The sequence below is a fragment of the Rhinoderma darwinii genome, chromosome 3 (assembly GCF_050947455.1).
Source record: "Rhinoderma darwinii isolate aRhiDar2 chromosome 3, aRhiDar2.hap1, whole genome shotgun sequence".
Lineage (NCBI taxonomy): Eukaryota > Metazoa > Chordata > Amphibia > Anura > Rhinodermatidae > Rhinoderma > Rhinoderma darwinii.
In genome coordinates, this window is record NC_134689.1 from 247067260 (window position 1) to 247136112 (window position 68853).

Here is a 68853-nt window from a genome sequence, read left to right on the forward strand (position 1 = left end):
TAATCCACTTCTTGATGACCGACTTCACTGTTGTTCCATGGTGTATCGAATGCCTTGGAAATTCTTTGGTACCCTTCTCCTGACTGATGCCTTTCAACAATCAGATCCCTTTGATGTGTTGTAAGCTCTTTACGGACCATGGCTTTGATGTCACATGCAACAAAGGTCAGGAAAATCCTAATAGAATAGCTGAACTTTATATGGGGTTACTCAGAATCACTTTAAATGATGGCAGCTGTGTACTGACTACTATTTAACATGAGTTTAAATGTGATTGGCTAATTCTGAACACAACCACATCCCCAATTATAAGAGGATGTTCACACTTATGCAACCACATTATTGTAGTTTTATTTTTCTCCTCTAAATGATTTTAGTGTGTTTTTCAATGGAATTGTAGATTACGGGTCACATTAAAGGTGGAAAAAGTTCTGAAATGCTCATTTTGTACTGATTTTTTAACATGACAAAAACCTGGCATTTTAATAGGGGTGTGTGGACTTTTTATATCCACTATAGTGACACCAACAGAAGATTTCATGACATCCCATTCTAAATCCATAGGCATTAACACAGAGCTTGTCCCCTTTTCAGCTTCAACTCTTCTGGGAAGACTTTTTACAAGATTTTGGAGTGTGTCTGTGGGAATGTTTGCCTATTCATCCAGAAGAGCATTTGTGAGGTCAGACACTGCTCTTGGACGAGACAACCTTGCTTGTAATCTTCGTTCTAGTTCACCAGAAAGGTGTTTGATGGGGTTGAGGTCAAGGCTCTGTGCGGGCCAGTCACGTTCTTCCAAACCAACCACGCCTTTATGGACCTTGCATTGTGCACTTCTTACTGGAAAAGAAGAGCGTTCCCACAAAGTTGTATGCAAACAATTGTTCAATCCCAGACTCGTACATAAGACTGCCAGATAGAGAAGGGTGATTAGTCACTCCACAGAACATGTTTTTACTGCGATTCCAGTGGAGACATGCCTTACAGTACTCCATCCGACACTTGGCATTGTACTTGGTGATGTAAGGGTTGCATGCAGATGCTCGGGCATGGAAACCGGATGTTCATGCCAGACATTTGTAAATCTGCAGTTAAGTCAGCATTTTTTTATGCAGTCTAAAACACTAGAAAAATTCTGTGTGTGAAGGAGGCCTAACATGGGAGTAGCTATAGGATGTGCAGGTAGCAGCCGCACCTGGGCCCTGGTGCCCAAAGAAACCTCCGCCACATAAGACACCAGTATTATAAATGGCTGATGGTAGATCCCGTTATAGATTTTGTATTGGGGCCCAGGAGCTTAGTTACACATCTGTGTATTGAATATCACAGAGAACAATTACATGTGATACGAAGTAGGAAGTTAGCATATTATAATTATTGATCCAGAAGTAGTAGAGATCCACTAGTGAGCAGAATATGCCATCACAATTTCCTGACAACAGATGTCTTTATGAATTGCAAATTCAAAAGAAAAAAATAAATAAACAAAATGTAAAGTAAATGCAGAACAAAAAATCATATTCTATTTACGCAATCATGAAGACGCACAACTAACTTTTTGTATGAATGTGTAAAAATAATTAAGCTGCTGATAAGTCTGACATTAAGATGTACTTTTCCTAACGGGTTTGGATATAATTTTTGTGCATAATTAACATGAATAATTGATTGCATTTAAATATTCCTGCTTTGAAGAGTAGTGATGAACTTTAAAAATTAAAAAACAACAAAAAACAACGAATCCCACAAAACAACTAACACACAAACAAAACAGTAAACATGGCCAGAATTAGAGGCTGTATTCATTTGTCCTGACCACTCAGGAAGATGCTTCAGTGAATGAGGGGGGACATCTTTCAGCTATTTTCGGCCAGCTGACAACCTGCTTTTTACATTTCAAATACTCTAAAGCCAGTGGTCTCCAACTTGGAGCACAGCAGACCGCGATGGGAATTGTAATTGCGCAAAAGCTGGCGATTCAGTTAGAGACCACCGTTCTGAGCAATTATGAATCGTGCGTGACCAAAGCATTTTACACTGATACAACAGACGCTACCATTCCCCTGGATGTGTGTGATGGTAGATACAGTGGCAGTCATACAAAAAAGTTGTGGTGGAGGAATATGGAGCATCAGATCCTAATAACACACAATTTCCCAGTTACAAAGGAATGCTCTTTAATAAAGTCATACATTTACATTTCTCAGCATGTTGGAAAGTTGTCACTGAAAAGAAGGAAAATTAAAGTTATTTCCGAGACAGAACAAGTGGATCCATAGCTGTAGATCATAAAGAGGGAGAAACAATATACCAGACAGGTTTGGCAAGCAGCAAGGGGATCTTTAAGGGCTTCTCCCAGCAAATCCAATATGCAGACAAAATCGCTATTGTGGACACGAGGGATACACAGGCGGCAGATCAGCATGTAGAGGAGCATACAACTCCTCAGGATCTTCCTACTCAGGAGACGAAGGACACGACTATCAACAACGGAGACCATATGGGGGTCGTTTTTTAGGCCAACGACGGGGCAGACGCCCAAGAAGAGGACGAGGAGAGGCAGAAAACAGCCAAGAGGACATCAACCAGGCAATGGAGACGAGATCGCAGGTATGACTCCTATAACACAGTCATTGGTAGTTAATATTTCATCCAAGACCCTAAGCCCAGCACAGTTACTTCTACTCCAAAAAGGCCTATCCTTCTGCCCATCGTTCAAATACGATTTGTTCCAGCTCGATATGGACCTTAGTCGTTTCTTCAGATCCCTACGCCTCCGGGTCTACTTCTCCAGTATGGAGGAGTCCCGAAGGAACAAAGGGACAACAATCAACCCCATTGAGAGTCCTTCAGTGACCTCCCGAGACTTTGGACTAAGAAACAAGAGTTTCTTCAACCCTCCAAAGAACTCACCAGCATTGGAGACATTCATCAATCTGATCCAGGTGGACAGGTTTAACCATGACTTTAGATTGGCCTGGCATTTAATTTGGCCCAATCTAAGTAATCTGGACAGACAAGCCTTGTCTTCCCTTACTGGGGATAAGGATCTGATTATTAAACCGGCAGATAAGGAGGGAGCAATAGTGGTCATGGATAGGTCTACCTACTTCAGGGAAATACACAGGCAATTGCGGGACACCTCGGTCTACTTACCTATAAACCAGGACCCCACCAATAGGATCGCAAGAAAGATCCAAGATGTCCTTAAAAAACATATGACCCTAGGTACAATAGACCAGGACACAGTGTCTTACTTGACCAATAGACATCCAGTCACACCCGTGTTCTACACATTACCCAAGATACATAAGGGCCTCGATAACCCTCCAGGCCGTCCCATAGTAGCCTCTACAGATTCACTGTTTACTCCACTCTCCAAATTCATGGAGAAATTGCTCACTCCCCTAGTGAAAGATACGAGATCTTTTCTACTAGACACATCCAATTTTCTAGAAACCATCCGCACTCTAGATGAGCTACCTCAAGATGTCATTCTTGTGACCCTGGATGTAGGTAGCCTCTACACTTCCATCAAACCCTCGAAAGGGCTTGTAGCAGTAGAGGAAATACTCACCAAAGCAGGGAAAGATAAAAAAAAATTGTAGACCTTAGTCTGGATCTACTAACCATTATTTTAAACGATAACTACTTCCTCTTTGAAGATACATATTACATCCAACAGAGGGGCACGGCTATGGGGTCCAACGTGGCACCACCATATGCCAACTGCTTCATGGCCCATTTTGAGGAGAATTTTGTTTATCCTATAACTACATTCAAGGAGCATGTATTGCTTTGTAAAAGATATATCGATGATATATTTTGTGTGTGGAAGGGCTCGAATGAGTCACTTAAAGAATTTTTGGAGTACCTTAACGACATCTGGCCAGAACTTAAATTTAAACTAAATCATGTATCTAGGATCAGTTTCTTGGACACCATGGTCATCAAGGATAATAGGGGCCACCTCAGCACAGATCTTTTCACAAAGGAAACAGATAGGAATGGGCTCCTACACTATGACAGCTGCCACCCCATAGCGACCAAAAAATCTTTACCGAGGTCCCAGTACAAACGAGTAACTAGGATAGTGGATGACACCGAAAACAGAACCATGAGAACGACCAACATGACACAAAAATTCAGGGAGAGAGGCTATCCGATTCGTACACTATTGGAGGCACAACAAAATACAGGCAGTAATAGGAGCGGTACTAAACCTAAATGCATACCATTCGTACACACGTACCACCCCTGTGCATATAGGGTCCACCATATAATTAGAAAGCACTGGCCCCTCCTTAAAGAAGCATACCCTAAAATCACAGAATTCCAATCTTCTTTTCTCCCTTGCTTAAAAAGACCGCGTAACCTTTGGGACAGGTTGGTTAAAGCGGATGTTGGTTCAGCCAAAAGACCCAAGACAAACCTTCCTGAACACCCCCAAACAAGGGACTTTAACATGCCGATCTTGCATGCAGTGCTCCCATGTGATCAAGGGTAATACGTTACAGCATCCTCAGACTGGCGAACATATACCGGAGAATGAGTATTTCACTTGCAATACTAATTTTGTCATCTATATGATAAAATGCCCCTGTGGACTAGCATATGTTGGTGAAACGACACAGCGCATACGGGATAGAATCGGACAACATAAGAGTAACATACGCTGCAATAAAACCTTACTACCAATCCCAGCGCACTTCTTAAAAAGATCACACAACATTTCGCAACTACAGGGTGGGCCATTTATATGGATACACCTAAATAAAATGGGAATGGTTGGTGATATTAACTTCCTGTTTGTGGCACATTAGTATATGGGAGGGGGGAAACTTTTCAAGCTGGGTGTTGACCATGGCGGCCATTTTGAAGTCGGACATTTTGTATCCAACATTAGTTTTTTCAATGGGAAGAGGGTCATGTGACACATCAAACTTATCGAGAATTTCACAAGAAAAACAATGGTGTGCTTGGTTTTAACGTTAATTTATTCTTTCATGAGTTATTTACAAGTTTCTGACCACTTATAAAATGTGTTCAAAGTGCTGCCCATTGTGTTGGATTGTCAATGCAACCCTCTTCTCCCACTCTTCACACACTGATAGCAACACCGCAGAAGAAATGATAGCACAGGCTTCCAGTATCCGTAGTTTCAGTTGCTGCACATCTCGTATCTTCACAGCATAGACAATTGCCTTCAGATGACCCCAAAGATAAAAGTCTAAGGGGGTCAGATCGGAAGACCTAGGGGGCCATTCAACTGGCCCACGACGACCAATCCACTTTCCAGGAAACTGTTAATCTAGGAATGCTCGGACCTGACACCCATAATGTGGTGGTGCACCATTTTGCTGGAAAAACTCAGGGAACGTGCCAGCTTCAGTGCATAAAGAGGGAAACACATCATCATGTAGCAATTTCAGATATCCCGTGGCCTTGAGGTTTCCATTGATGAAGAATGGCCCCACTATCTTTGTACCCCATATACCACACCATACCATCAATTTTTGTGTTCTAACAGTCTTGGAGGGATCTATCCAATGTGGGTTAGAGTCAGACCAATAGCGGTGGTTTTGTTGGTTAACTTCACCATTCACATAAAAGTTTGCCTCATCACTGAACAAAATGTTCTGTGTAAACTGAGGGTCCTGTTCCAATTTTTGTTTTGCCCATTCTGCAAATTCAGTGCGCCGATCTGGGTCATCCTCGCTGAGATGCTGCAGCAGCTGGAGTTTGTAAGGCTGCCATTTGTGAGTAGCTAATATCCGCCGAAGGGATGTTTGACTGATGCCACTCTCCAGTGACATGCGGCGAGTGCTACGCTGTGGGCTCTTGCTGAATGAAGCTAGGACAGCCACTGATGTTTCTTCATTAGTGACAGTTTTCATGCGTCCACATTTGGGTAAATCCAACACTGAACCAGTTTCACGAAACTTGGCAAGCAGTTTGCAAACTGTAGCATGGGAGATGGGTGGTCTCGTAGGGTGTCTTGCATTGAAATCTGCTGCAATGACCCGGGTACTGCGTTCACCAGACATCAACACAATTTCTATCTGCTCCTCACGTGTTAACCTCTGCGACATGTCAATGGCTGTAAACAAAGAGAAGCTTGTAAATAACTCATGAAAGAATAAAGTAACGTTAAAACCAAGCACACCATTGTTTTTCTTGTGAAATTCTCGATAAGTTTGATGTTTCACATGACCCTCTTCCCATTGAAAAAACTAAAGTTGGATACAAAATGTCCGACTTCAAAATGGCCGCCATGGTCAACACCCAGCTTGAAAAGTTTCCCCCCCCCCCCTCCCATATACTAATGTGCCACAAACAGGAAGTTAATATCACCAACCATTCCCATTTTATTTAGGTGTATCCATATAAATGGCCCATACTGTACAATTCCAGGTGATAGAACATCTACCAGCACCCAGGAGAGCCGGGGATAGAATTAGGACACTAAAACGTAGGGAAGCTTATTGGATCCATAGATTACAGATACTGGAGCCCCGAGGTTTGAACAGGGAAAATGAAGTCGGCAGCTTTCTATAACTGTAGAACAACATTTTAGAACTGTAGAACAATATTTAATGCATTATATTGATCTGAATGTTATTCATGGAAACTAATGCTTCTTTTACTCCATCACAGACACGCTGATCTATCACATGGTATATAGCACACCTCCATCCAGACTACGGTATCCTTGCTAATACTGAGTATTGAGTTTAATATTAAGTATTTAGTCAATTGGATTATGTGTAGTAGTGGTAATATACATAGGACACTCAATTTATAAATAACATATTTACTATACAGGTCTGTAGCATCACACACCAAACTAAGGCTACACTATGTGGGAGTGACACCACTGACCGGTCTGTCAATATATGGTTAATTATGTACCCCTGATTGATCAAATACAACCATCGTTACGACTACCAACACAGCATGATATACCTCTTAATAATATATGGTCTCGATGTGCCTACCTTATTAGATCACAATATTCTAACACCTCCTGCTGAACTACCCCCTGATTTCATGCTCTCTGGGTATGGTGATGTGTGGCACGGCAGGATTAGCGTAAGAGCCAGTTGTACGAGAGTGCAATACCTTCCGATAAACATGCCCCCGATAGCGGTGTCATACGACACACCCCCACCTCCCATAGGGGCACCCTCCGAGTGACGTGCAGCCAATCACGCACTGAGAGAACCGCCCACTGCCCGTCCCATGTTCAGAGCATTTAAACTGCAATAGTAAACACTGCAGTTAGCGCCAAAAACAAGCAGTAAACCGCCATACGAACGACAGCGCTCAACGACAGGATATATCCACGCCAACGGGGTTCTAGGTAAGAATATATATAAAACACGTTTCACTCACTGTAGCCTCTTCCCTGCCACTATTATGTATCTCATACTGCCTTAAAAAGGACATACACGCTGCCTACTCCAGGACAGTCATATTGAAACAGGGGTAATGAGTGAATTTACTGACGACACACGTGCAGCACCTCATTCAGAGGTACAAATGATGCTGTATTTTTTGAGAGTAATACAGGGCACTCCTTAGAGGCTTCCATTTTCTACCATATAGATTCCATGCTCTCCATGATATGGGGATACTGTCATTGCATCAACGACGCAACTGTTTTGCATTATCCTTGGCTTACTTTACATTATTTCCTATGTTACAATATTCATTTTCCTTAAGTATGGGAACCAGATATAGAGAGCGTCTACAGGATCATTGTATAGTTTTCATGGTATGCTCTACATAGTTTTCCCAGCAACAGAATCTTGTTATATTTGATCGCTGATACAAGATTATTAGCTAATGTAGGTTTTCCTCGATGCATCTCTGAGTATACACATGGGGTATTTATAGAGAATTACTCTTGTTCATCAAGTCATTATGCCATTTAAACATGATCTCTAAGAGATACTCTACCTTATATCACACCTTTTGGCCTTGGATATTGTGTCCCAGATGGGATGTCTTCCTTTGGCATACACATGCTCATGCTTATGATTTTTTTATGTTCTTTCTATCAAATGAAATGTCATATGAATATTGACAAAGTATGAACTCTGTATGTGTTTTGCATAAAAACTCTGTTTTTAGTTTTCATTTTAATTTCTTGTCTCGATAAATTGCTGTATCATTTGTGTTATGAGATATGTTACTCTTATTGTGCAGAAATGATGCCAAGATACTTACGTGTAATATTTTGTACACCTATAGTGCCTGACGAAGGTCTCTGGACCGAAACGTTGCACGCACTCTGCCCATGGCATTGAATACAATACAATAAAACGAAAGAATTTATGAACCACATTTGTTTGTGCGCCGAATACTTCTTCACATGGCCAGGATTAGAGGCTGTATTCATTTGTCCTGACCCCTCAGGAAGATGCTTCAGTGAATGAGGGGGGGCATCTTTCAGCTATTTTCGGCCAACTGACAACCTGCTTTTTACATTTCAAATGCTCTAAAGCCAGTGGTCCCCAACTTGGAGCACAGCAGGGCATGATGGGAATTGTAATTGCGCAACATATGGCGATTCAGTTAGAGACCACCGTTCTGAGCAATTATGAATCGTGCGTGGGGGCGTGGTCTCGGCATGTGAGGAAGAAAGACGTGTTCTAGGGAGCTCCCGCCGACCGTGACTAAAATCGTGCTATTAACTACACCAGTGATTCACAAAACTCCGATATACTGAGGTATGCCCCGAGGGAAGAACCTCAAGCCACCGGAGAAGGTTACACCGACATCCTCGCTGTCCCGCTTCTTGAGGCCACGCACTTCACAGAGGCAGGAGGAATCCATCATGGCGACCGCTGCTCACAGCGTGACTCCACAACGGCCGGCAGTGATTCCACAGCCTCGTCCCGGTACTACTACAGGTGCGTCTACCCCAGTGCGGCCCCCCCTGGACACACCAGCCAGTAGACAAGAAGCAGAGAGCTCCCCTGTTGAAGCTGCATGGTCATCTAGCCCTGTCTCCCCGTTTTTATCTGAGACGCCATTGACGAGACTTGATCTGTCTGAGGCCCTTAAGCATCTACCATCCCAGAGCTTCTTTGACAATATGTTAGGTAGGATGGAAAAAATGCAACGCACTTGTTTAGAAGAGGTGAATCGCACTGTGGAACAAATGTGCTCCCGTGTATCGGCCATAGAACAGCAGACAACTTCACATGGAGATAGATTAGACAGGCTGGAGAACCAAATCCGCTCCCAACAGTCACTAATGCAATCTATGGGCTTGGAACATAGTATGGGAACCAGATATAGAGAGCATCTACAGGATCATTGTATAGTTTTCATGGTATGCTCTACATAGTTTTCCCAGCAACAGAATCTTGTTATATTTGATCGCTGATACAAGATTATTAGCTAATGTAGGTTTTCCTCGATGCATCTCTGAGTATACACATGGGGTATTTATAGAGAATTACTCTTGTTCATCAAGTCATTATGCCATTTAACCCCTTAAGGACGCAGCCTAGTTTTGGCCTTAAGGCTCAGAGCCCATTTTTCAAATCTGACATATTTCACTTTATGTGGTAATAACGTCGGAATGCTTAAACCTACCCAAGCGATTCTGAGATTGTTTTCTCGTGACACATTGGGCTTCATGTTCGTGGTAAAATTTGGTCGATATATTCAGTGTTTATTGGTGAAAAATTGCAAAATGTAGAGAAAATTTTGAAAAAATTGCATTTTTCAGAATTTAAATGCATCTGCTTGTAAAAAAGGGGGTTATACCACCCAAAATAGTTACTAGTTCACATTTCCCATATGTCTACTTTAGATTGGCATCGTTTTTTGAACATTCTTTTATTTTTCTTGGACGTTACAAGGCTTAGAACATAAACAGCAATTTCTCATATTTTTAAGAAAATTTCAAAAGCCTTTTTTTTAAGGTACCTCTTGAGTTCTGAAGTGGCTTTGTGGGGCCCATGTATTAGAAACCCTGATAAAACACCCCATTTTAAAAACTAGACCCCTCAAAGTATTCAAAACAGCAGTTAGAAAGTTTTTTTAACCCTTCAGGCATTTCACAGGAATTAAAGCAAAGTGGAGGTGAAATTTGCAAATTTCATTTTTCTTGCTGAATTTGAATTTTATTCATTTTTTTTTCTGTAACACAGAAGGTTTTACCAGAGAAACACTACTAAATATGTATTGTCCAGATTCTGCAGTTTTTAGAAATGTCCCACATGTGGCCCTACTGCGCTCGTGGACTAAAACACAAGCCCTAGAAGCAAAGAAGCACCTAGTGCATTTTGAGTCCTCTTTTTTTATTAGAATATATTTTAGGCAGCATGCCAGGTGTGAAGAGGTATTGAGGTGTCAAAACAGTAGGAATCCCCCAATAGTGACCCCATTTTGGAAACTACACCCCTCAAGGAATTCATTTAGGGTTGTTGTTACCATTTTGACCGCACAGTTTTTTCACAGCACGTATTTGAATTGGGCTCTGAAATGAAAAAAATGTCATTTTTTCCAATAAAATGTCATTTGTGATCAAAATTTCTTATTTTCACAAGGAACAAAATACCCCATTTTGTTGCCCAATTTGTCCTTAGTGTGGCAATACCCCATTTGTGGTGATAAACTGCCGTTTGGGCCCATGGGAGGGCTCAGAAGGAAAGGAGCGCTATATGTTTGTTGGAGTCCAGATTTTGTTGGATTGGTTTTCGGGTGCCATGTCGCATTTGCAGAGCCTCAGAGGTATCAAAGCAATGGAAACCCACCAAAAGTGACCCCATTTTGGAAACTACACCACTCAATGAATTCATTTATGGTTGTTGTTAGCATTTTGACCACACAGTTTTTTCACAGCACCTATTTAAATTGGGCTGTGACATTAAAAAAATGACATTTTTTCCAATAAGATGTAATTTTTTACCAAAATTTCTTATTTTCACAGGGAACAAAATACTCAATTTTGTTGCCCAATTTCTCCTGAGTGCATCAATACCCCATTTGTGGCAATAAACTGCCGTTTGGGCCCATGGGAGGCCTCAGAAGGGAAGGAGCGCTGTGTGTTCTTTGGAGTACAGATTTTGCTGGTTTGGTTTTCGGGTGCCATGTTGCATTTGCAGAGCCCCAGAGGTATCAAAGCAATGGAAACCCACCAGAAGTGACCCCATTTTGGAAACTACACCCCTCAAGGAATTCATTTATGGGTAATGTGACCATTTAGACTCCATAGTTTCTTCACAGAACTAATTTGAATTGGGCTGGGATTTAAAAAAATATATATTTTTTCCAATAATATGTCATTTTAGCTCAAAAATTCTTATTTTCACAAGAAATAAAATACTCCATTTTGTTGCCCAATTTGTCCTGAGTGCGGCAATACCCCATTTGTGGTGATAAACTGCCGTTTGGGCCCATGGGAGGGCTCAGAAGTAAAGGAGCGCTATATGTTTGTTGGAGTCCAGATTTTGTTGGATTGGTTTTCGGGTGCCATGTCGCATTTGCAGAGCCTCAGAGGTATCAAAGCAATGGAAACCCACCAAAAGTGACCCCATTTTGGAAACTACACCACTCAATGAATTCATTTATGGTTGTTGTTAGCATTTTGACCACACAGTTTTTTCACAGCACCTATTTAAATTGGGCTGTGACATTAAAAAAATGACATTTTTTCCAATAAGATGTAATTTTTTACCAAAATTTCTTATTTTCACAGGGAACAAAATACTCAATTTTGTTGCCCAATTTCTCCTGAGTGCATCAATACCCCATTTGTGGCAATAAACTGCCGTTTGGGCCCATGGGAGGCCTCAGAAGGGAAGGAGCGCTGTGTGTTCTTTGGAGTACAGATTTTGCTGGTTTGGTTTTCGGGTGCCATGTTGCATTTGCAGAGCCCCAGAGGTATCAAAGCAATGGAAACCCACCAGAAGTGACCCCATTTTGGAACCCCTCAAGGAATTCATTTATGGGTAATGTGACCATTTAGACTCCATAGTTTCTTCACAGAACTAATTTGAATTGGGCTGGGATTTAAAAAAATATATATTTTTTCCAATAATATGTCATTTTAGCTCAAAAATTCTTATTTTCACAAGAAATAAAATACTCCATTTTGTTGCCCAATTTGTCCTGAGTGCGGCAATACCCCATTTGTGGTGATAAACTGCCGTTTGGGCCCATGGGAGGGCTCAGAAGGAAAGGAGCGCTGTGTGTTCTTTGGAGTCCAGATTTTGCTGGATTGGTTTTCAGGTGCCATGTCGCATTTGCAGAGCCCCAGAGGTATCAAAGCAATAGAAACCCACCACAAATGACCCCATTTTGGAAACTACACCCCTCAAGGACTTCATTTATGGGTGTTGTGACCATTTTGACCCCATAGTTTTTTCACAGAACTTATTTGAATTGGGCTGGGAATGAAAACAAAATTATTTTTTTCAAATAATATGTCGTTTTGGCTGAAAATTTCTTATTTTCACAAGAAACAAAATACCCCATTCTGTTGCGCAATTTGTTCTGAGTGCCGCAATACCCCATTTGTTGTGATAAACTGCCGTTTGGGCCCATGGGAGGGCTCAGAAGGAAAGGACCACCATTTGGCCTACTGGGGATTTTCTAGTGCGAAGTCATGTATGCAGAAGCCCCTGAGGTACCAGTACAGTTGAAACCCGCAAGAAGTGACCCCGTTTTAAAAACTACACCCTTAAGGCATTCATCTAGAGGTGTAGTGAGCATTTTGACCGGAGACCTACACCCCATAAACTGTAATGTGGGTTCTCCCGGATATGGCAATACCCTACATGTGGCTGTTATCAGCTGCCTGGGCACACAGCAGGGCCCAGAGGGGAAAGACGAGGGGGGATAAGCTGTGTGGAGTGCATCAGGGTAAGTAAAATTGGGGTAAATTATAAACCAAGGGATGTATGATAAATTTTAAAACACTTTCATACAGAGCTCTGGTTATTCGGGACACGTGTCACATTGATATATTGTGTCATCCATTATCGCCCTCTTATAGCAGACTTTGCACCTCTTTTGACTTTTTCCCTTCTTGCCAGTTTGGGGAACTTCTCCTGGAAAGTGTTGCCCTGGTACGATGCGTGTGGGCTCGCTTCCAGAAGTACTGGGTGCCCCCCCTTCTTGGTCCCTAAAGATTAGGTTCTTGATAATCACCTCTTGAAATTCCAGGAAAGTTCCCCTCTGGCCTGCACATCGACGTAGCATGTACGCATTGTACAATGCCATCTGTATGATGTGCCCGGCCAGCTTCTTATACCACACCGCATGGCGCTGTAGGGCTTCAGGGCTTGATCTTACAAGTCCATCCCTCCCATGTACCTATTGTAGTCCAGGATGCAGTCTGGTTTGGGGGTGGCCTTTCTTTCATATATCCTAAACCTGTAGGTATACCCTGATGCACTCTCACAGCTTATACATCTTCACGCCATACCTTGCCCTCTTACCCGGCAGGTACTGGCGGAATTGAACCCTCCCTTTAAAATGTACCAGGGATTCATCAATAGAAACACACTTCTCGGGGGTGTATGCTTGGGAAAACCGGGCACTGGAACGGTCTAATAGGGGTCTCCGTTTATACAAACGGTCAAAACTGGGGCCATCTCGGGGTGGGCACGGCTCATTATCAGTATAATGTAAGAAGCGAAGTATTGCCTCATTTATTTATTTTTTTAGGTTCCAGTTCAGTTCTGAAGTTGCTTTGAGGGGCCCATATATTAGAACCCCCTATCAAACACCCCATTTTAGAAACTAGACCCCTCAAAGTATCCACAACAGCATTTAGAAAGTTTATGAACCCTTTAGGTGTTTCACAAAAATTTAGCGCAAAGTAGAGGTGAAATGTAAATTTTTTTTTTTGTCAGAAAATCCTCTTTATACCATGTTTTTTATAACACAAAAGGATTTATCAGTGAAACGCAACTCAATATTTATTGCCCAGATTCTGCCGTTTTGAGAAATATCCCACGTGTGGCCCTCGGGCGGTAATGGACTGAAGCGCCGGCCTCCCAACCAAAGGAGCACCTGGTGGACTTTGAAGCATCTTTTTTATTAGGCACCATGTCCGGTTTGAAGAGGTCTTGTGGTGCCAAAACATTGGGAACCCCCCAAAAGTGACCCCAATTTGGAAACTAGACCCCTTGAGGAATCCATTGTAGTTTTCTTGGGGTGCATGTGGCTTTTTGATCAGTTTTTATTCTATTTTTAGGTGGCGTGGTGACTAAAAAACAGCAATTGTACGATTGTTTTTTTTTCGTTTTTTTTTACAGCGTTCACCGTGCGCTATAAATGACATATTCACTTTATTCTGCGGGGTGATACGATTACGGCGATACCAGATGTTTATAGTTTTTTTTTATGTCTTATGGCGTTTGCACAATAAAATACGTTTTGTAAAAAATCATTCACTTTTGGTGTTACCTTATTCTAAGAGCCATAACGTTTTTATTTTTCAATCAATAAAGCCGTGCGAGGACTTATTTTTTGCGTAACGAACTGTAGTTTCGATCAGGACCATTTTTAGGTACATGCGACTTTTTGATCTCTTTTTATTCCATTTTTTGGGAGGTGAAGTGACCAAAGAATTGTGATTGTCGTACGGTTTATTATTATTTTCTTTTACGGCGTTCACCGTGCGGGATAAATAATGAAATAATTTTGTAGTTCAGGCCGTTACGGACGCGGCGATACCAATTATGTATAGTTTATTTGTTTGTTTATATATTTTTATTAATAATAAAGGACTGATAAGGGAAAAAGGGGGATTTTTACTTTTAATACTTTTAAATCTTTTATTTTATTATTTTTACACATCTTTTTTTAACTTTTTTTTTACTTTATTACTTTGTCCCACTAGGGGACATGAGGGCAGGAGGCCCTGATCGCTATTCTAATACACTGCACTACATGCGTAGTGCAGTGTATTAGAACTGTCAGCTACTCACTGACAGCAAGCATAGTGGGTCCTGACGTTGTCAGGACCCACTAGGCTTCCGTCTATGGCATAGCCGGACGCCATTGTTTGGTGTCCGGTTGCCATAGTCACCATCGCCGGCCGCTATCGCGTAGCAGGCCGGCGATGGCAGCTTAACCCCTAAAAAGCCGCGATCTCTATAGAACGCGGCTTTTAAGGGGTTAATCAGCGGGGACACAGCGATCGGTCCCCGCTGTAGGAGCTGTGACAGCTGCTGAACAAGACAGCAGCGTCACAGCTCCTGTATGTGTCGGGAGGACGGCCGAAACGGCCGTTACTCCCGAGACGTACTATTACGGCATGGAGCGCGAACGATACAGCTGCCATGACGTAATAGTACGTCAAGGAGCGGGAAGGGGTTAAACATGATCTCTAAGAGATACTCTACCTTATATCACACCTTTTGGCCTTGGATATTGTGTCCCAGATGGGATGTCTTCCTTTGGCATACACATGCTCATGCTTATGATTTTTTTATGTTCTTTCTATCAAATGAAATGTCATATGAATATTGACAAGTATGAACTCTGTATGTGTTTTGCATAAAAACTCTGTTTTTAGTTTTCATTTTAATTTCTTGTCTCGATAAATTGCTGTATCATTTGTGTTATGAGATATGTTACTCTTATTGTGCAGAAATGATGCCAAGATACTTACGTGTAATATTTTGTACACCTATAGTGCCTGACGAAGGTCTCTGGACCGAAACGTTGCACGCACTCTGCCCATGGCATTGAATACAATACAATAAAACGAAAGAATTTATGAACCACATTTGTTTGTGCGCCGAATACTTCTTCACATGGCCAGGATTAGAGGCTGTATTCATTTGTCCTGACCCCTCAGGAAGATGCTTCAGTGAATGAGGGGGGGCATCTTTCAGCTATTTTCGGCCAACTGACAACCTGCTTTTTACATTTCAAATGCTCTAAAGCCAGTGGTCCCCAACTTGGAGCACAGCAGGGCATGATGGGAATTGTAATTGCGCAACATATGGCGATTCTGAGCAATTATGACCACCGTTCTGAGCAATTATGAATCGTGCGTGGGGGCGTGGTCTCGGCATGTGAGGAAGAAAGACGTGTTCTAGGGAGCTCCCGCCGACCGTGACTAAAATCGTGCTATTAACTACACCAGTGATTCACAAAACTCCGATATACTGAGGTATGCCCCGAGGGAAGAACCTCAAGCCACCGGAGAAGGTTACACCGACATCCTCGCTGTCCCGCTTCTTGAGGCCACGCACTTCACAGAGGCAAGAGGAATCCATCATGGCGACCGCTGCTCACAGCGTGACTCCACAACGGCCGGCAGTGATTCCACAGCCTCGTCCCGGTACTACTACAGGTGCGTCTACCCCAGTGCGGCCCCCCCTGGACACACCAGCCAGTAGACAAGAAGCAGAGAGCTCCCCTGTTGAAGCTGCATGGTCATCTAGCCCTGTCTCCCCGTTTTTATCTGAGACTCCATTGACGAGACTTGATCTGTCTGAGGCCCTTAAGCATCTACCATCCCAGAGCTTCTTTGACAATATGTTAGGTAGGATGGAAAAAATGCAACGCACTTGTTTAGAAGAGGTGAATCGCACTGTGGAACAAATGTGCTCCCGTGTATCGGCCATAGAACAGCAGACAACTTCACATGGAGATAGATTAGACAGGCTGGAGAACCAAATCCGCTCCCAACAGTCACTAATGCAATCTATGGGCTTGGAACATGACGATTTAGAGAATAGGAACAGGCGCAACAATGTGCGCATCAGGGGACTGCCTGAAGATAAAGAGGGAAATAATATCCGGGCCCTGGTGACGGAAATGTTTAATGGCATTTTGGGGGAGCCTCTGGACAATCATATTGAACTGGACAGAGTACACAGAGCATTAGGGCCGGTATCACAAGACCCGGGGAGACCTCGAGATATTGTCTGCAGAATCCATTACTTTACCGTTAAAGACACCTTAATGCGCAAAATGCGCAACTTGGGTCACGTGAAGTTCCGAGGTGCTGAGATTCACATACTGCCTGATCTATCGGCTCGTACATTGCATATGAGACATGTCCTGCGTCCGTTGCTGGACATAATCAGAGAGGCTGAAGCGACATATATGTGGGGATTTCCGTTTCACCTTATTGTCAGAAAGCAGGGCTCGATGTTTACCATTCACTCCCCGCAAGATTTGCCCGCGCTTTTTGTTTTTCTGGATGTTCCACCAAGCACCATTCCGGACTGGATTTCTGCATCCCTGAATTACCGGCCATTTCGACGTGGAAGAAACCGCCCGATGGATGCACCTCAACCCAGACCGCAGCGCATCAGACCGGCGAGGCAGCTCCAGCCATAAATGGGACTCAACTTTAATAGCAAGTGTTATTTGGGGCTGGTGGTCAGATTTTTAGATGGCTCCGAAACATATGTAAACATGTATTGCAGATTGTTGTCATGCAGTTCTTCGATATCAAATTCCTGAGCAGGTTTTATGTGTAGTTCTAGCAAGAAGCTGAGAAGATGTGTGATGTTGCACTGGTATTGTTTAGTGGCTATGAGAAACTTTCCTGAGAATTGCTCTTGAGTGAATACCAGTTATATTTCAGGAGGTAATAAATGGGTGGATATTTCGATAGCTGAAGGGGGATTGATTACCCGTAGATCATAATTTAGATTGGCTTCATCTAACGAGAATGTTTAAACCTGCTGTTATGACGGGAATAGAGCGGTAAGATATTTCAGTAGGTACCTTTGGAGCAGGGATCATGGGTATCTCTGTACGAAGTGGCTGGTTTTTATATCTTCGATATTGCGGAGGTGACGACAGGCCTATAACAGACTGTCTCTGGCAGCTTTTTGACTGGGACATAGGGGCTACTGCTGAGATGACACGGGTCACTTTTACGATAGCTAGACTATGGTGTGTAGGCTGGGGAACACGGGAGACTGACTGGGGAGGAATTTAGGACCTGACTTTCTGCTGCGGACGATAGGATGACTGTGGGGGTTTGGGGAGTGTGGAGGCCAGTGGAGACGGTCTGACGGGCAGGGGGTTTCAGGGGGAAGAAAGGGCCTTAGGTGTCTACTGACCAGTTCTCGTCGCTTGACCGTTGAATGTTCTTGAATGTTGGTTACCCCCATAGGGGATTTATGGTAAGGGGTAGACTATGCATCTGTTGACATAGAATCTCGCCACGGCTTCACTTACAGGTGTTAGTTAGTTGAATTAAGGTTGACCTCCTAGGGGGGTTTTGTTTGTTGCTGGTTGTACTTTCTGCAAATTACACGGGAGGTGGTCTCCACTTCCTTAGATACCTTACTTACTCTCTCCTTAGGTGTATCCTCCGAAGAGTCTCGCCGGTCGAGCCTCTTCGAATCCTTTGGACTTCCCTAGAGTATTTACTAATTCTCTCTATCTTTTTGACTATTCTTACTTCTCTCCTTCTTTCTCTTTGCTTTCTTTCCCGTTTTCCCCTTTCTTTCTTCCCTCGCAGCACTCGATGACCATGAACACCGGTGTTAAGCTCCTCTCCTATAATGTCAGGGGTTTGAGAACCCCCGAGAAGCGCTCAGTGGTCCTCGCGGAACTATGGAGACTTGGAACTCAGGTGGCATTCCTTCAGGAGACGCACTTCCGAAAGGATAAGGTACCTAAACTCTCCAATAGACGCTTCCCATATTGCTATCATGGTTGCTCGGAGGATTCGAGATCTAGAGGAGTAAGCATTCTTATAGCACAAAATGTACCATGGGTCTTCACTGATTCTCTAGCAGATCCCCAGGGTAGATTTATAATAGTAAAGGGCACGCTCTTTTCACAGAAGGTCACATTGGCTAATCTATACATACCAAATTCGGGACAATCGGGGGCTATTGCTGCCTATATGGAACAGCTCCAGTCTTTTGGGGAGGGCCTTATTGTAGTTGGAGGGGACTTCAATGTGGCATTGGAGCCATATTTAGATGTCTCCAGAGGAGCGTCGCATCTTCCTTTCTCGCAGCTCCGATCCATTAAAAAAACGATTCATGATCATCAGTTAGTGGACGTATGGAGGACTCTGTACCCGGGATCTCGTGATTACTCCTATTACTCACGATATGTTCTCCAGAATAGATTACTTTTTCATAAGCCATTTTCATCTTGATACAGTGATGAGGGCGGACATTCATACGTTCCCTATATCGGATCATTCGCCCATTTCGCTCTCTCTCTCTTTTGCTCCGCCTTCCCAGGCGCACGGCCGTTGGAAACGTAATGAGTTTTTGCTTCATCACCCGGAAGCACAGGCTGAAATACGTAGTGAGCTGGAGCAGTATTTCGCTATCAATGATGGTTCAGTGTCAAATCTGCTCACGTTATGGGAAGCTCATAAATGTTACAAAAGAGGTTTTTTCATTAAATGGGGGGCGAGGCTCAAGAGAGAGAGAGAGTAGCAAAGACAAGCGATTTCTTAGCTAAGATTTGTGAAGTAGAGACCAAACACAAACAGAGTCAGACGCAGGAGACTAGGGGGATCTTGATGTCCCTTCGGGAGGAGCTTAAGTCACTTTATGAAGTAAAAGCTAAAGCCACACTGGTTAAATGCCGTAGAATATTTTATGAGTGTGGAAATAAGCCAGGGAAGATCCTGGCAAATGCCTTGAGGGCCCAGAGAGCATCCACGTATGTCCCTCAGATTACTTCAAGTATGGGTGTGAAGGTTACCTCCCCGGGGGATATTGCACGCTCTTTTAGGGAGTTTTATTCGTCTCTATCAGCTAGAGCCACATTCTCCACCCACTAGTGTTTCTATCCAGGAATACATAGCTTCTTCTGGCCTTCATCAGCTCTCTTCCGACGATTGCGCCGCATTAGATCACCAAATAACCCTTGAAGAGCTTTCGAGGGCAGTGCATGACACCAAACCAGGGAAAGCCCCGGGTCCGGATGGACTGACGGTGAGCTATTATAAAATGTTTATGGCTCAACTAGCGGACAGATTTCTGGGGGCTCTCAATGCAATATCATCGGGCAGTTAAGTCCCTTCAGATTCCTTGAATGCTACTATAGTGGTCATTCCAAAAGACGGAAAGGATCCCTCCTCTTGTTCTAGTTACAGACCAATATCTTTGCTCAATGTGGATCTGAAATTGTTTTCCAAGATACTGGCTAACCGATTGGCTCCATTGATGACCACAGTAGTTCACAGAGACCAAACGGGTTTCATTCCATCTAGGGAAGCGAGAGACAACACGACTAAGGCTCTTAATCTTGTCCACTGGGCCAACTCGGAGAAAACTCCTACGATTGTTTTATCTACAGACGCGGAGAAGGCCTTTGATCGGGTAGGGTGGCCTTTTCTGTTTGGAACTCTGGAATTCCTGGGCCTGGGACCCAACATGCGAACTTGGGTGGGTGCTTTGTATTCCTCGCCTTCGGCTTCTGTGAGGGTAAATGGTACCTATTCTTCTCCCTTTCGGATTCATAACGGTACGAGGCAGGGCTGCCCACTATCACCTCTGATTTTTGCTCTAGCGCTAGAACCCTTTTTATGCAAGATCAGGGGTAATGTTAATGTATGAATTCACTGTATTTAAAAGATATATTCAATTGTGCTCCCACAACATAACAATTTTAAAGGATTCACTGGTGTGATATATGAGTAAAATATAACATTTATTTATAACTCTCTAAAAACAGGGGTACAATCACCACTGTGAAAAAGCCCCACCGTGTGTATAAAAACGTATTAAATAATAAACTCTGAGTTCTAATTCAATTGTGAACCTACTATAGCTCAGTGTTCAACAAGAATATCAATACGGAATCAGCATTTGAAAAATGGGCATAACAATAGTCTTGACCCTAATTCACACTAGAGTCCGTGATAACCGCACCGGAAGCTCCTAGTGTTGAGGTATACAAACAATGCTAGTGTTCCCAATGCTAAAAAATTCCTATTCACAACCGACCCAACGCGTTTCAATACTCATCATCAGGGGTCTGTAGCTTGGTCACTCTGGCCAGGGATGCCAGCGATATTTAGTTCAGCAGCAGGTATTCTGCTGTACTCCACGGAAGCATGCTCGCATAGATGTCAGCGGCATGCTTCATTCTGGGACTCTGAGTTATTTAAAGCATCTGACTCCTCCCCCTGTCCTCGGCACCGCCAATCGAAACAGCCAAACACACTCACCAATCGAATTCGTGACACCTGTCCATGTGACTCCCGGCCATCAGCTGACACCCAGGAACCAGCATCGACCGCATCAAAAGCCGAACGCGCAGGTGCAGTAGAGGCCACAATCGAGTCGCCCATGCTGCCGGGAACTCACCACTGCAAAGAAGGAGTATATCGATATTTAAGAGTTTGGGTAAGTGTTGCGGATCAGCTCCAAACCCGCAGCTGGACTGCCATTGATAAAACAACTACACTGATAATACATATTGTGTAGATAAATGAATGTCTACCCCACTACAAGGTGTCATTGGAACACCTACTGAATAAGGAACCATAGCCAGACTGCCCACATGATGATCATTGATAATTAAGAGACCACCTGTCATGACGACCATGTGGGTCTCTTGCTATCCTGAAGGGAAAACTGGCCATGGAAATGCATGTTTAAATGAATGTTCAAATAAAACATGCATAATTTGTCTGCTCATTTAAACCCCCTGGTTGTGTGCACGCCAATCTATAGATCCACTGGGCTTCCTTTCGTAGTATGAGGTTATCCCAGTCACCTCCCCGTTTGGGAGGCCTAATGAGTTCAATTGCTTGAAATTTAAGACATTCTGCACGACCCTGATGTGTAGCGTGTACATGTTTGGATATAGGAGTATCTCTAAAATTCGCAATATCGCCAACATGTTCTCTGATCCGGCGCCGAAACTGCCGCACCGTTTTTCCCACATAATTCAGTGGACATGGACATGTTATCAGATATACCACCCCTGCTGTTTTACAATTGACAAAATCGCGAATGTCATATTCCAATTTCGTAACGACACTCCTAAACATGTCACCTTTTTGAATAAAATCACAAGCCTTGCACCTGCCACATCTGTGTGTGCCTGGTATTTGTCTGTCCAGCCATGTTCCTTTAGGTGCAATAGGGTCAAAACAACTATGCAGAACTCTGTCCCTGATGTTTTTCCCTCTCCGGAATGTGACTGAAGGCCATTGCGTAATCTGATCTATCAAATCTGCATCAGTACTAAGAATACGCCAATATCTCTTCAGGATCTGCATAATTTCACATTGTTTAGAATCATAAGTGCCTATAAGTCTCGTAACTCTCTCTTCCCTTCGTTGTCTTGGAACAAGAAGACTCTGCCTGTCCGCATCTCTCGCTCCCACATAGGCCTTTCTGATTACTCCCTTAGGGAAACCTCTATCCTTCAATCTGGTTGTAAGTTCCTTTGCCTGTCTCTCGAAGTCGTCCATGGAGCTGCAATTCCGGCGTACTCTCATGAACTGACCCTTGGGAATACCGCGTTTAAGGGGATAAGGATGACAACTGTTCCATTGCAGGAAACTATTGGTTGCTGTTTCCTTACGATGTACTTGAGTACGGATTGTACCCTCTGATGTTTTTATAATTTTAAGGTCTAAGAAAGTCAGTTCCTGATTGTTGATTTCACATGTGAACCTTAGCCCTAGATCGTTCTGGTTAAGGGCAGCCACAAAACTATTGAATTCTTCCACTGTTGAATTCCAGAACAGCAGCACGTCATCAATATATCTGATCCAGATCCCTATTGACGAAGTCCACTTGGAAAAACTCTCCCCAAAAACAATTGTCTCCTCCCACCAGCCAAGAAATAAATTTGCATAGGTGGGAGCAGTTGGACTTCCCATTGCAGTACCACATTGCTGGTGAAAAATCCTGTCTTCAAAGATAAATACATTTTTCTCCAGCACAAAATGTAATAACTGCAGAACTAGCTGGTTATGAGCCACAAATTGAGTACCTTTAGATCTCAAGAAGTACTCTACTGCTTCAAAGCCAAGTTTGTGTGGAATGGAGGAATACAATGCCTCTACATCCAGGCTAGCCAGAAAAGTACTGCGTTCTAAAGTGATACCTTCAATTTGTTTCAAAACATCCATGGCATCACGTACATATGATGTTAAACCCAGTACAAACGGACGCAGCACCTGATCAATATAAGTGCTTACATTTTGAGTTAGATTGTTTATGCCTGAAACAATGGGTCTGCCACGTAAGGGGGGGTACCCTTTGTGGATTTTGGGCAGACTATAAAAACATGCCATGATGGGAAATTGTGGAAATAGGAAATTAAATTCACTAGCACTGATCAAGGACCTGCTTTTTGCATCACCCAGAATGCCCAAAAGCTCCTTTTTGAACAGTGCTGTGGGATTATCCTTTAAGATGGTATAACAGTCAGGATTGAGCAAAATGTCCTCACACATTTTTTTGTAGTCTTCCCTGCTCATAACCACGATGTTCCCACCCTTATCGGATGCTTTCAGAACAATATTTTGTTTTTTCTCCAATGTGGTTAGGGCTAGCCGTTCAGACTTAGACAAATTGTTGTCAATACCCCTCTCTAAACCCATCTCCATACATTTTTTTCTATTATGATGTTTACATTTTTTTATCCATTTGAGTTTACGAGCAAACAAATTTAAGTCCTTTATCCAGGTGAATGAATCAAACCTCACTGTGGGGACAAATGAAAGCCCCTTCTCTAATAACATAGTCTCGGATGCGCTAAGATTATACTCAGATAAATTGATGATTTGTAACTTATCTGTATCTGTATCTATTCCCTTCACTAATCCTTTTGTCCCCTTAGCATGTAGCGGGAAATGGGGGGATTGTTGGCTAAAAAATTATTGCCACTATTGGAAGAGGCTCTGGCCCTACCTCTACTCCTGCCTCTAGCACCGCCCCTAAATCTCTGTCTACCACCACCCGTCCCAAAGAAAGGACCCACTCTTTCAGAGTCTGTTGTCTCACTCTCAGATGTAGATGGGTCAGAGTCTCTTGGTCCACTATTAGGTTGTTGGTGTTGTTGTTGCTGTTGGTTGACAAAATCGTAAGCTTTTTTCTCCCTAAATTCCAGCAAATCTCTCTGAAACTGAAAGTGCTTACGCTCTTTTAAATGATTGGTAAACCTCTCTAGAATTTGAGACTAATGCAAATTTTGGTTGAGGAAGAGAAAATCCAGTTTGATCACATTAGTGCTGACCTTAAAAAAGAAATTGAGACGGCTAAGACTCTGGTCGATACCCCTGGCTTTGAGAAAAAAGATAAAATCCTACAACAAACTCTAGAGAGGTTTACCAATCATTTAAAAGAGCGTAAGCACTTTCAGTTTCAGAGAGATTTGCAGGAATTTAGGGAGAAAAAAGCTTACGATTTTGTCAACCAACAGCAACAACAACACCAACAACCTAATAGGGGACCAAGAGACTCTGACCCATCTACATCTGAGAGTGAGACAACAGACTCTGAAAGAGTGGGTCCTTTCTTTGGGACGGGTGGTGGTAGACAGAGATTTAGGGGCGGTGCTAGAGGCAGGAGTAGAGGTAGGGCCAGAGCCTCTTCCAATAGTGGCAATAATTTTTTAGCCAACAATCCCCCCATTTCCCGCTACATGCTAAGGGGACAAAAGGATTAGTGAAGGGAATAGATACAGATAAGTTACAAATCATCAATTTATCTGAGTATAATCTTAGCGCATCCGAGACTATGTTATTAGAGAAGGGGCTTTCATTTGTCCCCACAGTGAGGTTTGATTCATTCACCTAGATAAAGGACTTAAATTTGTTTGCTCGTAAACTCAAATGGATAAAAAAAATTAAACATCATAATAGAAAAAAATGTATGGAGATGGGTTTAGAGATATCCGACCTGGAAGGCCTTGAGGCCTTGGAGGGGCTATTGGAGGAGTCAAGTAGAGCCCCTGGACAAGGTCCGTTTACTAATTTAAAGACTAAGAGTAGGAAGCTGCCACCAATAGGAGATTTCACTAATGTAGACTTATTTGTTGACATGGTGGGAGAGGAGATTAAACTATTGAGTCGGGATATGAGGGGTATTGACAACAATTTGTCTAGGTCTGAACGGCTAGCCCTAACCACATTGGAGAAAAAACAAAATATTGTTCTGAAAGCATCCGATAAGGGTGGGAACATCGTGGTTATGAGCAGGGAAGACTACAAAAAAATGTGTGAGGACATTTTGCTCAATCCTGACTGTTATACCATCTTAAAGGATAATCCCACAGCACTGTTCAAAAAGGAGCTTTTGGGCATTCTGGGTGATACAAAAAGCAGGTCCTTGATCAGTGCTAGTGAATTTAATTTCCTATTTCCACAATTTCCCATCATGGCATGTTTTTATAGTCTGCCCAAAATCCACAAAGGGTACCCCCCCTTACGTGGCAGACCCATTGTTTCAGGTATAAACAATCTAACTCAAAATGTAAGCACTTATATTGATCAGGTGCTGCGTCCGTTTGTACTGGGTTTAACATCATATGTACGTGATGCCATGAAACAAATTGAAGGTATCACTTTGGAACGCAGTACTTTTCTGGCTAGCCTGGATGTAGAGGCATTGTATTCCTCCATTCCACACAAACTTGGCTGTGAAGCGGTAGAGTACTTCTTGAGATCTAAAGGTACTCAATTTGTGGCTCATAACCAGCTAGTTCTGCAGTTATTACATTTTGTGCTGGAGAAAAATGTATTTATCTTTGAAGACAGGATTTTTCACCAGCAATGTGGTACTGCAATGGGAAGTCCAACTGTTTTTGGGGAGAGTTTTTCCAAGTGGACTTCGTCAATAGGGATCTGGATCAGATATATTGATGACGTGCTGCTGTTCTGGAATTCAACAGTGGAAGAATTCAATAGTTTTGTGGCTGCCCTTAACCAGAACGATCTAGGGCTAAGGTTCACATGTGAAATCAACAATCAGGAACGGACTTTCTTAGACCTTAAAATTATAAAAACATCAGAGGGTACAATCCGTACTCAAGTACATCGTAAGGAAACAGCAACCAATATTTTCCTGCAATGGAACAGTTGTCATCCTTATCCCCTTAAACGCGGTATTCCCAAGGGTCAGTTCATGAGAGTACGCCGGAATTGCAGCTCTATGGACGACTTCGAGAGACAGGCAAAGGAACTTACAACCAGATTGAAGGATAGAGGTTTCCCTAAGGGAGTAATCAGAAAGGCCTATGTGGGAGCGAGAGATGCGGACAGGCAGTCTTCTTGTTCCTAGACAACGAAGGGAAGAGAGAGTTACGAGACTTATAGGCACTTATGATTCTAAACAATGTGAAATTATGCATATCCTGAAGAGATATTGGCGTATTCTTAGTACTGATGCAGATTTGATAGATCAGATTACGCAATGGCCTTCAGTCACATTCCGGAGAGAGAAAAACATCAGGGACAGAGTTATGCATAGTTGTTTTGACCCCATTGCACCTAAAGGAACATGGCTGGACAGACAAATACCAGGCACACACAGATGTGGCAGGTGCAAGGCTTGTGATTTTATTCAAAAAGGTGACAAGTTTAGGAGTGTCGTTACGCAATTGGAATATGACATTCGCGATTTTGTCAATTGTAAAACAGCAGGGGTGGTATATCTGATAACATGTCCATGTCCACTGAATTATGTGGGAAAAACGGTGCGGCAGTTTCGGCGCCGGATCAGAGAACATGTTGGCGATATTGCGAATTTTAGAGATACTCCTATATCCAAACATGCACACGCTACACATCAGGGTCGTGCAGAATGTCTTAAATTTCAAGCAATTGAACTCATTAGGCCTCCCAAACGGGGAGGTGACTGGGATAACCTCATACTACGAAAGGAAGCCCAGTGGATCTATAGATTGGCGTGCACACAACCAGGGGGTTTAAATGAGCAGACAAATTATGCATGCTTTATTTGAACATTCATTTAAACATGCATTTCCATGGCCAGTTTTCCCTTCAGGATGGGCAAGAGACCCACATGGTCGTCATGACAGGTGGTCTCTTAATTATCAATGATCATCATGTGGGCAGTCTGGCTATGGTTCCTTATTCAGTAGGTGTTCCAATGACACCTTGTAGTGGGGTAGACATTCATTTATCTACACAATATGTATTATCAGTGTAGTTGTTTTATCAATGGCAGTCCAGCTGCGGGTTTTGAGCTGATCCGCAACACTTACCCAAACTCTTAAATATCGATATACTCCTTCTTTGCAGTGGTGAGTTCCCGGCAGCATGGGCGACTCGATTGTGGCCTCTACTGCACCTGCGCGTTTGGCTTTTGATGCGGTCGATGTTGGTTCCTGGCTGTCAGCTGATCGCCGGGAGTCACATGGACAGGTGTCACGAATTCGATTGGTGAGTGTGTTTGGCTGTTTCGATTGGCGGTGCCGAGGACAGGGGGAGGAGTCAGATGCATTAAATAACTCAGAGTCCCAGAACGAAGCATGCCGCTGACATCTATGCGAGCATGCTTCCGTGGAGTACAGCAGAATACCTGCTGCTGAACTAAATATCGCTGGCATCCCTGGCCAGAGTGACCAAGCTACAGACCCCTGATGATGAGTATTGAAACGCGTTGGGTCGGTTGTGAATAGGAATTTTTTTAGCATTGGGAACACTAGCATTGTTAGTATACCTCAACACTAGGAGCTTCCGGTGCGGTTATCACGGACTCTAGTGTGAATTAGGGTCAAGACTATTGTTATGCCCATTTTTCAAATGCTGATTCCGTATTGATATTCTTGTTGAACACTGAGCTATAGTAGGTTCACAATTGAATTAGAACTCAGAGTTTATTATTTAATACGTTTTTATACACACGGTGGGGCTTTTTCACAGTGGTGATTGTACCCCTGTTTTTAGAGTTATAAATAAATGTTATATTTTACTCATATCACACCAGTGAATCCTTTAGTAATGTTAATGTACAAGGTTTGAAGATGGGGGACAAATCAGTAAAAGTGGCCGCATATGCCCTTGATCTATTATTTTTTGTGACCTTTCCCCATATTTTGATGCCCAACCTTATGAAGGAATTTCGGATATATGGATCATTGTCCAATTTTAAAATTAATTTTCAGAAGTCGGAGGCGATGACTTTAAACGTTTCACAGGATCAAGGGAGGGTTTTGGGTGTCAATTTTCCCTTCAGGTGGACAGGAGACTCGATTAAATATCTGGGTATCAGATTATCGAGTTGTGTGGAGCAGACATTTCAACTTAATTTTTCACCGCTGCTGCGGATGTTGAGGGGGGGGATTTGGCCCGGTGGACAAAGGGAACTTTCTCGTGGTTTGGAAGAGTGGGCATCATCAAGATGAATGTTCTACCTAGGCTCTTATATGCGCTACAGGCACTGCCAATTAGGATACCCTCTTCCTTTTTTAAAACGGTATACCAATATCTTACTTCATTTGTGTGGGCCAACAAACAACCTAGACTTCAGGAGGAGAATCCTGGTACAGGCCAAGCGTCATGGGGGGATTGGGCTGCCTGATGTGGAGCAATATTATCATGCCATTCATTTGGCTAGAATGGTGGATTGGTGCCGCCATGAACCCTTTAAAGATTGGATAGCGGTGGAACAAGGTTTTACAAACATCCCATTGAAATGCCTACCCTGGTTGGCTGTGAATCATTGGAGGTCACTAAGTGATCATCCTACCATATATCCAACTTTACAGGTGTTTAGAAAGGTGTGGAGTAGAGAGGGTATATCACAACTGTTATCACCCCTCACTCCGGTTTTGGGTAACCCGGAATTTGGTCCGGGTCTGTCAGATCAGACCTTTAAGATATGGGTACAGCAGGGGCATTTTAGAGTAAGTCATTTTTATAGGGGCGATGCTTGGCTGCGTGGAGAAGAGCTTTCCCAGCCAGAGGGTCTCCAGGAAGCGTCCCAATGGCAGGTGCTACAATTGACTCATTACCTGTCAAGTCTACCGACACCGGCTTCCTATGACCGAGCTCTATCTCCCTTTGAAACTTGGTGTTCTCAAACGGGGCATATGAGACGGGCCCTGTCCAGTCTGTACTGCGTGCTGCTCACTCCTGCTGAGGATTTCATCCCACCATATATCACGAAGTGGGAAAGAGATCTTCAGATTACTCTAACTCAAGAGCAAAGGGAAAAGATCATGCTCCTCACACATAAGGCGTCTATTAGTAACGCTTATCAGGAAACCAGTTTTAAAATACTATCCCGTTGGTACAGAGTCCCACATGTGCTACATAAAATGTTCCCGGATGTTTCTCCTTTATGTTGGAGATGCGGCAGAGAAGAGGGAACGCTTTTACATATATTCTGGAGCTGTGAGAACCTGCGTACCTATTGGTCAGAGGTTCAAGATATCATTTTAGAGATCACAGGAATCTCGCTGGGAGATGATCCGGCATGGATATTGCTGCATCACCACGATATACCTGTGGGGCGCTACAGGAAGATGCTAGTGAGACATTTGTTGAACGCAGCTAAGGCTTGTATTCCTGTGGGTTGGAGATCCTCTGAGCCGCCTGTGACTAGACAATGGCTGGAGCGCATTCACGAAATTCGGAAAATGGAGGAGTTGCTCCATTCTGCACCCGAGCGAGCAACGCAGTTTCAGAAAACCTGGTTCTATTGGTTTGACTTCTGCAAGTCGGACAGATACAAGAGGGCCATGGGTGAACGGATTAGTGGAGATGCAGGGAGCTCTTGAGTTCTCTCTGGTCTGAGGTGCTGTGGGGGGGGGAGATCTTCTCCCCTTCTCCCTCCTAAGATTTTCCATATACCCCCTCCCCCCCTTTTTTCCTTTTGTCCTTCTACCATGTCTACCTTTCGTTTACCTTCCTATTTGGATCAATCGTTACTAAGAAATTGACTGAGATGTGGGTGATGGAGGGGCGGATGAGGGTGTAATGCTGGTATTCCTATCTTGCTATATTAATGCTTGTAGTGTATTGATCATACGATGTTGGGAAGGCTTTGATTGTATATTTACTTATTGTTGTTGGCATATAGGTTGAAATGATTGACCCACATGGGCTTTTTCTGTACCCATGTTACCCCTTTTCTTTTTCTGTATCCCCATTTCTTTTCTTGAAAATAAAAATTATGAATCGTGCGTGACCTAAGCATTTTACACTGATACAACAAACGCTACCATTCCCCTGGATGTGTGTGATGGTAGATACAGTGGCAGTCATACAAAAAAGATGTGGCGGAGGAATATGGAGCATCAGCTCCTAATAAAAACACAATTTCCCATTTACAAAGGAATGCTCTTTAATAAAGTCATACATTTACATCTCAGCATGTTGGAAAGTGGTCACTGAAAATAAGGATAATTAAGTTAATTCCGAGACAGAACAAGTGGATCCATAGCTGTAGCTCATAAAGAGGGAGAAACAATATACCAGACAGGTTTGGAAAGCAGCAAGGGGATCTTTAAATGCTTCTCCCAGCAAATCCAATATGCAGACAAAATCGCTATTGTGGACTGCAACCCAATGTCACGTTTTCAGTTCTACAAATGCTACATGGAGGTGAACGCTTGAATGCACACATAGTTCCACTTCAGGAGTTCCTGACCCTTTGGATACACATCTTATATAAGAAAGACGCATAACTTCATGAATGTATGGGGGTGATGGAACATACATCAAAAGAGATTCATAATGTTCTTCCTAAGAAGAAATATGGGTGATATTCAGTAAGTTATTTGCCAAAAATGGCCACAGATCTCACTAGAGGGTAGTTAGTCGGCATCTACTCCAATTTGCAACATGTGACCAAATATATGGACATGAAAGCATAGCCTTACTCGGACGCCTTATGTGAGCTGTCAGAGCGTTTAATACGCCCATAAAGAAAAAGGTTTCAACAGAAGAAAACATCACAAAAGGTTTTTACCACCAGAACATTCGATGCGATTCCTGATCTTGCACTTCAGCTTTGCCCCTGGCTTCAGTATCTGAAGAGGTTTGAATGTTCAGATGGCTAAAGGAGAACAACATTCCAGGATTGTACTAAAATATAAGCATAATCATAGCTAGAAGTAGCACATGGCAATGTTAAGGGGCAACATCAGAAGCTTTAAAGAATGCACAAACCTAAAATACAATTTTTTTTTTAATATAAAAATAATATCAAAAGCATTCACAGATATGCAGAAAATAGAAAGGAAGATAAATTGGAGCCGATGTTTCCAATGCACTAATTCTACAGAATAAAAGTGGTCAGCCTCTCCATAACGTAAAACGTACTGCAGTACAGAATACACTCCACTACAGATCAACTGTTATTGATCTGCTAAATTGTAAGTGCTCTGAATGTATGAGCATTTGCACATATTTATTGGCGATCTCATTGTATTTTCAGTGTAATGTAAAGGTTTGTCCTGGACTAAAAGAAAAAGGGTCGGCTTTTGTTCCCAGAAACAGCACCACTGTTGTTCATGGGCTGTGTTTGGTATTGCAGCTCAGCTCCATTCACTTGGTTGTGTTGCAACACCAGACATAGCCAATGGACAACTGTGGTGCTGATCCCAGACAAACACTTTAAAAAAAAAATATATATATATATATATATATATATATATATATATATATATATATATATATATATATATATCTCACTGACCCAACTCTACTCCCCTTTATGCAGATTACTAAATCTTTCTAAAGCTTCACAAATCTTACACATGAGCTTGGTCCAACTTTTCATATGCAATTTTTGCTGTATTTCATCATCATGAAACTTGCAGTAGCAGAAAAAAAAAAGTCACATTACACCGATTATACTACAGATATCAATTCAATTTTACAGACGGAAATATTACATCAAGAATATCAACACTACAAGGCTCTATAATCCAAGCAGGTTAAAAAAACAAAAAAATCAAAAAAAACGGTGTACATCATTTGTCATTTTCCTGACCGTAAGACAAGAAACAAGAGTGTGGTCTTACAACAAAGTTCTATTTTACTGACTGTATTATTTCATGATATCACTGATCTCCACACGGATTCTTAGGCACTTCCGAATAAAATGTTGAGAGGCTTCACAATTGAAACAATAAAAGGACTTTGGTTTGAAATTTAAATATTAAAAAAAGTAAAAAAGTAAACAGTGCAGCAGAATCTCATGATCGACCCACAAGAGGTCACGGAGGTAAAGTAGCCTCGGCGGAGATCGGGCCCATATTTAAACACTCTATTCCATCCCTGCGTCAACAAAGAATGAGCACATAAATGTATGTAGAAAAAGAAATACTGGTTTCAAATGTAAAACTTTACACTGCTAGATGAGGTCGGTCCTTTCATAACTCTTGCTCTGATACATTACAGCTGGTTAAACACACAACCTGTAACCGTAGATTATTCCCCAAATGTCATTTGTGTTATTCTCGATGGACAAGGACAAACAGTCCCAGCAGGAACAAGACCGCATACTGAAAGAAAGAACAAAAAGCATGGAATTAAAATAGATTTAAAAGAAGGAGCAGGGCCGGGCGATATGGCCTTAAAATAAAATCTGGTTAAGTTTTAACTATATTGGTGATTCTCGTATTTACTCTCGATTTTCATGTTTTTTTACTAAATGAAAACTTAAAAAAAAAAAATACCAAGACATAATACAATTAAGTATTTTCTTAATATACACAGATTTTACCTGGGTGCCTTTGAGTGTCACAACTTTTTTTATTGTGCCGATTAGTGTGGGTCCCGCAGGCCATTAATGTTTTAGTCCTTGAAAATTTCTTTATAGGGAGATGGTGTGCCCGTAGGTCTTTCCTCCTTGTGAACTGGCAGCAGACACAAACGGTAGTATTGTACGGCTATATTACGGTCATTACAGCACCGTTATATGGCAGTAAAATTTGATATACACTTATTGCTATAAAACTGGTGCGAAATAGCAGTATATTTTTTTTTTTTTTTTTAACACCAAAAGGGAAAATAAAATACGGGTTGCTGGAGTAATACTGCTGCTTCATATGGGGGGGGCACATTGCTCGTGTTTTATCAGGAGGCACACTGATGGCACTTTATATGGGGCATTCTTCTGGCTATTTTATGGGGACATTACTGCGTTTTGGGGGGTATGCCATACAAAGACATCACCTAACACTCTTTGTTGTTAGTGGAGGTGAGAGGCTGGAGTCTGCCTGTTTTGATTTACACCTCGGGGCCTTGGCGGCTGTTGCAGGCTCGTTGTTAGACAAACTATCTTTCTCGGTCCTGATTTATTACCATCAGTATAGAAAACTGGTGACCCTTGGCAGCTACATTATACATCAGTAACACAGATGGAGGCTCCCGCTCACTGCCTCTCATTGTCTGTGCTACTGATGTTGAATACTTCCTCCGTGGACATCACTATGGTAATAGATCTATCAGGACACAGGCAGACTCGGCACCTTTTAGTGAATACAGCTCTGCCTGCTTCCCGGACACTAGCAGATCTGCGCACAGATAAGTAAAGGCTAGGGGGCGCTGTTCCGTGAGGCAGATGCACATGCTGTAAAGCTTTTTCTCTTCTATCATGGGGGTGGGGCTTACAGGGGTTGGGACTTACATAAATTTCACGATTCTGGGTAAATCCAGAATTGTGCAAACTTAAAATGGGAAATTAAATGAATTTGATTAAATCGCCGAGCCCTAAGAGAGCATACAAATATAGCATATGATTGACGCCAACGATGGCACGTGCATCAGCGCTCATCAATTATTGAGGGGGCAGGAGGAGTACCAATAGTTATGAGACCGCTGTATTCAGTCTTCTTGATTATGTAGACTGTACAATATTTATCTTGTCCAGTTTGGTATAATAGCTCAGAGGACTGGTCATGCTAATACGCTGCTATTAAATAGGACAGCACACTTTTTAATAAAATAATCTGCTTTAAAAAAAAAATCAGCTTCTGGAAAAGAAATACCATAACAAAAAGCAGCCCTGCAAATATTTTGCACAGTCTAAGATAAAGACCATTATCTTTCATGCAACAGAGAAATCCAAACCGCTCACCTTAAACTTGGGATAATCGTTCATGAGAATGGTGACAATTCCAATATAAGGTACAAACCTAAAAAGCAAAAAATTATTATATTTAACTGGACTAATTAGACAGAAAAAAATTACATAACAGAAAAATACTGAATTATTTATTAGTTATATACAAATACATCACATGGCCACAAGTACATTGACACCCAAACACATCATCCATTTGTCCTTTTCAAAGCTATGGCCACTAAGGGTATTGTTCTGAGCTTAGGTCAACTTCTTTACATATGTCCTAGTAGGGTAAATAGACATTATAAGGGGGAACACTGAGCCCCTTCATATAAGCATTCGGAGGTCTTGGCTCTGAGACCTATACTGATCAGCAAGTGACGGCACATCCTACGCTGTATGCTATCATTTTCTACAGCTGCAATACCCCTTTAACACAGTAACAGCTTGGAAAGGTGGTATACTATGATGCATGGCTATAGCATCTGAATGGTGCGGAAAGGTCTGAATGCACCAGAGGCGGTGTCTACATATATATTTGTACATGCAGTATATTTATACATTTATTAATATGGCCAGTTTTAACTTATGGCTCAAAATTTAGCACATGCATAATTAAAAATATATTCACCTTTATAGATACACAATATTACATTTTTTATTAACCTGTACAACGAACATACTTTATTTCAGGTGAAAGTGGATCACGGAACTACTATGTAATTTTACATAAAATGTGATTTAATCATGTTGAGATTAATTAAAAATGGGGGGTGGCTTAAATGCAAACCAGACTGCAAAGTTTATAGCGGATGCTTCTTGAAGAATGAAGTAGTACTGGAGAATAGGAAGCATTACAGAAGAATACTAAAATATGACAATACATTCTGAGCTGCCTGCGGGACCCAGGGGACCAGCAAGTGCTTTGTATTCAAATGCTTGCCTCAGCAGATGATGCAAGTAGGAAACGCTCCGGTGTTTATGTGAGAATTATTCATGGCGTGTTAATGATGCGAGTCAGTGACAGTGACCTATGGATGTGTCATTGCAGAAGTGCTAATAATTCTCCTATTTCAATATATATAGTTTGCGTCTCTCACACATTGTCAGAATTCTACGTAATGAATTGTTGGCTTATCATTAGGGGGTTAAGTGGTAAAGAATCAACTGGATTGTTAGAACGCTTGTTTCCTGCGTAACAGGCTCAAAATGCACGTCTATGGGCATCTCAGTTCATATTTGTTTGTATCATTGACTCACTGAACTGACATATTTTTGTTGCAGCAGATGAAGGCATTCTGAAGATTTAACCCGTTAAAGACCGGACCATAGTCTTTTTACGTCGGTCACTAACGGGCCTTATTCCGATGCCATAGACTTTTTACGTCACGGCATCGGAATAAGTAAACAGAGCAGGGAGCTGTCAAATCTCCCTGCTCTCAGCTGCCAGAGGCAGCTGAGGACTGGGGGCGTCCCTGCTCTGCCGGGTAAGATCGATATCAGTATCGATCTCACCCGTTTAACCCCTCAGATGTGGTGCTCAATAGCGAGCGCCGCATCTGAGTGGTTTTGGAGAGAGGGAGGGAGCTCCCTCTCTCTCCCACCGATACGATCGTCGAGTGTCTGTCTCCCCATGGCAGCCGGGGGCCTAATAAAGGCCCCAGGTCTGGCAGTAATGAATGCCTGCTAGATCATGCCGCAGGCATGACCTAGCAGATGCCTGTCCGTTTTAAACAGAGAGGCATAATACACTGCAATACAGAAGTATTGCAGTGTATTATAATAGCGATCGGAGGATCGCATAGTGAAGTCCCCTAGTGGGACTAGTAAAAAATAAAAAATAAAAGTTTAATAAAGTTAGTAAAAAAAAAAAAAAAGTGAAAAAAATAAAAATGTGAAAAAAATAAAAATTTAAAACCCACTTTTTCCCCTTACAAACTGCTTTACTATTAAAAAACCAAAATACAGTTAAAAAGTTACACATATTTGGTATCGCCGCGTCCGTAACGACCCCGACTATAAATCTATTACATTACTTAACCCGCACGGTGAACGTCGTAAAAAAATTAAATAAAAAACGACTGAAAAATTGCGGTTTTCTGTGAATCCTGACTTTAAAAAAATGTGATTAAAAAGTGATCAAAAAGTCGCATCTACACCAAAATGGTACCAATAAAAACTACAAGTCTTCCCGCAAAAATAAAAGCCCTCATACAACTGCATCGGCGAAAAAATAAAAATGTTACGGCTCGTCAAATATGGAGACACAAAAACAAATAATTTTGAAAAAAAAAGCGTTTTTACTGTGTAAAAGTAGTAAAACATACAAAAACTATACAAATTTGGTATCTTTGCAATCATAACAAACCCACAAAATAAACTTAGTGTTATTGATACTACACGGTAAACGTCGTATATTTAGGACGCAAAAAAGAGTGGCGAAATTTCAGTTTTTTTTCTATTCCCCCCCCCAAAAAAAAGTTAATAAAAGTTAAATAAATAAATATGTCCCCCAAAATGGTGCTATTAAAAAATACAACTTGTTCGGCAAAAAACAAGACCTTATACAGCTATGTCGACGCAAAAATAAAAACGTTATAGCTCTTGGAATGCGACGATTCAAAAGAATAGCCTGGTCATTAAGGTCTAAGATAGGCTGGTCATTAAGGGGTTAAGAAAACATCACTATGTAGCCAACCAAATATTTGGAAGGACCATGTGTAAGGCCATGTTCACACCTGCATCAAGTCTGACCATTCCAGACCGGACAATGGAAAAAGTTTTAGAACTCCAAGTCTTCTCTTAAAATGCACCAAAGAACAAGGGAAAACCGGAAGCGACGGTTCTGTTGCACCACCGGCGGCCAACAGAACCCATCGACTTCAATGGGTTCTGTTGGCTTTCCGTTGGGGTGTCTGTGGTTTTACCAGAAACGATAGCAAGCCATGCTGTGCTATTGTTTCTTGTAATCTCGGTCGGATCTGCGATGGAGGCCCCCAACGCAGATGTGAGCAGCACGGGCGTTCTACCAGAATACACAGGTATTTACTACCTAAACCACAGCAGACAAAAAAAAAAAACAGAACAGAATCTACATGTAAGCAAGAAACCGGATAGGTCATCAGTACATGATCTGTCGGGGTCCCACACCCGAACAGATCAGCTGGTCCGATGCCTCCGTGCACCGGACGCACAAGCTGGAAGCAGTTCGCTCCGGCCACAGAATAGCGGCCGAGCTGCAGCTCTGCTCCTACTCAAGTGAATAGGAGCAGACCTGCAGCACGGCCGCTATGCTATTTACGGAGCCAACTGCTTCTGTGCTCCGTACATAGCATTATGTGCCACAACATCCGGTGCCTGCAGGCCGCTGGAGCGGCTTATCGGACCCGCACCGATGACATACTGATGACCCATCAGGGGGATAGGTCATCAGTTGTCAGAAGGTGGACAACCCCTTTAAGTGACCTTGCAGGCAATGCTTACTCTGCAGTAATTGGGGAGCAGATCCTCTATAATTCAAAGTCTAAAATTCATCTAGTTATTAGAAGATCAGTCTCAAGCAGAAAAATCAAGTTCTGAACAAATTATCAGCAAGTAAGATAAGTGCTGAACCTATTAACAAGGATATTCAACAGTAGAATTTAATAAGAAATACCTGGATAGCGAGCAAGGAGAGCCACAAAAGCTCCATAAAGTTTAACGGCTTTTGTTTTTTAAAGTTAGCAAGAAGTAGGGGAAAGATGGAAGGGAGTATGACTGCAGGATCGGACTGCACAGGATTTTTTTTGTAGTCTATTACCATGGAGACACACAGTTCTGCATAGGAGCAGCAGTCACAACCTGGGTGGATATTTTTCGTTTAATAGGTTATTCAGGATTTCATAATTGATGGCCTATCCTTAGGATAGGCCATCAATATTAGATTGGTGGGGGCCTCTCCGATCAGATGTTTTGAAGGTGCCACAGTACTGTGAATTGCCGACACACTTTTAGCAGCAGTTCAGAGCTTTACAGCCTTCTCCCAATTAAAAAAAAGTTAATTTTATAAATATATATTTAAATTTTTATTTTTTTTACCTTATTTGCACCACCCTTATAATTTTTTTGTGTTGGAGGAGGGTTTGGTTAACATGGCACAAACATAGATACATAGTTACTTTGTTAAAAATTTCCCCATCTGAAAATTACCCAGAGCTGCTGAGGTGAAGACAAAATGAGACTTTGACTGGTGACAGTATTTAAGTACAAATGTGTGATCGTAGAAAAAGACTTACCCCCTTGCCCTCCCAACAACATCCTTCTTTTCCAGCCAGTTTTGGCCCTGCTTGTAAAGTCCTCGATCATCCACGGCATTGTTGTCTCCCTTGGTTAAAAATTTTATGTCTCCATTTTCCCTGAAAAATGATCCAAGAGTTTAAAATGAGCTGTTTGTATGTTTAGACTACTCCCAACAAGAAGGTTTCTTGTACAGATCAGTTACTTTGGCCCACATTTTTCATGCAGTTTATGCTACAAGTAAAACTACAACTAAAAAGTTCCAAATTGCTACATTTTGCAGTAAAATGTGCAACTTTTCTGATCACTTGCCAAATTTGGAAAGTGATTAAAAAAAAGTAGGAGTAGTCAAAATTTATTAAGTAAAAAGTCTTAAAATGAGGCAAATTTTTGTCTCAAATCTACACTTGCTCACAGTAGGCCTAGACTGTTTTTTCTGCCTCTCAGACAGTGCAAAATGCACCAAAATTATTAAGGCGGGCACTTAATAAATTTGGCACAAATTGTGCTAACTATCTTCTTTACTAAGACTGCCATAATATTACGCCAGTCTTAGTCATTGTAAGGCCTTTGTGCTTCAATCCCTCACTAGATCTGTTTGCGACCAGTGCATGGAAACATTCTAATTTACATAGTGACTGAAAACCGTGACAGACATAGTAGTGAAAGTTTGTTACAACTTTATTCAGACCAGACCGGTACACTACGCAAACATTGTAGTACATTAGGACAGAGATTTGTGCTGCTGATGAATTTCGTTCACAATGCATTGCCAAGACTGCATATAATTGTATCCATCTCTCAGCTGTGAGCAGGACTAAAGGCCCTTTTACACTGGCCAATAATCAGGCAAACGAGCGTTCCTAGAAGGCTCATTTCCGATAATTGCCCCGTGTACACAGGGCAGCGCCGATCCGATCAACAGATGAACGAGCAGAGGTGAGATTGGCTTCTCGAACACGTTTTTTTGGCCTTAAATAGAAGCTCTGTGTGATCTGGCTATTTAGCTGGTGAGACCAACGTCTGTAATCCAACTTTTTTAATCTTTATAGATTAAAAAACGACGTACTACAAGAGTATGTTCAGATGCGTCAGTTTTGCTGCAGAAATTTCTACGACTGAGTGTATTCCATGAATCTGAATGGGGTTGTTTCTGCAGCGTGTGCATGGATTTCTGCAAGTTTTATTCCGATAAAATAGTACAGTCGCAGAAGTTACTGCAACAAATCTGCTGCTTCTGAAGAGAAGTGGACGTCAGCTTTTATGCTAGAAAAAGTCAGACCCAGACCTAGTCAATTGCAACATTAGCTATGTCCTAATCAGAATTTTAAATAAAATTTAATGGTAACATAAAAAAGGGAAAAAAAAACAACCTTACAAAAAACAAGGCCATTTTTTTAGCGATTCAAAACTTTTGCACACCGGTATACATCTACCTGATTTCAATTACTCACCTCTCTGGTTTTCAGCCAGCTGGTGCCTTTGAAATAAGTCAGATATAAATGACCCAAGAGAAAAGGCGGCGGTAAAAGTGATTTGAAATTTAGGACTACTGCCTATTAATGTACACCATGTAAATACTCCACCACATGGTTAAAAGTTCTAACTCACTTTTCATGAATTTTCAGAACACGATGCACAATTGGTATCTCTCTTCCTTCTATTCTAAAGACCACAATTTCGCCGACTCGGATCGGATCATCTACACGATTGGTCAAAAAAAGCAGATCCCCACGATGAAAAGCTGGTTCCATACTGCCACTGTGATTACAGGAGAAGAAGTGTGAGATTACCTTGGTACATTGATCAGAAGCATAATGAATAGATACAGTCACCGAAACAGTTTGTGCAGCCCATCGGTTTCCCCATAGTACCAGTGACACTAAATGGTGGCAAGATGTATACCCACTATGTCAAAGATCTGAGATTATTGATGGCAGTATAAGCCATAGCATTTTTTAGCAATCAGAATATATTTTCAGCAGCCTAAATCTTTCCAAGCACCTACATTTCTTCATTTTTTTAACACATCATTTAAATATATACACACACACACGTGTATATATAATCTATCAGAAAAACCCTGTATAAATTGTTCAAATACTGTAAGAATATCACCTTTGATGCACTACAAAATTAATACAGTTGAAATTAGTGAGCAGACAGACTATCACATTTATTAAATATGAAAACGGATAAAAGATGCTATATACACTGTGGTCCCCAGCACCATCACTCAAGCACAATTTTCCACAGTGCTCATATTAGTATATGGCAGCATTCAATGTGCTGCCACAGGACGCACAAGCCGGGTCATTTGCTTAGGACTTTCTAAAGTTAGGGCTCAAAATGAAAGAAGTTCTTTGAATTAATAAATCGGTTTAGTCAAAGAATATAAAATGTATTTCTATTATGCAGATTATTCTAGATCTCTGAATGCCGTCTACACTGACCTAACCATGGCATGTAGATATGTAACATATATTGTAGACACCCAGGAACTAAAAGGAGAACAGAAGATCAATGGGGCACATGAACGACAACATGTAAGAAAGAACAGAAGATCAATGGGGCACATGATCGACAACATGTAAGAAAGAACAGAAGATCAATGGGGCACATGATCGACAACATGTAAGAAAGAACAGAAGATCAATGGGGCACATGATCGACAACATGTAAGAAAGAACAGAAGATCAATGGGGCACATGATCGACAACATGTAAGAAAGAACAGAAGATCAATGGGGCACATGATCGACAACATGTAAGAAAGAACAGAAGATCAATGGGGCACATGATCGACAACATGTAAGAAAGAACAGAAGATCAATGGGGCACATGATCGACAACATGTAAGAAAGAACAGAAGATCAATGGGGCACATGATCGACAACATGTAAGAAAGAACAGAAGATCAATGGGGCACATGATCGACAACATGTAAGAAAGAACAGAAGATCAATGGGGCACATGATCGACAACATGTAAGGGACAGAGAGTCGCTTAATCTGGTGCAAAGTATGCCAAATTCATGGTGGCGCACACAGCATAATACATTACACACTTTTTCCTTACACCACCTCATGGCTTTTAAACATAAAACGCCAGCATTTTGCACTAAAAACAACTACTCCATAATAAAATTTGGCGCATCCTGTTGTGCAACACCTATTTGATGTATCTTTTTTTGGACTTGTCTTTTATGTCTCAAAACAAGATTGACCCCTTGACCCACAGTGTAACAGTATGGACCTGTGCAGTACTATTAGGCCCTGTTCACACAGTTTTTTTCCATCTGGAACTTTTAGGCAGATTTTGATCTGCCTGCATGCCGTTTGCCGCGTATTTCGCGGCGCTTTTTGCTTGCGGCCATTGAGCGCCGTGGGCAAAAAAAATGCAGCGAAATACGCTTTCTCTGCCTCTCATTGAGGTCAATGGGAGGTCAGAGACATAAACACCCGAAGACAGGGCATGTCGCTTTTTCCTGCGAGCCGGTTTTTCCGCTCGCGGGAAAAAAAACGCCACCGCCTTCCATTTAAATCAATAGGAGGCATTATCTGCCGTTTTTTGGCGCGTTATCCACGTAAAATAACAAACAAAACTGGTGAACAGGGAATAACACTGATTGTGTGGGCACTGCTACGGTGTCAGTGTGACCAGGAGTTGGACAGCGACTGAAATATACAGCTGCTTTCCCACTCTAAAGTGTGGCCATACACATTCGATTAATGTTGGCCCGAACCTGACGATTTCAGCAGGATCAGACAACCAGCTAATGTGTACGGGGCCTTCCAAATCTTACCTGACGGCAGAAGTCGGGGAGAGAAAGATTGGACAGTTGGATTTCAACATGCCTGATCCTTTTGTTCCCAGGGGAGATAAGCCACCACCAGAGGTGTCTGTCAGCAGCTTATTCCCCTCTCCCCATTCAGAATATGTACTGAGCGTGCATGTGTTTAAGGGGATCGGGAGAATTAACGGTTGGCCGAATGAGCATTCGGCCGATAGCTCTCGAATGTGCATGGCCAGCCTAACTGCAGAGATGAGTGACAGCTCTGGTCTTTGCTGTATACTCATGTATGCTGATCGCTACAAACCAGGGCAGAAAACTTGGATCGCGTCACAAAGATGCCATTGAAGGACCCTAGGGCTGTCTGCCTATGTCGAAAGTTGTTAGGGGTACACTTCGATATGAGGAGTCTTCAAGGGGTTAAAAGTGGCATTTCACAAACATGGTGCAACTCACTTCTGCACTTTCCTTGATAACTGTGCCTAATTTCAGCAACAATAGTTCTTAAGTTCACTGATCTAACGCCACCGAGACCTCAGATATAGTCTGGTCTCTGACGTAACAATAAAAGGTTGAACGAGCAGAATAAAAGGCCCCAATACAGGGTCAAATAATATAAAAAGATAAAACAATGACTTTCTGAACGCCATTTCTGCTTTTTCCCTTTCCTGTACATGATGTGCATACGAAGATAACAAATTAAGCTAAATAAAAACAAATCACCTGTAGATATAATGGAAAAAAAAAAAAAAAAATGACATCTATATATTAGAGCATACGATACATTTGTGCTGTTGGCCGTACTTGTTTTAGGATAATATGGTTGTCCTATTTGCTTTTCCTATCCATGCTTGAGGAAAATACATAAAACCTTTGGTTAGCCTTTTACGAGCCCCTTCCCTTATTGCTCTTTAAGACAGAACACGCTGCCGCCTCACAAACAGATTTCTTGATATTTACACATACATGGCATGAGGACCAGTGCAACACATCCGAGTGACCTTTAAAAGGTAATCTCCACTAATTTGTGAGGAGATGTCAGGTTCACCAAGTATTTGCTTTATTAAGCGATCAATCAAAATAAATATATCTAAGGCGCGGACAGCGGAAATAGAAAGAAAGAAATGGGCAATTGTGATAAGGAAAAGGGTAAGGCGATTAGCAGCGAAACCTTGAGGACAGGACTGGCTGCTCTTACAGCAGGAAAAATATCCTTATCTGGCAAATTTGCATAATTCTGATTAGCTGCCAGGTGATGAGGCTAAAATTCCTAGATTAAGAAAAACCAGGGTTATTAACGCCATAAGTACAGCGATAATTCATGAGCACCGCCACGGTAATATTTCCCCTGTTTAACAGCGAGTGAGCCAATAGGAGTAATAGAAACAGGGAGAGAACCTCCAGCTCACCGGTCTGCGTCTCCAACAGCGTCCATCGGATCCCCGCGACGGCCCGCGGTATAATACAATGATGTAGAGGAAAAGTGATCCAGCGCTGATGTTAGTTTAAAAGGGAAATGAGAGTCCCATATTTATTGGAGAAAATTTTAGTAAAAATAGAACGGGAGACGCAGTCCCAAAGTGCAAGTAGTTAGGGTATATGCATATACCCTAACTACTTGCACTTTGGGACTGCGTCTCCCGTTCTATTTTTACTAAAATTTTCTCCAATAAATATGGGACTCTCATTTCCCTTTTAAACTAACATCAGCGCTGGATCACTTTTCCTCTACATCATTGAGCCAATAGGACACAAGCCGCTGATTATCGTTTTATAGCCCGAGAGCAATTATTAACCCCTTCCCACACCAGAACATCCACATATGGAAGCAGGAGGAGATTCCCACATAAGGAACACCTGTACATCCCAGTGATCGTGCGGGAAACACCAGCTGACAAAGCGTGGCTCTTCCCTTTGCGGACAAGCGATTAACATTGAGAAGTGTATCGACATTTTTCACAGTCGGACTCCCACGCGCAGAGCCGTGCGATTACCAGGAGGTACAACTATGGTCAGGCTGCAGGAAACAACTCCTGCCTGTCACATACATGTATGGCTTCTAACGCAGAAAGGGGATAAAAACACGGCATAAAACAAGTTAGAGGGTGTCTCACCTAGGTGAAAACAGCTCCTGAATTTCAGACGTTTTCGCAAGTGCACGCTTTTTTCGCTGCGTCCATGACGGACAGAATTGAAGCTGTTTTTCAATGGAGTCAATGAAAAACGGCTCCAATTACGTCCCAAGAAGTGACATGCACTTTTGACGCGGGCGTCTTTTTACGCGCCGTCTTTTGACAGCGATGCGTAAAATTACACCGTCTGAACAGAACATCGTAAGACCCATTGCAAGCAACGGGCAGACGTATTGGAGAAGTCATTTCAGGCGTAATTCGAGGCGTAAAACGCCCAAATTACGTCTGAAAATAGGCCGTGTGAACATACCCTAACTGGAACAGATATTAACAAAACGAGTTTAAAAAAAATAAAGACTGACATACGTTCAAACATTCCTGTCAGAACAAAATACACCTAGTACAAGAAGGCTCACAACGGAGGCCCGGGGTTGAATCTAAGGCTGGGTTTACACCGTTTTTTGCAGGAGGAAAATCTGCCTCAAAATTCAGTTTGGAATTTTGAGGCAGATTTTGCTCTGCCTGCATGCCGATTTTCGCTGCGTTTTACGCCCGCGGCAATTGAGCACCGCGGGCAAAAACTGCAGCGAAATACGCTTCTTCTGCCTTTCATTGAGGTCAATGCGAGGTCAGAAGCGTAAACGCCCAAAGATAGGGCATGTCCCTTTTTACCGCAAGCCGTTTTTCCTTCTCGCGGAAAAAAAACCACCTCCGCCTCCCATTGAAATCAATGGGAGGCATTTTCACCCGTTTTGTGGCGCGTTTTACGCATAAAAAAAAAACTGTTGTAACTGGCCCTTACAGCGCAGGACATTTCACCCAAAACCTTTATACAATGTATGACAGTGGAGAGCTCTTGTCATAGGTCTTCATTACAACCAAAGGGCCAATTCAGTCAAATGTAATGGAGAAAAGCAGCAATTCTTATAGTAAAATGAGGAGACATTCTTATTGGCTAATGTTACAGCCTTTGATGGAATCTGTAACCTACCCCTCCAATAGTCAGAACAGAGCCCTCCACAATAGTACAAATGGTCTGTCCTCACTCCCTCTAGTAGGTAAGGGCTCATTCACACTGGGCAGTGATGACACCCATCATTACCATCCAGTGGGAATGTACCCCAACAGCAAACCTGTCCCGTCTGCAGTTAGCCACCATCCCCAGTCCACCCTCTTCACATCGGAGTTGTGGTTTCCGTTTACAATGGAAACCACAACAGTGCCGGATCGGTCATACGATGAATACCACCGCCGGCTGACAGACCCCATTGACTTACAATGTGGTCCGTCAGGTTTCATCGATTTGACAAGAAGAATAGAACTGCACGCAGAGCTATTCTTCCCGTTAAATCTGGAGCCTCCTTCAGATAGTTTTAAACAGAAAGGGGAACAGGATATATCCTCTCTGAATGGTAAGATGGGTGATAAAGAAAAATGTCTGCATCCCCCCGGGTTCAGCTAAACACGATAAAGTGGACGGCAGACCATTCTAAAGCCTGTGTTCAGCTTAACCCCTTGGAGAGACAGCCAGTCTTGGCCTTCAGGACACAGCCTATTTTTTAAAATCTGACGTGTCAATTTATGTGGTAATAACTCGGGAATGCTTTTACCTATCCAAGCGATTCTGAGATGGTTTTCTTGTGACATATTGTACTTTGTTAGTGAAAAAATTTGATTGATAAATTCAATATTTATTTGTGAAAAACATCAAAATTTTGAGAAAATTTGCAAAAATTTGCATTTTTCTAAATTTAAATGTATCTGCTTGTAAGATGGATAGACATATGGGAAATGTTAACTAGTAACTATTTTGTGTGGTTTTACTACTTTATGTTTTCATCGTTTTTTCGAACGTACTTTTATTTTTCTAGGAAGTTACAAGGCTTAGAACTTAACCCCTTCGCGCTCAGGTCAGTAATAGTACGTCCTGCTAAGTAGAACGTTCGCGCTCAGGTCAGTACTATTACTGACCTGAGTAAACACGGCGCCATCTTTCCCCGGCGCGTGTCTGAGCTGTGATACCTGCTGTTTCCGACAGCAGGCTATCACAGCTTAGTGTGCAGGGACCGATCGCGGTGGTCCCCGCCGATTAACCCCTTAGAAGCCGCGTTCAATAGCGATCGCGGCTTCTTAGGGGTTAAGCTGCCATCGCCGGCCTGCTACACGATAGCGGGCCGTGATGGCTACTATGGCAACCAGAATCCTAACAATGGACTCTGGCTACGCCATCGACGGAAGCCTAGTGGGTCCCGACAAAATCAGGACCCACTATGCTTGCTGTCAGCGAACAGCTGACAGCTCTAATACACTGCACTACGCATGTAGTGCAGTGTATTAGAATAGCGATCAGAGCCTCCTGCTCTCATGTCCCCTAGTGGGACAAAGTAAAAAAAGTGTGAAAAAGTAAAAAAAAGTTGTGTAAAAATAAGAAAATAAAAGATTTAAAAGTAATAAAAGTAAAAGTCCCCCTTTTTCCCTTATCAGTTCTTTATTATTAATAAAAATATATAAATAAACAAATAAACTATACATAATTGGTATCGCCACGTCCGTAACGTCCTGAACTACAAAACGATGTCATTATTTATCCCGCGCGGTGAACGCCGTAAGAGAAAATAATAATAAACCGTACCACAATCACAATTCTTTGGTCACTTCACCTCCCAAAAAATGGAATAAAAAGAGATCAAAAAGTCGAATGTACCTAAAAATTGTACTGATCGAAACTACAGTTCGTTACGCAAAAAATAAGTCCTCGCACGGCTTTCCTGATGGAAAAATAAAACAGTTATGGCTCTTAGAATAAGGGAACACAAAAAATAAATTATATTTTACAAAATGTATTTTATTGTGCAAACGACATAAGACATAAAAAAAAACTATAAACATCTGGTATCGCCGTAATCGTATCGCCCCGCAGAATAAAGTGAATATGTCATTTATAGCGCACGGTGAACGCTGTAAAAAAAATTGAATAAAAAACAATAGTAAAATTGCTGTTTTTTTAGTCACCACGCCACCTAAAAATAGAATAAAAACGGATCAAAAAGCCGCATGCACCCCATGAAAACTACAATGGATTCCTCAAGGGGTCTAGTTTCCAAAAAGGGGTCACTTTTGGGGGGTTTCCACTGTTTTAGCACCACAAGACCTCTTCAAACCGGACATGGTGCCTAATAAATTAAATTAATTAAATGTCACCTCTACTTTGCTCTAAATTCCTGTGAAACGCCTAAAGGGTTAATAAACTTTTTAAATGCTGTTGTGAATACTTTGAGGGGTCTAGTTTCTGAAATGGGGTGTTTGATAAGGGTGTCTAATATATGGGCCCCTCAAAGCAACTTCAGAACTGAGCTGGAAACTAAAAAATAAAATAAAAATGAGGCAATACTTCGCTTCTTACATTATACTGATAATGAGCCGTGCCCACCCCGAGATGACCCCAGTTTTGACCGTTTGTATAAACGGAGACCCCTATTAGACCGTTTCAGTGCCCGGTTTTCCCAGCATTCACCCCCGAGAAGTGTATTTCTATAGATGAATCCCTGGTACATTTGAAAGGGAGGCTTCAATTCCGCGAGTACCTGCCGTGTAAGAGGGCAAGGTATGGCGTGAAGATGTATAAGCTACGAGAGTGCATCAGGGTATACCTACAAATTTAGGATATATGAAGGGAAGGACACCAGTTCTCAGCCCCCAGAATGCCCCCCCTTACTGGGAGTTAATACAAAAATTGTGTGGGATTTGGTGCACCCACTGCTGGACCAGGGTTACCACCTCTACCTGGATAATTTTTATACCAGCGTCCCACTCTTCAACTGCCTCGCTTCCAGAAGTCCTGCGGCATGCGCCACTGCTAGAAGAAATCTGAGAGGCCTCCCTAAGACTCTGCTTGGGCAAACACTCAGAAGGGGTGAGAGCAGGGCACAATCTAGCAGCAACATATTGTGTGTCAAGTACAAGACCAGGGAGATGCCACACCAGTACCCATGTACCTGTACGAGGTACCAGTACAGGGACCCCCAAACTAGACTGCATCCTGGACTACAATAGGTACATGGGAGGGGTGGACTTGTCAGATCAAGTCCTGAAGCCTTACAGTACTTCTGGAAGCGGGGCCACAGGCATCGTACCAGGGCAACACTTTTTAGGAGAAGTTCCCCAAACTGGCAAGAAGGGAAAAAGTCAAAAGAGGTGCAGAGTCTGCTATAAGAGGGGGATAAGGAAGGACACAATATATCAATGTGACACGTGTCCCGAAAAACCAGAGCTCTGTATGAAAGAGTGTTTTCAAATTTATCATCCATCCCGTTATTTTTAATTTACCCCAGTTTTACTCGCTCTGATCCACTTCGCACAGCTTACCCATCCTCATCTTTCCCCTCTGAGCCCTGCTGTATGCCCAGGCAGCTGATAACAGCCACATGTAGGGTATTGCCGTACCCGGGAGAGCCAACATTACAGTTTATGGGGTGTAGGTCTCCGGTGGCACATGCTGGGCACAATATATCGGACACTGACATGGCATATATATAGAAAATTGCAAATCTCACTCTGCACCATCTGCTGCGCATTATCTTTTACACAATACCTGTGGGGTCAAAATGCTCACTACACCTCTAGATGAATTCCTTAAGGGGTGTCGTTTTTAAAACGGGGTCACTTCTCGGGGGTTTCAACTGTACTGATACCTCAGGGGCTTCTGCACACACGACTTAGCGCCAGAAAATTCCCAGTAGGCCACATGGTGGTCCTTTCCTTCTGAGCCCTCCCATGGGCCCAAACGGCAGTTTATCACCACAAATAGGGTATTGCCACACTCAGGACAAATTGGGCAACAAAATGCGGTATTTTATTCCTTGTGAAAATAAGAAATTTTGAGCCAAAACTACATCTTATTGGAAAAAAGTTTTTCTTTTTAAATTCACAGCCCAATTCAAATAAGTTCTGTGAAAAAACTGTGGGGTCTAAATGGTCACAACACCCATAAATAAATTCCTTGAGGGGTTTTGTTTCCAAAATGGGGTCACTTTTGGTGGGTTTCCATTGCTTTGATACCTCTGAGGCTCTGCAAATGCGACATGGCACCCGAAAACCAATACAGCAAAATCTGGACTCCAACAAACACATAGCGCTCCTTTCCTTCTGAGCCCTCCCATGGGCCCAAATGGCAGTTTATCACCACAAATGGGGTATTGCCGCACTCAGGACAAATTGGGCAACAAAATGGGGCATTTTGTTCCCTGTGAAAATAAGAAATTCTGATCAAAAATGACATCTTATTGGAAAAATTGTCATTCTTTTAATTTCACAGCCCAATTCAAATACGCGCTGTGAAAAAACTACGGGGTCAAAATGGTAACAATAACCATAAATTAATTCCTTGAGGGGTGCAGTTTCCAAAATGGGGTCAGTTTTGGGGGATTCCTACTGTTTTGGCACCTCAACACCTCTCCAAACCTGGCATGCTGCCTAAAATATATGCTAATAAAAAAGCACCACCAAAATGCACTAGGTGCTTCTTTGCTTCTGGGGCTTGTGTTTTATTCCACGAGCGCACTAGAGCCACATGTGGGACATTTCTAAAAACTGAAGAATCTGGACAATACATATTTAGTTGTGTTTCTCTGGTAAAACCTTCTTTGTTACAGAAAAAAAATAGAATAAAATTGAAATTCAGAAATAAAAACGAAATTTGCAAATTTCACCTCCACTTTGCTTTAATTCCTGTGAAATTCCTGAAGGGTTAAAAAACTTTCTAAATGCTGTTTTGAATACTTTGAAGGGTCTAGTTTTTAAAATGGGGTGCTTTATGGGGGTTTCTAATACATAGGCCCCTCAAAGCCACTTCAGAACTGAACAGGTACCTTAAAAAAAAGGCTTTTGAAATTTTCTTAAAAATATGAGAAATTGCTGTTTATGTTCTAAGCCTTGTAACGTCCAAGAAAAATAAAATAATGTTCTAAAAACGATGCTAATCTAAAGTAGACATATGGGAAATGTGAACTAGTAACTATTTTGGGTGGTATAACCGTCTGTTTTTCAAGCAGATGCATTTAAATTCTGAAAAATGCTATTTTTTCTAAATTTTCTCTAAATTTTGCAATTTTTCTCAAATAAAGACTGAATATATCGACCAAATTTTACCACGAACATGAAGCCCAATGTGTCACGAGAAAACAATCTCAGAATCGCTTGCATAGGTTTAAGCATTCCGACGTTATTACCACATAAAGTGAAATATGTCAGATTTGAAAAATGGGCTCTGAGCCTTAAGGCCCAAACTAGGCTGCGTCCTTAAGGGGTTAAGCAGCAATTTCTCACATTTTGAAGAAAATTTCAAAAGGCTATTTTTTCAGGTACCAGTTCAGTTCTGAAATGGCAATGAGGGCCTTAAATATTAGCAAGTCCCCATAAATCACCCCGTTTTGAAAACTGAACCCCTCAAAGTATTCAAAACAGCATTCAGAAAGTGTTTTAGCCCTTCAGGCGTTTCACAGGAATTAAAGGAACGTGGAGGCGAAATCTACAAATAATTTTTTTTGCAGAAATTCATTTGTAATGCATTTTTTCCTGTAACACAAAGTTTTACCAGAGAAACGCAACTCTATATTTATTGCCCAGATTCTGCAGTTTTTAGAAATATCCCACATGGCCCTAGTGTGATGGACTGAAATACCGTCCTCAGAAGCAAAGGAGCACCTAGAAAGGATGTCTGAAAATCGTCTATTAGAAAATATTTTAGGCACCATGTCAGGTTTGAAAAGGTCTCGTGGTGCCAAAACATAGGAAAACCCCTCAAAGACACCATTTTGGAAACTACACCCAAGGAATTAATCTAGGGGTAAAGTGAGCATTTTGAGCCCACTGTGTTTGTTTTTTGGGAAATTTCCTTGAATTAAGCCATAAAAATCATTTTTTTTTTTCAAATAAAACATGCAATGTTTACATTTTTACAAGGAACAAAGGAGAAAAAACACCCAAACATTTGTAAAGCAATTTTTCCAGATTACGGAAATATCCCATATGCGGTCATAAACTTATGTTTGGACACACGGCAGGACTCAGAAGGGAAGAAGCGCCTTTTGGCTTCTGAAGCTCAAATTTTGCTGGAATTGTTTTCGGTGCCATGTCACATCTGCAAAGCCCCTCAGTGACAAAAACCGAGGAAACCCCCCAAAACTGACCCCATTTTGGAAACAACGCCCCTTATGGAATTTATCTAGGGGTAAAGTGAGCATTTTGAGCCCACATTTTTGCAGAATTAATTGAAAGTAGGCGGTGAAAATTAAAATCGTTTTTCCCATAAAATGTAGTTTTAGCTTAGATTCTCTCATTTCCACAAGGGCTAAAGGAGAAAAAGCACCCCAATATTTGTAAAGCAATTTCTCCTGAGCACGGCAATACCCCATATGTGGACAGAAATTGCTGTTTGTATCCACAGCAGGGCTTAGAAGGGAAGGAGCGTTATTTGGCTTTTGGAGCTCAAATTTTTGGTGGAATGGTTTGCGGCACCATGTCACCTTTGCAAAGCCCCTGCGGGACCAAATCAGTGCAAACCACCCCATTTGGGAAACTACACCCCTGAAGGAATTTATTGAGTATAGTGAGCATTTTGACCCCACTGTTTTTTTTTTTTAGCAGAATTTAGTGTCAGGTTATGTGCACACACAAAATCCAAAACGTCTGGAAACATGGAGCATTTTTCAAGGGAAAACCGCTCTTGATTTTCAGACGTTTTTTAAGCAACTCACGATTTTCGCTCCGTTTTTGGAGCTGTTTTTCTATGGAGTCAATGAAAAATGGCTCCAAAAACATCCCAAGAAGTAACATGCACTTTTTAATGGGCGTCTTTTTACGTGCAGTTTTTTTAAACCGAGGCGTAAAAAAACGGCCCGTCGGAACAGAACACCGTATTTCCCATTGAAATCAGTGAGCAGATATTTGGAGGCGTTCTGCTTCAGTTTTTCGAGTTGTAAACGCCCCAAAATGCACCTGAAAACACTCCGTGTGAACATACCCCAATTATGCTGTTAAATTAAAAATTACATTTGTTCTGATAAAACATGGATATTTTTACAAGGAATAAAGTAGAAAGTGCACCCCAACGTTTGAAAAGCAATTTCTCCCGATTACGACAATATGTGGTAATAAATTGCTGTTTGGACCCACGGCAGAGCTCAGAATTGAAGTAGCACCATTTGGCTTTTGAAGCTCAAGTTTTGCTGGAATGGTTTTTAGGTGTCTTGTCCATTTGCAAAGCCCCTGAGAGACAAAAACTGTGGAAACACCACAAAAGTGACCCCATTTGGGAAACTAAAGCCCTCAAGGAATTTATTGAGGGGTATAGTGATAATTTAGACCCCACAGGTTTTTTGCTGAATTTAGTGGGATTCGGATGTGAAAACAAATATCAACATTTTTTACACTAAAATGTTGAATTTTTTATTTTCCACAAGTGATAAAGGGGAAAAAGCACCATTTGTAAAACAATTTCTCCCGATTATGGCAATACCCCATACGTGGTCAAACTGCTGTGGGGACACACGGTAGGGCTCAAAAAGTCATGCAGACCTTGCGGATTTGATTTTTGGGCGCCATGTCGCATTTGTGAGACCCTGAGGTACCAGAGTACAGTGGAAGCCCGAGGAAGTGACCTAATTTTAGAAACGACACCCCTCAAGGCATTCATCATTTGCCTGGACAAATGACAGGGCTCAGAATTGAAGAGAAACATGCGGATTTGATGCCTATTTTGGCAATTTTCACAGCATTGGCCCACAATTGGAGAGCTGAGGTAAATAGTAAAACAAACCCCCAAGTAGTGCCCCCTATCTTGGAAACGACACCCCGTAGGGCATATTAAGGGGTGTAGCGAGCATTTTGACACTACGTGTTTTTTCATTAGAAATGAATGGGTAAGCGGATGGTGCAAAGTAAAAATTGCAATTTTCCACCGATATCCCATTTTAGTGCACAATATGTTGTGCCCAGTTTTCTGCCACTGAAGACAAATGCCTCATAAAATCTTAAGCGGGTTCTTCAGTGTATGGCGATGCCATATATGTGGACGTAAACTGCTGTGTGGGCACGCTGTGGGGCTCAGAAGGGAGGGAACGCGGTTTGGCTTTTGGAGCGCAGATTTTGCTTGGTAATAGTTCTATTTGGGGTTTTGCTGGTATTTCAGTTTATAATTTGGGGGTATGTGTAATCTGTGCGGAGTACATCAGGGTATAAGAGGGTATAATAATGGGGTAAATATATAATAATCCACAGTTGGTACTATTTTGGGGTTCATGCGACTTTTTGACCACTTTTTATTCTATGTTTTGCGAGGGGTGGTGATGAAAAAAACAGCGATTCTGGCATTGTTTTTAATTTTTTTTTGTGGAGTTTACAGTGCGGGGGAAAGAAAAAAAAAAAAAAAAAAAAAGATTATAGCTTTACAGTTTGGAATGCTACGGACGCAGTGATACCAAATATGCGTACTTTTTTTTTGAGGGTTTCAATTTTTTTCCTAGAATTAAAAACTTATTATAGAAAAAGTGACAGTGTTTATTTTATTTTTTAACTTGAAACTTTTAGTATTAGGCTATGTTCACACGGAGTATTTTGGGGGAGGAATATCTGCCTCAAAGTTCCAAACGGAATTTTGAGGCAGATATTCCTCCCCCAAAACACTCCGTGTGAATAGCAATTATCGCGCCGTTTTTCGCCCGCGGCCATTGAGCGCCGCGGGCATAAAACACGCTTTCTCCTGCCTCCCATTGAAGTCAATGGGAGGTCGGACGCGGAAGCGCCCGAAGATAGGGCATGTCGCTTCTTTTTCCCGCGAGGCAGTTTTACTGCTCGCGGGAAAAAGACGCCGACGCCTCCCATTGAAATCAATGGGAGGCGTTCTCGGGCCGTTTCTGCCGAGTTTTGCGACGCGGTTTCCGCGTCAATAAACTCGGCAAAAGACCCCGTGTGAACATAGCCTTACACTTTTATTCAACATTATGATGTCACAGGCTCAGTTTCGGAAGCCTGCGCCATCTAGTTTCTGGGGACGGAAGCCTTTTAGAACCTAGAGCGCGACCTCAAAGGCTTCCGTAATTTGCAGACAGGAGTCCATTGTTAGGCCTCCGGTCTGCCAAAGCAGCTATCGGAAACTCGTGATTACATCGCTGGGTTCCGGACTGGTAAACCCCATAGATGCAGTGCTCGCTTTTGAGCGCTGCATTTAAGGGGTTAATCTCCCGGATCATAGGCTGTCTCTGGTCCTGGCCATGCAGCAGGGTGCCAGCTATAATATACAGCTGACACCCGCTGGCGATGGTGCAGGATCAGCTTCTGTTAGAGGATTTATGCATTGCATGGCACATGGAGTACTTCATCTTTTAATTTTTTTACTCGTATTGTAAAAAAGGTTGCCGGCCCTATGGCCTATAGTAATAATAATACATTGAAAGCAGTGGTGGGGTTAGAAGTGGATGGGACAAGATTTACATACCTTAGGACAACAACTATTGGACTTTCGCTACCAGTTATCACCATCAGACCTTTCCATATCATCAGTGCAGAGGACACGATCATGCCAAAGTTTAACACTTGGTAATATAGCTATAAAACACAAAACATCCTATTAGTTACTGATCATCTGAGTGGCAGGATCCAGAATTAGAATAATGCTTTGTAAATCTTAACAGCTGACTGTAAACACACATTATACCATGGCACACATCGAAGACTGCTGCATTTACACATCACAACTTCATAAACAAGAACGAAGATTCTCATGTATAAACAACCAATAGTAAACCATCATTTTTTTCTGGGCAACTTATGATCAACAGAAAGCGTGCAAATTAGAAGGATATTTGGAACACGTAGTCGGGCCTTAAGGCTCAATGCACACCATGCGTATTACATGTGGTTTTGCAAATCCGCCGCGTAATACAGTACCAGCATAGTCAATGAGATTCTAGGAAATCTCACGTACAAGCTGAAGTATTTTACAGGACGGAAATCTACCAGCGTGTCACCCAATGTGGTGCGGTTTTCGGACGGAATGTCCTGCGGGTTCCAGGTCGGCTACGCTTCATGGTTTTTACACAGCGTACCCATCCGTGTGAACCCGGCCTTAGGCTACATGAACATGTTGTGTAATTTGGTGCAGAAAATCTGCATCAAAACTGCAGGTAAACGCAGGTAGTGACGCAGGTAAAATCCACACCTAATAGTGAGTTTTTACATTATGATGCGGAAATAGGTGCTTTTTATGCTGCAGATTTTGGTGCATTTTTTTTAATAAATAGTCAGATACAACTTTAAAGCGGAAACGCAAGATAAATGGACAGGCTGCAGAGTTTAAAATACGCACTGCGGGTCAATTTACGTGCAGAAAATAAAGGCAACGTGTAGATAAGATATCTTGAGAGCTCATTTACTTTGCTGGTACTGTATTACGCTGCGGATCTGCCACAGGAAAATAGGAGCGGAAAATCTGCACGTAATACATATTGTGTGCATTTGGCCTATAGGTTATTCATCGTATGGTGAAACGTTGGTTGGTGTGTGTGTGTGTGTGTGTGTGTGTGTATATATAAATAGATATAAAAGAAAGATCTAGGATGGACAGATATGATACTAACCTACATCAGGTCGCTGAACAGGGGCAGGAGGGATGTGGACGCTGTTTTTATATGGAGCGCATGTGGGGGGTTCTTTATTCATATGCTCATACTTCGCCACCAGGGCGGGGCTGCTGAGCATCCACAGTGAACCGCGTCTAGATGCACATTAGAGCTGATGCTTAATCGCTCAATGTGCGCCTGGCTGTCATCTGGAGCGCCAAAAGTACTGCGCTGGCGGCTCAGTTTGAGCATTAAAATAAGTGTGTAAGAGGCTAAGTAACCGCTTCTTGTGCCCTTATATTAATTTGGGTACTGAGCTCGCAGCGCAGCCCGAAACAAATTCAGTCTTAGGGTATGTGCACACGATGAGAGGCTTTTACGGCTGAAATGACAGACTGTTTTCAGGAGAAAACAGCTGCCTCGTCTCAGCCGTAATTCCTCCTCCTCGCATTTTGCGAGGCTTCTCTGACAGCCGTAAATTTTAGCTGCTCTTCATTGAGTTCAATGAAGAACGGCTCAAATTACGTCTGAAAGAAGTGTCCTGCATATAATGTATATACGTGTCCTGCACTTCTTTTGACGAGGCTGTATTTTTACTCGTCGTCGTTTGACAGCTGTCAAACGACGACGCGTAAATGACAGGTCGTCTGCACAGTACGTCGGCAAACCCATTCAAATGAATGGGCAGATGTTTGCCGACGTATTGTAGCCCTATTTTCAGACGTAAAACGAGGCATAATACGCCTCGTTTACGTTTGAAAATCGGTCGTGTCAACCCAGCCTTAAGCGTAGATCTACTCTGGCGTCTCCCTTATACTGCCCCTATCTTCCCCTGGGCAATGGCCACCACATTTATATTTTTGATGCGTACTAGTGGGGGCTGCGGGCGGGAGGTTATCGGTGGTGTTGCACAAGGGCGATTACCTCCTGGGCGCAGTCCTCACCTACGGTACACATCTTCGAGAATTGACTTATCCATTTTTGGCAACGGATATTCTTTTTTTTTTTTTTATACTTTTGCCACTATCCTCCAGTACATGGTTTCATATTTTATTTTTACGTTTGATGAGCTCTGTTGGTGTGATGCGGTCTCCTTGGCAGCATGTTTAATTGTCACGGATACCACCTCCTGCCTGAGATTGCCACACATGCTTTGTTTTTTCTTTATCGTGCACTATATATATATATATATATATATATATATATAGGGACTCTAGTATTGCTGTATTTACAGTGGTATATGGGATAATTCCCCTACTTCTTGATTAATATTAGTGCCTAAATAGATAGTTCTGAAAAACAGCAAGTGTGCACATGTGTTCAGCGCCCATTCTGGGATCCTACCAGAAGGGGTCAGTGAACTGGCGGAAGTTCCTCTTGTGGTCTAGCTGCCCATTGGTGCTTCCGTCAATGACGCAGATAGTAGGCATTGGGCCGGACCCGGACACACTGTGCTCCATTGGACACTGCTTATTGACCACAATGGTATGTGCACACGCAGTGTTTTCAGGCGTATTTCGGGGTATTTACTCCTCGAAAAACGGAAGCAGAATTCCTACAAACATCTGACCAATAATTTCAATGGGAAATATGGCATTCTATTCCGACGGGGCGTTTTTTTAAGCCTCATTTTCTAAAAATGGCGCGTAAAAAGACGCACACGAAAAAGAGACTGAATTCAAAGCGGACAGAAACCTTTGCAGTTTTTGGGGGCGCTGGTTATGGGCGTCTCCACATTAATAGGAGGGGGCAAAGGCAGCACGTATTTTATGCCTACATACACCGGGGGTTTTAAACCAGTACATATATCAGTTTATTATTCCATAGTGTAATACTGTACTTGGTATGTAACAGGACAACATTTCAGAAATAACCATAGGAGTTTCGGTTGCCGTTTACCTTTATTCTGTCACGTTTCTTTTGCTGTACTTTGCAGAATAGAGTAGTCAGATGATTTTACCAGTCAGAATAACGTAAGTCACATGACCTGCAAAATGACCGTGATCGGAAGGAGGCTCTGTCACCACATTATAAGTGCCCCATCTTGTACACGATGTGATAGGCACTGTAATGTAGATTACAGCAGTGTTTTTTATTTAGAAACCGATCATTTTTGACTGAGTTATGACCTATATTAGATTTATGCTAATGAGTTTCTCAATACTGGGCGTTTTACTTTTTGACCATGTGGGCGTTGTGGAGAGAAGTGTATGACGCTGACCAATCAGTGACCAATCAGCCTCATATACTTCTCTCCATTCATTTACATAGCACATAGTGATCTAGCTAGATCACTATGTGCAGTCACACACATATTAACATTACTGAAGTGTCCTGACTAGGGATGCACGATACTATGCATCCCCAAACGGTTTGATACCGTTATTTCATGTATTTCGATACTTAGCTCATTAGTGCAGCGCGGGCCGCATCACCTCATGCTGACCGCGCGCACGCACTTCATGTCAGGAGCGGGGCATTGACTGCATTACACAGCCGCAGCCCCACTCTATAACGGTGGAGATCAGAGAAACCTCTTATCTCCACCGCTATTCCCCTGAATGCTGCGATCAAAGCGGACTGCAGCATTCAGGGGAAAATGAGAAGGGGGTGCCTCTTGGATCTTGTTACAGGGAATTCCTGAGGCGCGATTGAGGGACATACCATATATGGGCAGACAGCCCAGGGTCTATTGAAGGACCCCAGGGCTGTCTTACCATATTTCCTGTTAGGGCATACTTAGGCGGTTGTTAGGACATACTTGTGTACTATCCGTACACAGGCTAATGTACTGTAATATCTGATATATGCCAGTATATTAAAGTTTAAAAATAAAAGTAAAAACAAAGTAAAAACATTATTGCAAAAAAGGTGTATTTTTTTTTAAACATTAAAATAAGTCTCAATACATAAAATACACACATTCAGTATTGGCGCGGCCGTAATAACCTGCACAACAATTTTTTTGCGTCATTTATGATGTGTATGCTATAAAAAAAACAAAAAACTGCTTTCTATCACTTATTGTGGGGCACAAGGTGTGATGAATTTAACCTCCATGTGCCTCACAGTAATAGTAATTAACCCATTATGACTGAGAAACATGATGGGGTTAATTACTATTTATGTGAGGCACATTCAAAATTCATCACACCTCGCGCCTGGCTGGTAGTGACGTCTATTCACTGTCAGGACACTTCAGTAACGTTAATATGTGAGTTAACCTGCATGTGACATTCAGATTTTGTAGTGGATTTAGCAGTAAGTTTGCCACAGGTTGTACCCTATGTATTGAAAAGGGGGAAATCTGTTGTGAAAATCCACTGCTTCTCTTCACAAGAATGAACACGCTGAAATTCCACAGCATGCTCTGCCGTCAGGGTGGAATTCTTCTACTACATGTGGATGGGGGTTTCAAAACCCCATCCACTTGCATTGTACTGTAAATTCCTGCAGATTTGCAACGCGGAGTCTGGACCGCAAATCCACCAGGTCTGGACACACCCAAAGATTCCCAACGCCAGTTCAGACTAGATTACATAAGATCTTTTGGTTCTTCATGGTTGCAAAAGCCACGTAAATGCTCCATGTGGCTGCTCAGCCAAGACGCGCTCTCTGGCTGCCACGTAGAAAGTGAAATAAACGGTGGCCGAGCATGCACAGTACCGCTCCCTTCATATAGGGCGCAGAGACAACCAGGTATGCCCGTTCTCAGGATCGGTGGTTGTCTCAGCAGTCGGACCCCCACCGATCAGATTCACACCTATATCTAAATTCATCTTAAATCGAGGTTACATGTTAAATTAATCATGATATTCATTAAAACCAGACGTGATCTCTTGAGTTCGGGTGATTTGGGGTAGATATTTTCATATAGACATAAGTGACATGTATGAACTCTGCACATTGTGAACTTTTATTTTAGGAGCGGTTGTGTCTAATTTTCAGCTCGGGTCACACTTTTAACCACACATGAATTTTTACAAAGAAATTCAATTTCGACACAAAATTGCAAGAAGGTGCCAGCGTGTATAAAGTGCTAAGCGGCATTCAGACGTTGTGCCGGGTGTCTATTTTCAGAATACACACGAGTATCAGGGCTTAGTAAAGATTTTTCATTTTAGAAATCAGTTTTTTGTACATTTCAAGAGTGAATATTGTCCCAGCTGCCAGAGGTGCAAGGTGTCCATAAACCGACAGGACATTAGGTTAGCACTGCCGGGTGACAGAGCCTGACAAAAGCCATTGACTCTAAAAGTGCTTTCTAAAAACAGACACCCTGCTACTAGTGTGAACAGAGCCCAATACTACACATATTCCAAGATGATGATTTTGCTTATTCAAGGTTTGAAGCAAACTGATATAATAAAGTGCAATACTCAGCCAAGGAGCGAGTTATCAGGAGCCTCCCCAGCATTTCATACAGTACAGGTGGCAGAGCATTTACGATCGGTGATGTAGCAGAGCTGGTCGGTTCTTGAACTACAGCAGTCAGTGCTGCCTGTGCCGGGTTGAGGAGTTCTTATTGCTTTACGTTACTCGAGCACGTCACTCTCATTCTGCCATACTCGGGTCAACTCTCAGTAAGCGCGAACATCAGCCTCGTTCAGCTCTCCGGTCGGCTGCATCGTGTCGCATGTACAGAATCGGTGGCGCTCCTTACCTGTCTTTTGTTCATTCGCCGCACATCATCCAAAAAGTCCATAGACAACATTTCGCACTCTTAAGTTTCACCGGCACCGACCGGAGGTACATCGACACCGGAAGTAATCTTTGGGAGGCGTCAACACGTAGAACTTCCGCTACTAAGCGGAAGAAGCTGAGCGGCCATTATAAGTAAGGGCAACCCACTAAACAGGAAGGTTTATGTTAATCTATTGTTGTTGTTGTTGTTCAGTCTATTGTTCCCTGTGAGCTGCCATTTTTTTTAAGGCTGGAGAGAATTAGGTTTTCTTCTGTTTCTACTAATAAGTAACAAAAAATACCAAGGTTTCAAATATTATTTTTTTCAATTTGTCAACAATGCAGCGTTTAACAGAAGTGTGTAAATCTGTATTGTACCTGTGTTTACCTGTCCAAATTCCTAATGTAACACCCCCACGGTTCTACTGAACCCAGACATACAGCACCATAGGGATCCACAATGCTGTTAGTTTGATTCAGAACTGAGGGCGTCGGGGTTACATAGTATGGTGGAGAATAAGACTTCCATCAAGTATAACCAGAGATGTTACATCCAGAATACAGACAGGTCAAACTGGCTACATTACCTCATCTGAATGAGGCCTCATTCTGTCACGGGTGACGTCGGATAGGTTGGTCGGGTTGACCAACAGCTGCCACGAGAGGAGGTAGTGGAGGTGCGGTGGGCAGGTTTGTTTCTGAAGGGGAAAACCTCCAGGGTTCCAGTTTTTAATTCTGTGGTTTTTCTCATTAACTCCTTCCCTCTTTGGCCACTTATGACCTTCCTGACAGAGCCTCATTTTTCAAATCAATGTTTCACTTTATGTGGTAATAACTTCAGAATGCTTTTACCTATCCAAGCGATTCGGAGAATGTTTTCTCGTGACACATTGGACTTTATGTTACTGGCAATAGTTGCTCGATACGTTCAGTATTTAATTGTGAAAAACACAAAAATTTTGTGAAAAATTGCAAAAATGTTTATTTTTCTCAATTTAAATGTATCTGCTTGTAAGACAGCCAGTTATACCACACAAAATTGTTGCTAATTAACATCCCCCATATGTCTACTTTATGTTTTCATCGTTTTTTGAACATCCTTTTATTTTTCCTTTTATTTTTCTACGACATTACAAGGCTTAGAACTTTAGCAGCAATTTCTCACATTTTCAGTGAAAATGAAAATCTCCATTTTTTTTCAAAGAAAATATAGGTTTAGCTAATTTTTTCTAATTTCCACAAAGACTAAAGGAGAAAAAGCAAAATTTGTAAAGCAATTTCTCCCGAGTAAAACAATACCCCACATGTGGTCATAAACGGCTGTTTGGACACACGGCAGGACTAAGAAGGGAAACAGCGATATTTGACTTTTGGAGACCACATTTAGCAGGAATGGTTTGCAGAGGCCATGTCACATTTGCAAATCACCTGAGTGGAGAAAACAATGAAAACGCCCAAAAAGTGACTCCATTTAGAAAACTACACTCCTTGAGGAATTCATCTAGGGGTGTAGTGAGCATTTTGACCCCACAAGTGTTTCATAGAATTTATTAGAATTGGGCAGTGAAAATAAAAACAATCCTTTTTCTTCAATAAGACGTAGCTTTAGCTCAAAATTTTTCATTTTCTCAACAAATAAAGGAAAAAAATAACCCAACATTTGTAAAGCAATTTCTCCAGAGTACGGCAATACCCCATATGTGGTCATAAACTGCTGTTTGGGCACACGGCAGGGCTCAGAAGGGAAGGAGTGGCATTTGGCTTTTGGAGTGCAGATTTTGCAGGATTGGTTTCTGGGCGCCTGCGAGACCAAAACAGTGGAAACCCCCCAGAAGTGACCACATTTTGGAAACTACACCCATCAATGCATTCACCTAGGCATGTCATGAACAAGTGTTTTGTAGAAATTAGTGTGCATTCGATGTTGCAGAGTGAAAATTGGATTTTATCCATAGATCTGCCAATATGTGGTGCCCAGCTTGTGCCACCATAACAAGACAGCTCTCTAATTATTATGCAGTGTTTCCCGGTTTTAGAAACACCCTACATGTGACCCTAATCTGTTGCCTGGACATAAGACAGGGCTCAGGAGTGAAAGAGTACCATGTAAAATTGAGGCCCAATTTGGCAATTTACAAAGTATTGGTTCACAATTGCAGGGAACGGCTTCCGTGCTAGGCAGACTGGGAGGCCAGTATTAGGCCTCCGGTTGCCATTGCAGCCATCGAAACCCCGGCAATTTAATTACCGGGGTTCCGATGAGCTGAAAACACCTTAAATGCAGCGATTGCGTTTTAGCGCTGCATTTAAGGGGTTAATGGCGGGGATTGAAGCTAATTTCTGTCCCCGCCTTTACAGCCGGATGTCAGCTGTAAGATACCGCTGACATCCGGCGACGATGGCACCGGCTCAGCGTCTGAGCCGGTGCCATGCGTTTGGCGTATGGATACGGAAAAATGTGGGAAGCACTAGCTTTCCATGGCGTACCCATGCGGCAAATGTCGGGAAGGGGTTAAAGTCAATTCGGATAACCGCAACTGCCTAGGCTTGTCTGACCAGGGACCTGATGAACAGCCGGTGTCCTCTCACTGACAAGCAAACCTATCGTAAACCCATGGTTTATACGCTGCGGCCGGTAAATAGAATTTGTGGCCCACATTTATCAATGCATTTGCACTTCTTCTTTATTGCATTTTTACAGCCAAATATAGTCTATTTTGCTGTGTGACATTTTTATAAACCATTTGCACTATAATTTATAGCCATTTGTGTCTTGCATGTTAATTTGTAAAAGTGGAGTCAAAAGTGGCTGAATGCTTGATCAGGATTTAGACACATTTATGAAATGTGGAAAAAGTCGCAAAAAAGAACTGCATGAGTGCGAATCGCTTCACCCTGTAAAGGTGCGTTCACATATATCAGTTGTATCAGCATCAGTTTTTTTGTCTCTCAAGTGATTACAACCAATGCAAAAACTGATGCAAAAATCAAAAATGCATCAGTTGCCATCAGGCTTTTTCACAATTTTTACTACAAAACCATCAGTTGTCATCAGCTGTCATTAGTTGTCATAGTTTTTTACCATCCGTTTTTAACATCAGTTTTTACCACAATGGTCCACCCAAAAGGTAATCTAGGGTCTGAAAATGGGACAATTTTATCAGAGTGGTGCATAGCTTTTGATAGATTGGATACATGATTGGATAGATACTTGTATACCATGTCAGGGCTCTCCTTCTCTGCTCAGGCCTCAACGCTACACTGAAGACTGACACACACATTGTAATGTCACGTGTGTCATATTTAGTGTGGCGCCAAAGGCCGGCGCCAAGAGAGAAAGCCCAGAAGGCAACTGCTGTCCACTCAGATCAGATCTTCGACGCAGCCTTGTGAGCCTGCAAATACGCCAAACACTAGCACTAACTTCAGGGAGTAGCTAGTTTTTGGCGCCTGTCAGGATTCTGTTGTTGTACTGCAAAATTACCACTAGTGGCCGCTGTTTTACACTTTGAAGAATTGTGCTGCACTTTTACTCCTTACCACTGGAGGCTGCTGTTTTGCCCTTAAACCTGCCCTTAACCAAGATGGCAAATGTTGCATCGTGTGGAACCACCTTGTTTCCTGTTTGGGCCTACTTCAGACCACATGGAATACCAAACAGGGCTTGAGTATTGTGACTTGTTCCAGTCTCCTGCTCCTGAGAACTGTCTTTGTCAGACTGTTCCTACTTCCTTGCTGTTGACTACTACTCGTGTTCCACCCTCCAAGCACTGTTCCTGGGGACGTCTCACCGGGTTCTGCACTGTGCTCCGCTCGCCACTTCTGACCATAGGATTCCAGCAGTGTTCGCCAGTATCGTTACAGCGCCTTTACAGCTACCCAATACCACCCCGCATCTCCTGCCTACCTACACCACAGTGGGCTTGCTGTTGTTTCTATTCACACAACAGGGTTCGGGTGTCGGCTATTAAAAACAGCCATCTAGGTCCGTTTTTGACAGCCGTTTTGCATCTGTTTTTGCATCCGTTCCATGTTCATGTTTTCCGTTTTTGACACATTTTTAAAAACAGATGAATTTCATGTGTAGATAATGAAACAGTGCCCTCTGTAGATAATGCCACAGTGCCCTCTGTATATAATGCCACAGTACCCCTGTAGATTATGTCAAACAGCCCCCTTGTAGATAGCGCCACACAGCGCCCACTGTAGATGGCACCACACAGCGCCCCCTGTAGATTGTGCCACACGGCGCCCCCTGTAGATAGCGCCACCCCCACTGTATATAGCACTACCCCCTTCCCCTGTATAGTGCCACACCCCCCCTTGTAGATAATGCCACAGTACCCCCTGTAGATTTGTCACACAGCCCCCCTGTAGATAGCGCCACACAGCGCCCACTGTAGATGGGGCCACACACAGTTCCCCCCTGTAGATAGCACCACCCCCACTGTTTATAGCACCCCCCTTCCCCTGTACTGTAGATAGTGCCACTGAAGCTCCCTCTTGCAGAGGAATCGCCGGCCACAGCATTGCACACCATATATGGACAGTGACCACAGGGGTTTTCCTCTAGGAGCGGAATCCCTGGCCAGATCATCGGCAACGGTATTCCGCTCAATCAGTAGCGACTGACGTCACCTGTCCGTATATGGGCAGTGATGTCAAGGGCTTCCCCGAGCACAGCGCTTAAAGTAGCGCTGTGCCTGGGGAATCCTCGGCAAGCGGAGGAGCTACCTCTGCTCCTCCGCTGTGAACTAATTCGGAAGCAGGGACCTGATGGTTCCCTGCTTCAGTATTAGTTCAACTCTTGACAGCGGGACATACCGGGACGCTTGAGTGGTAGTCAGGGGCTCCGCTTGGAGCGGAATCCCTGGCAATGCTATGACAGGGGATTCCGCTCCCATCTCACATCCACCTTCCCGTTGGGTGCTGCCGGAAGGCGCATGCGGCAGCACCCGGCGTTCATACGGCTACAATGACTAAGATAGGATATGGCGCCGGACCTTCCTAGGAACCGGACCCAGAAACGTTGCAGGTAATGTTTTTGGATCCGGCTCCCAGGGAGGTCCTGCGCCGTATGGCACCACAACTGATGTCCCCTGTGCCAGAACAAATCCCATCGAAAGCTATGGGATCCGTTCTAGCATAAGTTTGCCTCCGGGTTTTCTTCAACACGCCGGACATTTGTGAACAGCCCCTTAGTGATCAAAAGCAAACTGGAAGTAGATCATATTCTGTCCTACTATAAAGACCCTTAGCCGAACCATAACTTATTCCCTTGCCAATCCTAACAACTTATTTTCATCTCGCCCCCTACTCTCATTTACGACATCCGCAAGACATGTACTTTGTAAATTGGAGGGGGAAGTATGAAGAGGACTCACAAGCTGGGTCCGTTCTATACACTGCAAGCGTAAGCTGTAATACACAGATGACCACTGCAGCGTATGGATCGGGCTTAGTTTGCGCATATAGCCGGGATCGGAGATAACTGAAATTGCTGCCACTCGACCGCCTAGACCCCATGGTCAATAGTGACCGTGGCTTCTAAGTCATTAGATGGAGGGGGGACCTTCTGTAACCCTGTCACCCCCCCCCCCCCCCACACACCTTTCGACTGTCTGCCATCTTTATCCTCATCCTTTTTGGGTAACAATAAAAAGCAATACACTGCAATACATACGTATTGAAGTGTATTGTACCAGTGATCTAATGTTCACTTGTTCAAGTCCCCTAGTGGGATTAAAAAAATAAAAGGAAAAATGAAAAAGTTATATAAATAATGAAAAAAATTTGCATTATTGGTATAGTCGCGTCCGTATATCTGAACGATGTTATTTATTCCACACAGTGTACGCTGTAGGAAAAAAAATAAAAATGAAAAACTGCAGCTCACCCCGTAAATAACGAGCCCTCACACAGCTCCATTTACTACAAAAATAAAAAAAAGTTATGGGTCTCAGAAAATGGCGCCACAGAATAATTTTTTTTAACAAATAGTTTTTATTTTGTAAAAGTAGTAAAACATAAAAATATATATAGAAATTTGGTATTGTTGTATTCAGATTGACCCGCAGAATAAGGTGAAAATATTTTTACCGCAGGATGAACACCGTAAAAGCGAAATAGCACAACATATCCGCCACTTTTGAGTGTGGCCATACCAGCCATAGGGTCTACTCGTGCAAGAACATTGGGGCAAATATACTATTGGTGCTGCACCAGAATTCTGGCCTAAGTTTCACCTTCTTTTTGGCGCTAATCATTTTAGACAGATTTTTTTAAAGAAATGCGGATGTTTGTAAATTTGCGATTATGAACATGGCATAGAGGAATACAGACGTACACTACCGTTCAAACGTTTAGGGTCACTTAAAAATGTCCTTATTTTTGAAAGAAAAGCACAGTTTTTTTCAATGAAGAGAACATTAAATTAATCAGAAATACACTCTATACATTGTTAATGTGCTAAATGTGTCACGGAGCGGGTTAGTGGACCCACTAGGCCGTACCGCCGCAGCGGGGAGGCAGCTGGCCAAACAACAGGACACCCAAGAAATACAATGTCCCGCACAAGGGTACCTGAATAGTCCAGATGGTGGCCGCAGCTCTGGCACAGATGAGATGGGTGCAGCAGATGGCGCCAAATGTGGCGGATGACAGAGGAGCCGCAAGTTGCGCCAGACGTGGCGGATTCCTCCGGATGTGGCAGATAACACAGGACGTGGTGGATTCCTCCGGACGTGGCGGATTCCTCCGGACGTGGCAGATGACACAGGACGTGGCAGATGACACAGGACGTGGCGGATGACACAGGACGTGGCAGATGACACAGGACGTGGCAGATGACACAGGACGTGGCGGATTCCTCGGGACGTGGCAGATGACACAGGACGTGGCAGATTCCTCCGGACGTGGCAGATGACACAGAAAGTAGCGGATTCCTCCGGACGTGGCAGATGACACAGGACGTGGCAGATTCCTCCGGACGTGGCAGATGACACAGGACGTGGCACGACTAGATACTAGGGCAAAGCACGGGAAACAGGAACGGGGAACAAGGTACGGGTAACAACAGGAACGAGAAACACTAAGGGACCATTTGCAATACAGACTGGGAAAACTAACAACGCTCAGGCATCGAACTAGGGGGCTGGACCCCTCTTATAGCCCAGGGTACTCACGGGTTAAAGGTCGTTCAAGATGTCCGGTGCGCGCGCTGCCCCTTTAAGAGCGGGGATGAGCATGCGCCCTCGGAGGTGAGTGGATGCAAGCGCTGGCGTCTCCTGAGGAGGAGGCTGGGGCCAGCGCTTGCCGACTCGTGGCTGCTGCTGTCAGCGGGAGGCTGGAGCTGACAGCCCGCAGCCACGGACATTACAGTACCCCCCCCTCTTACGCCCCCTCTTCTTGGGACCGGAGCGAGAGAGAAACTTCTTTAGAAGAGTAGGGGCATTGAGGTTCTCCTCTGGCTCCCAGGATCTCTCTTCGGGACCAAACCCCCTCCAATCCACCAAATACAAGGTCTTTCCTCTCACTCTCTTGGTGTCCAAGATCTCCTTTACCTCAAAGATGTCCGAGGAGCCGCTGGGAGCAACCGCAGGGCTGGGAGTCTTGGAATAGCGGTTTAGGATCACAGGCTTCAGGAGGGAGACGTGGAAGGAGTTGGGAATCCTGAGGGTAGGAGGCAGCCGAAGCTTGTAGGCAACAGGGTTGATCTGCTGCAGGACCTCGAATGGTCCAAGGAACCTGGGAGCGAACTTGTATGAGGGCATCTTCAAGCGAATGTTCCGAGAGGACAGCCAGACTTTAGTCCCCGGAAGATACTGAGGCGGCTCTCTTCTCTTAGTATCTGCTTTTCGCTTCATGCGATCTACTGCCAGCAAAATAGAGGACCGGGTCTGTTGCCAGATTTGCAGGAAGTCCCCATATGCAGAGTCAGCAGCGGGAACCTGGGATGAAGTCGACACCGGAAGAGGGACTCTGGGATGTTGACTGTAGACGATGTGAAACGGAGAGGAAGTGGTGGACTCACTTGTGTGGTTGTTGTAAGAAAATTCGGCCCATGGTAGAAGCTGTACCCAGTTATCGTGCTGTGAAGAGATGAAATGGCGGAGATAATTTTCCATGATCTGGTTGATCCTCTCAACTTGCCCATTGGACTGGGGGTGATAGGCAGAGGAAAAGTCCAATCCCATATCCAGGAGTTTACAGAGGGCTCTCCAGAACTTAGAGGTAAACTGAACCCCCCGGTCGGACACAATGCAATGCAAGCCATGCAAGTGGAAGATGTGCTGGATGAAGAGACTTGCCAGACGAGGAGCAGAAGGTAGGCCGGTCAGTGGGATAAAATCAGCCATCTTAGAGAAC

The 68853-nt window shown here is 42.8% G+C and overlaps 1 protein-coding gene across 1 annotated transcript; it reads right to left on the bottom strand.

The window, feature by feature from the left end:
* Positions 1–30239: 30239 nt before the first annotated feature.
* SEC11A (SEC11 homolog A, signal peptidase complex subunit) lies at positions 30240–60599 on the bottom strand. Its single transcript, XM_075857649.1, has 6 exons — positions 60467–60599; positions 54681–54790; positions 39876–40025; positions 38264–38383; positions 34002–34059; positions 30240–32424 (listed from the first exon to the last, which is right to left on the bottom strand). Exons 1-6 carry the CDS (start codon positions 60515–60517, stop codon positions 32374–32376), a joined length of 540 nt encoding a protein of 179 aa, XP_075713764.1. The 5' UTR covers positions 60518–60599; the 3' UTR covers positions 30240–32373.
* Positions 60600–68853: the final 8254 nt, after the last annotated feature.

Coding starts and splice junctions, on each gene's coding strand:
- SEC11A (XM_075857649.1), bottom strand. CDS start 60,517: ATGTTGTCTATGGACTTTTTGGATGATGTGCGGCGAATGAACAAAAGA. Junction 54,791..60,466: donor GGCGAATGAACAAAAGACAG/GTAAGGAGCGCC, acceptor TGTGTTTTATAG/CTATATTACCAAGTGTTAAA. Junction 34,060..38,263: donor GTTGTTGGGAGGGCAAGGGG/GTAAGTCTTTTT, acceptor TTTGCTTTTTAG/GTTTGTACCTTATATTGGAA.